This window comes from Topomyia yanbarensis, chromosome 2, assembly GCF_030247195.1.
Source record: "Topomyia yanbarensis strain Yona2022 chromosome 2, ASM3024719v1, whole genome shotgun sequence".
Classification (NCBI taxonomy): domain Eukaryota; kingdom Metazoa; phylum Arthropoda; class Insecta; order Diptera; family Culicidae; genus Topomyia; species Topomyia yanbarensis.
In genome coordinates this window covers 363,188,562-363,260,650 of record NC_080671.1, presented here as the reverse complement: position 1 = coordinate 363,260,650, position 72,089 = coordinate 363,188,562, and the positions used below count along the sequence as shown (strand labels likewise).

Genomic DNA, 72,089 nt, shown 5'->3' with positions numbered 1-72,089 from the left:
CGGTAGGTGCTCTCCAGTTTCTGTAGGTAACTGGTTACCCTCAGTGCTCTTGACCATGATGGGCCGCCGTACCTGAGGATAGATACGGCAACGCCTGCCAGTAACCTACGTCTACTGGCGCACACCTTTGAGCTGTTGGACATCATTCTCGATAGAGCCGCAACATCAGTCGACGCTCTCTTGCATGTATAGTCGACATGGCTGCCGAAGGTCAGCTTGTCGTCTATAATGACTCCGAGAGACTTCAGACTTCGCTGTGAAGTGATCGCGACTTTTCCCACATGGATAACTGCATTGTAAACGACCCAATGGGTCACGCGCCTCATCGAGACGACCAGAACTAAAAAACCCATCAACTTAACGATCATGACAGGAGACCCACCGTGTACTCGATCGCGCTGGTATGAAACGACAACCAGTAGAAGAAAGCCAATCCGCGTGTGCTGAAGATTATATTCTAAAAAGTTTACTCGATTTATAAAATATAAAGATTTATTTGAAATTGTATTTAAAACACAGTTTATACGCTGCAATTTGCAAGTCGCGTTAAATGTGTTAACTCGTTAAGCAGTTGTGATCATTATCGGTGATAGAAATTCACATTTAACAATCTGTAACTAATTCGAGGTTAGTTTCCCACTAAACTGCTTTTGTATAACTCCATAAAATTAGCAAAATTTCATATTGTAGCTAACGGAACCTAATTCACGCACTTCACAGTCACGATTAGGTCACTAGTGACGCTGCTGAAGGTAATATCATTGAAACTTAATACTAAAAATACTAGGATTAATGCAATATAATATCGCAGAATTGACACGAAGTCACAATTACGTTGCGAACGCAAATATAGGAGGAATAGAAGAGGAATAAATACTAAACGTAAGTTATGCGTACTGAATTGTATATAACATATGCTTATAACATATCATTGTCATCCTAGGAAGTTTTTATTATTCATTGTGAATAAATAATTATTCGGAAATTATTTGATCCCCTCATTGCGAAGCAACAATATAAAAACTTCGTTTACCTGGTACTAGCAGCCAGCCGCAATGCCAAGGAAATCATCATCTCAGAACAGCGGGAAACAGAAGATACTCCAGTTTACTCATTGCAAGGCTTGCAATAAAGAGGATAATAGTCGCATGGTACAATGCGACATATGTGACGAGTGGCTGCACTTTGAGTGTGTTGGGGTTACTCAAGACATCGAGCATCATGATTGGGTCTGTCCTTATTGTGTAGCAGCAATGAAAGCACAACGGAATATATCGAGTGATGCCGGACGCAATCCAACGCTCAACTCTGTGCCGCTGTATATACCTACGTCGTCAGCACCACCTCGATCATTATCAGCAGCCATCGACGGATTATCTCTAACAACTGCTGCTGTGGCACCCGGTGATATCGTTCCGTTCTCTACTCACGTTGTACCAACTTTATACACTCTACCCTATCCGATAAACCCGCTGTATACGTCATGTACAGCACAAACCGTCGGACAAGCTAACACGTTTGTCTCGTTTGCAGCACGAGTACCAGTGAATGCTCCTATGATAGCACCTAGTGCATTCGGGCCACCTTACCATGCTGGCATCGGTCTGTCGGCTGGACTCATCCCTAGAGGTTCCATGGTACAACCTAAACCGTTGAGAGTCAGTATACGAAACGAGAACACGTCATGTACACAAGGCACATCACAAGCAACTGCCGAACGTTGTTCAGACCAATCAAGTAAATCCACTAACACAGCAACAACCTCGAGACAGAAACGTCTACAACTTGAATTGCAGAAGTTGGACGAGGAACGCGAACTTCATAAACAAGAAGAGGCAAGACGACGCGAATATCACCGTAAACGTTTTGAACTACTGATGGCGCTCGAAGGAGCCAATGAGGAGTCATCGAATGCTAGTATAGAAGAAGCAGGGTGCATGAGTAAAGTCGAGGAATGGCTTTCTATGCAGGAGCATGCAGGGAAAATGCAGACTGCAGGCACGCAAAACTTACCTCCACCATATTCTTATCAAAGGTCAATGATCCCTCATTTATCGGCGCAAGAGCTTGGCGAAGCTCAAGTCGGGTCATCGGGGCAACAAAGGAACCAACAAGCTGCAGGAAATCAACGACGGACACCCACTACCCACAATGCCCCTGAATTTATACCAATGTTGGGCTCCACGCCTAGACAACACCTCATCACACATGCTCGGCAAGATGAAGGAATAATTCTAACTCGGAGTCAGATTGCCGCCCGTCAAGCCGTTTCTAGAGAGCTGCCCAGCTTTAAAGGCTCCCTGGAAGAGTGGCCTCTCTTCTACTCAACCTTTAATACAACCACTAGCATGTGCGGATATACTCCCGAAGAAAATCTCATTCGTTTGCAGAAATGCCTCAAGGGGAAGGCTTATGAGTCAGTCAAGTGTAGGCTAATGCACCCGTCCAATGTTCCTGGGATAATATCTACATTAAAAATGCTGTATGGGAATCCGGAAGGCATCATTCACAATCTTATAGCGAAGATACAAACAGCTCAACCTCCGAGGACCGATAAGCTGGATAGTTTGATAGAATTTGCTCTAGCAGTACAAAACTTGTGTGCAACTGCAGAGGCATGCCAACTTCCTCATACAACGTGGCACTGCAAACGTGGCAAAACTACCGCCATCGATTAAGCTTGAATGGGCCAAACATCGTCGAACGATTCCTAGCGTTAATTTAGTTGCATTTTCAGCGTGGCTATATGACTTGGCAGAAACCATATCACCTATCGCCCCGGTTAGTAGTGGGGAGTGTAGGTATCAAAAAGGCTCCCGCCTATTGCAATGTTCATTCTGAGTTAGAAGATGATATATCGACGTTACCAATGAATTTACATCAATCGAATCAGCAGGGCACGATAAAGGAATGTCCAATTTGTAAGGAAAATTGCTCGTCTGTAGATAAATGCCAACGCTTTGCCGAGCTCGGTTATAACTCTCGATGGGCCGCCATAAAGGAGTTTGGACTCTGTAGGAGGTGTTTGAAGAGACATAAGGGTTTCTGTAAATCGCAACATCTTTGCGGGAAAAACGGATGCACGTTCAAGCACCATCAACTTCTGCATGACAACCGTCGCGGTATTGATAGCTCCGGTGATCCCGAGAGATTGAGTAATGCACAAAACTCAGCTGTTCATGATTGCAATACACACCACAACTTTGCACAGAATTTCCTGTTTCGGGTTGTTCCCGTAATGCTATATGGTACAAAGAAGGCGATCCAAACGTACGCCTTCCTAGACGATGGGTCAAAAATAACCCTGATGGATGCCGCCCTGGCTACAGAATTGAATTTAGAAGGCAAGTCAGAGCCGTTAATGTTAAAATGGACTGGCGATGAATGCAGATTCGAGGAGGAATCGAAAATGTTGAATCTAGAGATTTCAGGAACTGAAACCTATCATAAAAGGTACCGCCTTCAAAAGGTACGAACAGTATCGAAGCTGTCGCTGTTCCACCAATCCCTTCAAATAGAAGACCTGGCTGAGCGGTACAGTCATCTGCGAGGAATTCCAGTGACATCATACCAAAACGTGCAACCGAAAATCCTCATCGGTGTTGACAATGCAAATATGGGGTTTGCATTGAAAGGAAGAGAAGGCAAGCTTCAGGAGCCGATTGCCACCAAAACTCGTCTTGGCTGGATAGTCCATGGAGGCACCGGATCACCAGAAGGGGAACTTGCAGGCCATCATGACTTCAGATGTCCGAATACGGATGATTTGCTACAACAAGCTGTCCGGGAATATTTTTCGACAGAAAGTTTTGGTATAAGTGTTCCAGATAGGATCTTTGTATCTCAAGAGGATGAGAGAGCGCAGAATATTCTTCAATCAATAAAAAAAAGTCAACTGGTCATTACGAAACTGGACTTCTTTGGAGATATGACAACGTACGTCTACCAAATAATCAACCGCAAGCAATGCAGCGTCTCCTTTGTCTGGAATCTAAATTGCGCAAGCAACCCGAGCTCGATATGGTTATGAGAATGCAGATAGCTGACTATATTAAAAAGGGCTACATTCGAAAGCTCACGGAAGCAGAATTGAAACAACCTCATAACCGCATATGGTACCTTCCCATATTTCCGGTCCTTAATCATAATAAACCCGGAAAGGTTAGAATAGTATGGGACGCAGCAGCAAAATCCCATGGCATATCCCTGAACTCACTACTCTTGAAAGGCCCCGACAAACTCGTGTCTCTCAATTACGTTTTGTATAAGTTTCGAGAGAACCGCATAGCAATTTGTGGAGACATTCGCGAGATGTTTCATCAGATTCTCATCTCCAAGACCGATCAAAACTGTCAAAGATTTCTGTGGAGAGAAAACCCGACTGACGAGGAGCCGAGCGTTTATGTGATGCAAGTTATGACGTTTGGCGCTTGTTGTTCTCCAAGCTGCGCACAATTCGTTAAAAATCTTAATGCTAAACATCATTCCATCGATTTTCCTAGAGCGGCTCACGCAATCCTTTATGAACACTATGTGGACGATATGTTGGCAAGCGTAGAGACTGAAGAAGAAGCTATCCAATTAGCCCAGGATGTTCGCCACGTGCACGCTCAGGCGGGATTTGAAATGCGCAACTGACTCTCCCACCGTACTGCAGTGCATGAAAGGGACAGAGGAGAAAAGTCTCAACATTGGAGCTGACATGACGACTGAAAAGGTTTTGGGCATGTGGTGGTGCACTTTGACGGATACCTTCACCTACAAATTGTCACGAAATCAAAACGAAGATCTGCTACTGGGCCGACGAAAACCCACGAAAAGAGAAGTCCTGCGTATGTTAATGTCAATTTTTGACCCGCTGGGCTTAATTTCACACATTCTGATTTTTCTGAAGGTGCTATTACAAGAAGTGTGGCGGTCGTCTATTGAAATGGACGATATAATACCGGAAAAACTCCAAGGGAAGTGGGAACAATGGCCCGAAATCCTGCCAGAAGTTCAAAACATTAGAATACCCCGTTGTTATCGATCGGTAACGCCCCTTAATCCGGAAACTACTGTGCAACTTCACACCTTCGTGGACGCGAGCGAGTCAGGGTACGCTTGTGATGTGTATCTTCGCTTCCAGAACCTAGACAGCATTGAATGCTCAATCGTTGGGGCAAAGTCCCGTGTTGCCCCACTAAAGTTTCTTTCAATACCCAGACTGGAACTTCAAGCTGCCGTAATTGGAGCCAGACTAGCAAACTCAATTACACAATCACTTTCGTTGAAAATAGATCAACACATTTTTTGGTCCGATTCAAGAGACGTACTCTACTGTATACGATCAGATCACCGACGGTACTCCCAGTTTGTCGCATTTCGGGTTAGCGAAATCCTTGAAACGACTGGTATCGATAGTTGGCGATGGTTGCCATCCAAAGAAAACGTGGCTGATGAGGCAACGAAGTGGCAAAGACGGCCAACCTTGGAGAGTAATAGTAGGTGGTTTAGTGCTCCGGGGTTCTTGTGGCAGATGAATGGACACTGGCCCTCAGAACCCTTAGCTGCTCATTCGACAGAAGAAGAACTTCGGCCAAATCTATTCTACCACGAAATGGCATCAGAATCACCCATACGGTTCGAACGGTTTTTCCGATGGAAGCATTTACTTCGTGTGACAGCGATGGTATGGAGATTCGTGGCTAATACTAGGTGCAAAGGTACATCACAACGCACCACAGGTCCTTTGTCTAGAGAACAACTACAACATGCAGAAAGATGCTTATACAAACTGGTGCAGCAGGATTCGTTCGCAAAAGAAATACAAGTACTTTCTAGCAGTAATGATGACGCAAAATTGGTTCCAAAATCTAGCTCGATTTATCGTGAAAATCCATATCTCGACGACCAAGGAGTAGTTAGACGGCGTGGAAGAACTAATCTATGCACATATGCAACCACCGATGCAAAAAATCTTGTAATCCTTCCTAAGACTCATCACGTTACGAGGCTAATCGTCCAAGATTATCATGTGCGTTATCACCATCGAAACCACGAGACGATCGTTAATGAGGTACGCCAAAGGTACTACATCCCTAAACTTAGAGTAGTTTACCGAAGAGTCAGATCCGAGTGTCAACTTTGTAAAAATCGTAACGCCGTACCACATGCTCCTCGGATGGCAGAACTTCCTTCTGTCCGATTAGCAGCATTTGAAAGACCCTTTTCATATGTCGGTGTCGATTACTTTGGACCCTTGTCAGTAGTTGTAGGCAGAAGAACGGAAAAGCATTGGGGAGTACTCATAACGTGTTTAACGATACGAGCCATACATCTCGAAATAGCACATTCCCTAAGTACGGATTCATGCGTGATGGCACTGAGAAATTTCATGGCTAGACGAGGAGTACCGAATCGAATCTACAGTGACCGCGGTACCAATTTTAAAGCGGCCAGCAAGGAGTTAAAAGCTATGCTAAAGGACTTGGATCAAGACAAAATGATACGAGAAATAGTAAGCCCTCAAATGGAATGGACATTCCTACCACCAGCGTCCCCCCATATGGGTGGATCGTGGGAGCGACTTATCCAAACTGTAAAAATTAATCTCGACCACATTAAGCCAGAACGTAATTTAACCGACGAAATCCTCAGCAACACCTTGATAAAAATTGAAAACATCGTAAATTCACGACCCCTCACATACGTTCCTCTAGATGACCCAGACGCCCCCGTTTTAACTCCGAATCACTTCATCTTGGGATCATCTAGTGGATTCAGACCAGCAACCCTACTGGGCGACAGGTGTATGAATTTGAAGCGGTCTTGGCGATGCTCACAGGTTGAAGCGAATTTGTTCTGGAAACGCTGGGTACGCGACTACTTACCAGAAATTTCTAAACAAACGAAATGGTATAAAGACGTAAAGCCAATCGGAATCGGCGACATCGTCGTTATTGTTGATTCCCAGCTTCCCAGGAATTGCTGGCCTAAAGGTCGAATTATTGCAGTCAACATTAGCAGAGATGGACGAGTAAGGTCAGCAACAGTTCAAACAGCAAAGGGTATTTACGAAAGTCCGGCAGTCAAATTGGCAGTCCTAGATGTTCGGCGCGAATTAGTAGTAAACCAATTGCAAGCAGATGGCGTACGAGGGGGAGTGTAAACGACCCCTCATCGAGACGACCAGAACTAAAAAACCCATCAACTTAACGATCATGACAGGAGACCCACCGTGTACTCGATCGCGCTGGTATGAAACGACAATCAGTAGAAGAAAGCCAATCCGCGTGTGCTGAAGATTATATTCTAAAAAGTTTACTCGATTTATAAAATATAAAGATTTATTTGAAATCGTATTTAAAACACAGTTTATACGCTGCAATTTGCAAGTCGCGTTAAATGTATTAACTCGTTAAGCAGTTGTGATCATTATCGGTGATAGAAATTCACATTTAACAATCTGTAACTAATTCGAGGTTAGTTTCCCACTAAACTGCTTTTGTATAACTCCATAAAATTAGCAAAATTTCATATTGTAGCTAACGGAACCTAATTCACGCACTTCACAGTCACGATTAGGTCACTAGTGACGCTGCTGAAGGTAATATCATTGAAACTTAATACTAAAAATACTAGGATTAATGCAATATAATATCGCAGAATTGACACGAAGTCACAAATACGTTGCGAACGCAAATATAGGAGAATACTAAATACTAAACGTAAGTTATGCGTACTGAATTGTATATAGCATATGCTTATAACATATCATTGTCATCCTAGGAAGTTTTTATTATTCATTGTGAATAAATAATTATTCGGAAATTATTTGATCCCCTCATTGCGAAGCAACATGCATGTTGTGCCGACTTGCGGTTGTTGACGATAACTACCTCCGTCTTATGATGAGCGAGCTCCAGGCCTCTCGCTCATCCATTCCTCCACCGTGCTGATCGCGTGTTCTGCGGTTAGTTCTACCTCAGGAATTGACTCCCCGTAGACCTCCAAGGTTACGTTGTAGGCAAAGCCGACGATCTTGACCCCAGGAGGGAACTTCAGTCTCAGAACCCCGTCATACATGAGGTTCCATAGCACCGGGCATAGGATCGAGCCCTGTGGGACTCCGGCGGTAATCGGAACCCTTTTCTGACCGGCATCGGTCTCGTATAGCAGTACGCGGTTCTGGAAGTAACTTTCCAGGATCCGGTACAGACCCACCGGTAGGCTAAGCCGGTGTAACGAGAGCGCGATGGCATCCCAGCTTGCGCTGTTGAATGCGAGTTGTTACGGCATCCAAAAACAAGTAATCGACTACACTCAGGTTTTTACGCGTTTTTTTGCGCTGTATTTTTTACGCGGATTTTGAAATTTACGCGGTTATAATTTACGCGTATTTTGAAATTTACGCGGTTTTTATTTACGCGGATTTTTGAATTTACGTGGTATCCATTAACGTGGATTCTTTAAACGCGGATTCTTAAATTTACGCGGTCTTCATTTACGCGGATTTTGAAATAAACGCGTTTTTCTTTCACGCGGATTTTTAAATTTACTCGGTTTTCATTTCGCGGATTTTGAAATTTACGCGATTTTAATTTACGCGGATTTCATTTACGCGTCATGTACCCCCGCGTAAAAAAACCCAGCTGGTGCGTCAGAGATTTTTTCTTGAAACCATTTTTTTAAATCTTTTAGTTATTGGTCAATATTTCGTGAGTAATGTTTTCTATCTGTACAATTAACAGTACTAAAGACGTTGGTGTACCAGGCCCGTAGCCAGGATTTTATTTCGGGAGGGGCTTAAAAATTATTGCATAAATGTATTAATTCTGATGATTTGAAATAATCACTGGAAACTGAACGTAATTATGAAAAGTTCATAGTGAAAACGATTCCAAAACTAAGACAATAGACACTAAAAGCCCTAATAATATGTTGTCTGTTACAAGAAAGGCTATAGTGCATCGTCGAATTAAATTTGATTATTTTTAATTTACAAGTTAGAAATTTCTCTAGTTACAAAAATTAATATTCAAGAGTTCAAAGTATTTAGGGCTGCTTGAAAATACTATGCTGCTTGCTACGCTGCTTGAAAATGTTACACATTCGCTACACCTTTACAATTTGTAGAAGACGCTAAATTGGAATGAGTAGAAAAATATCCAAAAACCCGTCTCACGAAACTTTACACGCATTTGCTAATCAGGGGAACGAAACTAACGTCAATGTTGTCCCCATGGATAGGAATATATCAGCGTGAAATCAAAGTTTATCGTTGCAAAGAATGTCGAAATTTGCTTCAAATCTTCTGATAAGGCAGGTGATTTGTAGATGCAGAAAATAGGTTCAACTCCTATTTTCATGATCAGGCGTCTTTCTACTATTACTAGTTCTGTGACTTCATCCGAAGTTTGCGTTAACTCGACTTTATGAAATTTTCAATTTAAATGATTCTGATCTTGTCGTAATCAAAACAATCCTGCGAAAAACACATGTTTTTTCATTTGGCTCTCATAGGGAATGGGTTGAAGACTATCTTCGACAATATTATCAGGCAACTCAGAATAACTATCTTTTTATCTATTTAAGTAGATTCTTTTTGGGTACTTTTTATATCATTATACATACGAATTAAAAATATCGTACACTGATTTTCCTAGATCCCTGAAACTATAGTAAAAGTCAAAATGTAAAGTGAGTGCAAAAAACTACTGATTTCAATACAAAGCAAGAATACCTTAGCTTTATTGACTTTAACAATCTTGCAAAACCGCTGTAACTTGAGAAGATTACCTAGATTAAGTAAATATTATATTTGAACATTTGAAGGTTTTATTTTGGATTTTGTGGGCTTTTGGACAATGTCAAATATATATATTTCAATGATTTAATCTACTAATGGAAACTACCCACAGTTTAATCTACTGAGCGAAACTGCTCAGAATTTATTCACTAATCGAATGAAAATTTCTTAGCACTGATTAGTCAATGCTTTTAATTAATGTAAAATTTGGTAAATATAACATTGATGACACCACCAAAATACCTAGAAACTATAAACATAGATAATAATTTCATCATCACTTGCTTCCGACACATGGAAGAGAACACATCGCACTTGCATCTAATTTGCCGAAGAGGCTTTCTTTTAGAGTGGTCTGTTTATAAATTACAGCAAATTATCCGTTTCCTGTGAAACTTTTGCAAAACTTTTTGTCAATTCATTAAACAAATATTTGAACACTAATCTGTTCAGTAATAGGTTTGTTTATGAATAAAAATAATTAGCTCTTGATTTTTTTTTCAATCATCATCAAGATTGGAAGAGATGTATGATTTCTTGAAGAAAGTTGTAATGTTTGTCTGATTACATGCTTGTTTTACCACTATTTGGGAAAAACTTTCAATTAAAGTTGTTGCACCTAACGCAACGAAGACGAAATGAGAAGATCAGAGCACAATTCAGAAAGAACTCGTGTTGAGTGTATAGTAAAGATAGAAGAGTGATCTTGAGTCGATTTCGATTGGTTGATTTTTTCCTCTCTTCTCTCTTATTTAAGATTATCTCTCTCATTTTATTCCATGACGAGCAAAAACGGAACGAAAGACTGTCAGACACTGAAGACATGGAATCGAAACTCTTATCCCAACTTATTGACTTATAGATTCAATCAATCCCAACATTTTAGTCCCTCTTCGTGATTGCCTATTTTTTTGGCACTTTTTGCCCGGTTCACTTTTAAAAGAATTTTCTTTTACACGTTTGTTGCAGATATCACGGATTTACGGATTAACAGTGTATTAGTACGGAACGAATTCCTCGTAACAATGAAATGAAGCGTCAATAAAAATGGTATTGCGTTAAAATGAAGCGAAACAAAAATTTTCTTCTTGGCTCAATCGTTCTCAAATTGAAATACTTTTTGTGTAGCACAGTATAGAGAACAGAGTGTACAGTGTGCACTGACCTAATTCAGAAATTCAAAATTGTGTGCAATTCAAAAACTTATCATTTAAAAATAACAAACGAGGTCGTGGGTCTTTTATATATTTCCTTATGTAAACAATAAAAATAATATAACGAGTTTAAATGGTTGTCCTACAGATCTCGTGCAAGCGCTTAGCCATTGCACGTGGAAACCTGTTTACGGGTTTACGAGGAAATATTTTTTTCCTCACCAACTATGTCTTGGGGGGGGGAGGAGTTTATCATTTCTATCTCGCTATTGTACATTTCCGTGTCATAATCGTAGTTGCTGCCTTTATGTTCGCGAATATCTTCCTTGCTTCTTGCCCTCAATAATTGCCCTTCCAAATAGATTTCATTTCTCCCAAATGTGACATTAATCTGCGAGTAAGCGGTATCCGATCTTGTAGCGGAACGTTCATTTTCTTATCGTCCATATACAGGAGGATCTTAATTATAGCATTGTCACACACAACCTTGTGCTTTAAGTTGTGCGAAATGAATGGTTTCGTCTGGGCTAATTTGTTGAGCGCTAAATTCCTGTCATGGTAGAACTCGATAAAGGCGGCTTCCGAAAGTCTAATCTCCATTTACACCTTCAGGAAATGTTCGACATTATAAATGCTCTGTCCTATGCAAATCATCAATAATTTTGTAATCACCGTATTTGGCTGGAGCACCAATTCTTGCTTCTGCTACTCACTAATCTCGACAGATTACTACAGCTACAATTAAAGTAACAGTTTCTTGTATTCTTCAGACAAGGCACACAATATAAAAGTTACTGTTTTTGTCGTTCGCTTCGCACTGGCTCGAGCAAAAGCATAAAGCACACTGAATTTCGTGACCATTGCCTTCGGTGGTTAGAAATAGCCTTCTTCTTTTTCTCAATAATTTGTTCAAACCAAATGAGCAACAAATTTTGTTAAAAGTCGCCGGTTTTTTAAATTTATTTTTGAAAAATTTCGGGAGGGGCTTTAGCCCCCCCTCTGGCTACGTGCCTGTGGTGTACCCTTTTCAAAATATATAATTTGTGTGGATCCCATGTGAATTTTCAGGTTTACAATTGATCAATTATTAATTAACAAAACGTTCGATTCAAATTCTACTCTTGTTTGGAACAGGTGTTATTTAGCCAAACTCTGTTTTATCAAATGTACCAGATACGTGTGCATATTTTACTAGTTATCAATCAGCGTGTTTGTGTTAGCAGGCCCTCATGTTAACAATTATAGAAAACAGTGTCTAATATCTGCTTCGCAGAATCGCTCAGTTTGAGATCTTCCCATCAACCCAACCAACGTGCGAGTTGAAATAGCGTTAAAGTAGTACAATTCATTCTTTTGTTCGTTTCTGTCATCCAACTGCAGATGAGCACCTTACTGAACATTTAAGTGAAGTTTATGCGATGACCTGAACGTGGAAAATGCTGAGTTCAATATTGAAGGCTGATACTAGTTCCTAAAGCAGTAGAATCGTTTTAGTGCTGAAATTGACGCCATATATACGAATCATTTGAAGAGTGTGACCACAATAGGTCTAGTTGGCAGAGCTGTAAACAAGGTAAGTTGTTATACCGCTAATCGATATATAGTACAAGTTTCCTTTATATCATGGCGATGCAATTACCAACCGGGAGTTAAGCTGTTCATATATGAAAGAGCGTTGAGGCCATATTAAAGATTTGGAAGAAGGGGAATTCACCACATGATCTAATGTATAGAATTATGTAATTTGCGCATGCCGACATACAACCGTGGACGCCCACGCGCAGTATCCAAGCAAGCGATTTCACTCAAAAGGATCCTATTAATTCTCAGCACATTACGGTAACATGTTCTAATAAATCTACTTTTGTTTTTGCAGCTACCAGGGTACGCCGAGGGATGTAATCGGGGCTTACGATTAGTAGAGTAGACAACCTCACTAGCATCCACGAAAATATAAACATGTAGTGAATTAAATATAGACAAATTACTGTTGTAAAAATAGCATGGTAAAATACGAGGTTCACGCCCCATCCATCATTTCCAGCTTCCGAATATTTTATCGTTCATGGACTATAAGACCCGTACGCCCAATATCTCATAAAAGTATTTTACTGTCAACTAGGAAGGTTGCGAGACGTTTACATGGAGCAAATAGGATTATGCCACATTTTCAAAACTGAATTTTTGTAAGTCGCGTACCATACTCAATCAGTGGTTTGATATCCTCTATGAAGTCTTTGAAGAACCTAGCGAATCTTTGCTTTATCGTTTACAGTACCACCTAGATAACAAAGATCTCTTTACTGTCAGAGTGTCTCAGCTTGTTTTAGCTGGATACGAAAGATGCTTCGGAAACTGATCTTCCACTGCTTTTGGAAATTGGAAATGGAATTCATAGCGTCAGGAGTCCTCTCCGTTCAGAAAGCGTAGAGATTCTAGCCTGGTGCTATTATCAGCATTAGCTGGAGCATTTCCTTGGTGTGGCTCGTTATTGATACAGGATATTAACCAGCACTTGCGCCGTTGTATTTTGTGCAACACCTTCAGAAACTCTAACGAAATCTTCTTTCAGCACCAGCGGCTGCTCATTCGGGGAGCTATTCGCGCGAGTGCCGGAGGATTAAAGAAATTTAAATACGATTGTGGGTTGGGATGTTAGAAAATCGCGTTCGGGAAGAAACATGGAGTTTTGGGATATGTGGCCAATCTTTGCTATTGCGTCCTACACCAACCGGAATCTATCCGGTTTTTTGGGGTTTATAACCACTTTTAACGAAAAATTCGACATGCTACCGTTGCGACTAGATCTGTATCTGTGGCACGATGGGCATAGGCTTGCTGTTGATATTAAACGATCTGTGGTCGTATGTTTTCCCTTAAAGCCACATTGAGAGAATCTACCACGAATTGGTTTCGCACAGATCATTATTCGAATTTTTCGTACATAAGATGAATTATTCGTTGTTCTATGAAAGCGATTTTATTCATAAATACCACGAATCGAGTTTCATGGGTTTATTATGAAATGGTTTCATAAGTCAAACGAATTGCTTATTGAAATATACGAGAAAGTTTTGTAATAATTCCGAAAAAAATCCTCAAAATGTGTCGTATATGCATAAAGCATTCATATCACTGATCGAATTTATTCGTAAATCTGCTATTTCGTACAATCAATAGTTTGTAAAAATCGGTTAAGAACTTTCTGGAAAATAGGTGTGAAATTAGCTAAGGAACTTGGCAAATTCGCTGGGGGCATAAAAAACCGCCTTCGATTGGATATTAGTGCTATAGACTTACAAATCCAAATAATGTTGCATATACTTTCATATGTATTGCATCATTTGGAGATCATGGTGGTAGCAGTTTGTATGGGAATTTACTGTGGGACCGCACTCCTCAACCCGTAACTCCGGAACCGAAAGTCCGATCAACATGATTTGCCAAATACACACATTAGGGCATTGAAAAAAAAAAAATTTTTTGAATTCTCAAAGGCCCCCCCCCCCTCTCATATTGTGACAAATGTCAAAGTAAGCTCAGATGCCAAATTTCACATCATTTGGACAATTTTAGACCCCCGCCCACCTCGCTTGAATTTTTTTGAAATTGGTACTATGGGAAAATAAGGAGGAAAAATACATTAAATGCAATAACTTTTGAAGTAGCAATCAGAAAATTAAAATTTATACCTCTTTTGGAAGGAAATAATCTTAGTATTTGAATGAAGATATATTTGTTTCTAGAAAAATACGGGTGGGGTACTGGGTCATTTTGGCCCCAAAATCCCCTATTTTTAATGATTTTTCTGCTCCGTGATACAAATCATACATATTTTGTAGTTTTTCTAATGTGAAAAAATCTCAGAAATCGAACGCAATCCTTTTGACCTTAGTCTGAATACGAGAAGTTGGGGTTATAGGGCTTTTTGTCAGTCATATTAAATTTTATCATTTTCTCATGCATATATCTCTATTATTCTTCAATCAATTTTCATAAAATGTATCTTATTGAACGTGTAAAATTCTGAGGAATAAAACAAAAATAAAAACGTTGAAGGCAAAATTCAGAAACATCAAACTTTTTGATATTTACTCTACAAATCTCATTTTTTTCATTATTTGTCCTAATACCTCAACTTCCCCTATTTTTCCAGGAGTGAAACTTTCCTCGTGTGATCCCTAAGCATATTTTTCACTAAAAGTAGTAAATTGAATAAGAATTTTGTTGTTAAATGGAGTTAATATGTGCGATTTTATGATAAAAATGTGAAATCGACACTATATGTCAGATAATTTGATGTTCCTGAATTTTACCGGTAATGAATCTATTTTTATTATAATCCTAAGGATTTTTCACATTCAACAAGGTATAGTTTATGAAAATTGAGTGAAGAATAATAGAGATATATTCACGAGAAAATGATGAAGTTTAATATGAATGACAAAAGGCCATTTAACCCCAACTTCTCGTATTCGGACTAAGGTCAAAAGGGTTCCGTTCGATTTCTGAGATTTTTTCACATTAAAAAAACTACAAAATATGTATGACATGCATCACGGAGCAGAAAAATCATTAAAAATAGGGGATTTTTGGGGCCAAAATGACCCAATACCCCACTTTCCCGTATTTTTCTAGAAACAAGTATATCTCCATTCAAATACTAAGATTATTTCCTTCCAAAAGAGGTATAAATTTTAATTTTCTGAATGCTACTTCAAAAGTTATTGCATTTAATGTATTTTTCCTCCATATTTTCCCATATTTCAAAAAATTTCAAGCGAGGTGGGCGGGGGTCTAAAATTGTCCAAATGATGTGAAATTTGGCATCTGAGCTTACTTTGACATTTGTCACAATATGAGATGGGGGGCCTTCGAGAATTCAAAAAAAAATTTTTTTTGCAATGCCCTAACACACATCACAAGCATCATATGTAACAAGTCAATGAAAAAATTCAACCTATTTGGTTAAATATTAGTTATAGAAAATTATCAAAGCATTTTGCCAGACCATGATTTGTTGCTAATAGACCACAAACAAGTTTGTTTCTGCTAATCAACCCGTAAAAAGTGGTGCTGATGACTAAAAAAATTATCCTCCATTTAACAAAACCTACTTTAAACGATACTTAATAGGTGGAGACTATTCTGCTTGATAACTGTTAGATGAAAGTAACACAATGCTATAGTGGAAAGCAGTTGCCAGCGGTTGTTTGCAATAAGTATCGAATAAATAACAATATACCGTGAAGACGGGGACATTGATAAAATCGGGACATATATTTTTCGTTCTTTTCAAGAAACCGAAGCTCTTAAAATATTCTTCTTTAGTCCGTAGATATAGCCTCATAAGCTTTCCTGATTATTTAGCTCAAACTTCCCTTAAGGGGGTCTGACAGCGCATAATTAAAAAAACACTTGAATATTTCGGATCTCAGGATAAGAAAAATATACTCAAGACAGGATTTAGTCATATTCAATGTGGTTCGTCTGATAGAGATCATCAAGCTACCAACTATCAATTTTCATATGAAGCTGATAAAATCGGATGCTGATAAAATCAGGTCTTCACTGTTCTTGCAAACTTGTGAAATACTTACCAGCACTACAACAACACAAATTTGAAACAACGATAAGGCGCCAATGATGCATCTTTATTCATTGTTTTTCTTCTGTCAACGAATCAGCCACAACGAGAAGGCGGCCATGACGATTTCACAATTATTTCGCCTTATCGAATTGCATATTGTTAGGCGCAATCGAAATTTGCGTCATTTACCTGAAGTGCGATATCTAATTATTATATTTTTATCCATTTCAGATTTTATTTCAGGGCGCGTGAAAAATATAAACATGAAATTGAATAATTTACAGTAAATCTTGACGCACTGGTGAAATTTAACTATAAAAGAGCAAAATATTTGCTTCCAGATGTTTCATATTATTTTCCAATTATGAGCTCGATTTAAAACTAAGCATTTTCTCACAAACTAAGTAGGGTGATGAGCCCATTATCGCTATGTTTCTATTATCACGCTACCCATTTGAAGCCGTTGGTTAGAGCAGTGTCTGCCATCTTTGTTTAACGCATTGAGTCAAATGGTAGCGCAACAATAGGGGCACTCGATTCGTGTTTTCGTTTCGCTCAAACACGAGAATTTCACTGTTTTCAGCGCATGTATGTTATTATCTTGGTACTTAACAACGAAGCAAAGCTGTTGAAGCCAATTTGTGCGTATTCCATTGTTTGTAGACCGAGTAATTAATGAATCAGTGCGGCGCCCTCCTTAGTATGGTGAAAATAGGCACTTCACCCTATGTTGCTTGGGATAAATACACACCTAGAAAAAATTGTGTAAATGTACGTCTCTTGACCATGACATATACGAGCATCAAAAATGACATAGTTTTACGTTTAATTTAGATTTTACATGTCGTTGAATTTTGCGAGACATGTAATTTTACTTCACATATGGCGTTTGTTTAAAATGTTGAAGAGTGTAATTTTAAGGCACTGCGCATGGAAAGTACATCTTCCATGTAAAATTAAACAGAACACGGTTATATTCCGTCATTTAGTCAATTGCGGTTTGTTAGATTGTGGCAAGTTTGGAATTACGTCAACGATAAAATTCAGAATTTTTTGGTGCGTACATACAAAAATTTGCCAATCTCGTCGAACTGAATCGGGCCTCTGTTAAAAAGATTCCACACATACACCCTAAAACGATACCGCATTTAAATCGCACGAAAGGAAAAACGAACAAAATGAAACGAAAATCGAAATGTATTCCTATCGAAGTCCTCAAGACAAAAGTTGCTCAAAGATGTTCCGTAGTTTCTCACATATTTGTGGGTGTTACTAAATTAAATATCTCGATGTCTCAAATGAGATCAGATGTATTCACTGGGTTCAAATTTGTCGGTCATTGAATCTGGTGGAGAAGTTTACTTTATGCACGGTGCAGATCTACTGAATCTGAAGATAATCTCCGATCATTTTCGATCTCATATGTTTAGTGAGCCGACTCAAACCACAGCTATTAATAAATGATAATAATAGCTACATAATTAAGATACATCCGGAATCAGCTCCGTATTATACCACCACAACGGACATAATTTGTAATCAAGATATTTCCGCGTATCCACTAATAACTCTAAAGTTTAGAGTCTAAACTAAAACAACGATCTTTTGACAGTCGGTGTGGACAATGTTGCCAGAACTTCGGTCGAAATTAATGTAGTCAGAGATGGATGGGATTTTCATGAGTAAATCGAACGCCTTCATTTTAAATCGATGTCTTTTCATTCACCAACCAAAGCCTTTGCACTGTAGTAACCAGTTGAGGTTAAATATTGACATGTTTAGCATTCTCAACCATACATGAACAGCACAGGCCCGTGCGCACGGGGAGGGTCGGGGTTTCAACCCCCCCCCCCCCCATGATCGTTTTGAATCACTTTTAAAAAATTATTATCTTCCTGTCCAGGAAAATAAATATACTGCAAACCGTTTGGACACATAAAATGTCATTTGAGTTCGGTCACTTTAGAAACAAGTCAATGAAGAAATCAAGGACGATACTTCGCGAGGGTGGCTGGAAAGGGATGTATGTCAAGTTGGACGGCTTCTCTGAAGGATCAGTTAACATATCGACAAGCCTCGATATTAGCAAAAGTAGTGAGTAGACAGCAGATGTCGGTCAGAGGGCTACCAACGGCAGTTAAGGAGGAAAAACACGAAGTTGGAGAAAATCGGGATATCGTTGTCTAGAAAAATTTTACCGCCGATGATTATTCCGTTAGAGTGGCAGTGAAACGGATCTCGAAAATTGGCATCGGTATAGGGTGAAATACTGCCGCCATGAAGTTCTCAGCACTAGCTAGCAGATAAAAATGAACGACTAGCACCAAGAAGGATAAGAAACCCGGCGAAGGAGTGTTGTAAACAGATGTAAATCCTTATGGTCGACACCCCCGGACCGGTTCATGTCTCAACAGGGTACGATATTTGCAGCAGACCTGAGCAGGTGAGACTTATCGCGAAGGTTTGACAGCAAGTAAGGAAAAGTAGCTAAGTAGCATTTCGTCTTCGTTATCCGCACAATTTTGATGCGTTAGGTGCAACAACTTTAATTGAAACTTTTTCCAATATAGTGGTAAAGCAAACTTGTAATCAGACAACTTTCTCCAAGAAGTTATACATCTCTTCCAATCTTGATGATGATTGTAAAAAAAATCAAGCGCTAATTATTTTTATTCAAAAACAAACCAAAAACTGAGCAGATCAGTGTCCACATATTTGTTTAACGAATTGACAAAATATTTTGCAAAAGTTTCACAGGAAACGGATAATTTGCTGTAATTTAAAAACAGACAACTCTAAAAGAAAGCCTCTTCGGCAAATTAGATGCGATGTGTTCTCTCCATGTGTCGGAAGCAAGTGATGCTGAAATTATTAAGCTCACCTATGTTTATAGTTTCTAGTTATTTTGGTGATGTCATCAATGTTATATTTACCTAATTTTACTAATCAGTGCTAAGTAATTTTCTTTCGACTAGTGAACAAGTTCTGAGCAGTTTTGCTCAGTAGCTTAAATTCTGGGTAGTTTCCATTAGTAGATTAACCCATTATGTCCTAGCGTATGAAATTTCATACGTAAAAACAACACATTTCTGGATCATACTTATTATACAATAAAAGCGTTTTACTTCTGGTCTTCTGTGAACGTTAATTAATACCCTATAATTTATAATGTGTGTGCTCAATAATATTTTTTTATAAAATTCCATAGTGTTTTCGAATGTCAAAGTTGGACGAAATTCAAACCAAAATATGAACAATACATATTATTAATTCTCTCTTCTAAATCACTAATTCTTGTTTCGGATTGTGAACGAATGGCCATGAGAGGTGTGAAAGATGTGACTCAATGCGAAAAAATGGAAGAAATTACTCAAACAATTGCGAAAATTCTGCTGGTAGTTCAAGGTATGAAATTCCATACGCTAGGCTGAACCGATATCTTTTGTCCTAAGGCAAAATTATTTCCTCTTTAGGACCAGGAGGGGACTCACAACTTTCTCGCTGATTTTAACGTTGAATCAGTGCATTCAAGGCTAACAAATGCTTAATACGTAGCAAATCATACCTGGTTCCACCTAGATTATGTTTTATGTAAATTTTCGTAAGAAAATGTTCTTTTTCTTAATATAATTACAAAGTTTGAGGGAAAGATGGTTTGATGCAACGAACCAATCATGAGACGAAACGACACGAGAGAGAAGAGAAGTGTTAAAATTATTCAAAAAAGCAGCTCAATGAATGATCTCGCCTGGTTGAAGATATTATTCGATTTTATGCTGAATATAAAGATTTTAGCCGAATTTTCTATGTAATGATTTTTTGATACCCTATCAGCCCAGCGTATGAAATTTCAAACGTTAGTTTTTTTTCGTAACAAAACGTGCCAAAGTGGTTATTTTATTTTTCCCATACTTAATTCGGCATAATATGAGGGCTCGAGAAGTATTTTATAAATTACCAAAGTTTTAACATAGCTGGGTTATAATGGGTTAAATCATTAAAATATATATTTTATATATCCAAAAACCCATGAATTACGAAATGAAACCTTCAAATGTTCAAATATAATATTTACTTAATCTAGGTAATCTTCTCAAGTTCCAACGGTTTTACAAGATTGCTGAAAGTCAATAGAGCTAAGGTTCTTATTTTTGCTTTGTAGTGAAATCAGTAGTTTCTTGCACTCACTTTACAATTTGACTTTTACTATAGTTTCAGGGATCTAGGAAAATCTGTCTACGATATTTTTATTTTATATTTGAATCCAATGATATAAAAGGTATTTAAAAAGAATTTACTTAAATAGATAAATAGATAGTTATTCTCAGTTGCCTGATAATATTGTCGAAGAGAGTCTTTAACCCATTCCCCACGAGAGTCAAATAAAAAAGATGTGTTTTTTCTCAAAATTGTTATGATTACGACATGACCAGTAGGGTGGGACAAAAAATAGATTCCAGCTCCGAGCAACTTTTTAGGTACCATTTGGGTCCTAGAACAACTGTGCAAATTCTTAGCTCGATCGGTGAAACTATATTTTTGCGCCCACTGTTTAAAGTTTACATGGGATTTTGTATGGGAAAGTTAACTTTTACAAAATAATTCCTCCAGGAGTCGCCCATTACTTCCTAAAAATAAATCGTTATGTGGCTTTTATAGGAAATTTAACAAAGAAACAAAGTTTCGAAAACCACAAAACGATCTGACGCTTGAGAAAAAAGTTATTAAGCAGAAACCAATTGATGCTCTGATGATTGATAAAATATTTATTTTTTCTAGCACCACTGCTGTTGGTTGTCCAATTATACGCAATTTTGTTTTAATCCTTTCTTAATGTGTCTAAATCGATTATCTACACTATTTGGCCACTTCGCGAGATTTTGAGGGATAAATTGAGGCTTCTTTTGTACATAATAAGAGGAAGTTAAAAATTTTGTCTATAATTAGACCGTCAGAAGCAGTGATGCTATGAAAAGTGAAATTTTCATCAATCTTCAGGGCATCAATAGGTTTTTGCTCAATAACTTTTTCCACAAGCATCCGATCGTTTTGAAGTCTTCTAGACTTTGTTTCGTTGACAAATTTCCTATAAAAATCAAACATCTGTTTATTTTTAGGAGATAACGGGCGACTCTTGGAAGAATTAATTTGTAAAAGACAATTTTCCCATACTAAATCCCATGTAAACTTTAAACCGTGGGCGCAAAAATATAGTTTCACCGATCGAGCTAAAAATTTGCAGAGTTGTTCTGGGAGCTAAATGGGACCCAAAAAGTTACTCGGAGCCAAATTTTATTTTTTTCATATAACCATGTCCCACTCTAATGACCAGTATCATTTAAATTGAAAATTTCATAAAGTTGAGTTAACGCAAACATCGGATGAAGTCACAGAACTAGTAATAGTAGTAAGACGCCTGATCATGAGAGGTTGAACCTATTTTCCGCATCTACAAATCACCTGCCTTATCAGAAGCTTTGAGGCAAATTTCGACATTCACTTTGTTCGGATATTCTTTGCAACGGTAAACTTGGATTTCTCACTGATATATTCCTATCCATGGAGACAACCTTGACGTTGGTTTCGTTCTCCTGATTAGCAAATGCGTGTAAAGTTTCGTGAGACGGGTTTTTGGGTATTTTTTCACTCATTTCAATTTAGCGTCTTCTACACCTTGTAAATGTGTAGTTTAGAATGCATAGCATTTTCAAGCAGGCCTAAACACTTTGAACTCTTAACTATTCATTTTTGTAACTAGAGAAATTTCTAACTTGTAAATTAATAATAATCAAATTTAATTCATCGATGCACTGTAACCTTTCTTGTAACAGACAACATATTTTTAGGGTTTTAAGGACTTTTCATAATTACGTTCAGTTTCCAGTGACTATCTCAAGTCATCAGAATTTATATATTTATATAATAATTTTTAAGCCCCTCCCGAAACAAAATCTTGGCTACGGACCTGAATAGGTTTCCGGCCGTGGACCCTTTCCAAAAACACGCGGCTATGAAAAAAGGCTGCACAACCACCATCTTGTGACAGAATAATTGTAATGAACTATATGGACGGCTTCAATTGTTTGGCTCCAAGTTGCATGGTAGGGGTACCAGACGACGTTTGCGAATTCCAACTGTGAGCGGAGCAGTGAACAATATAACGCTTTGAAACATAAATGATCTCGAAATTCGTTGGGTATTTTGAGCATAAAACCTAGTAGACGATTTGCACTGTCAATGATCGCCGAGAAGTAATGGGTTTACATCAGCCTTTCATCTAGGATGACGCCCAAATCTTTTACATGGTCAACGCGTTGCAGCTGAGTTCCAGCAATGTTGTAGTTGAAAGTAAACATGTTCCTCGTTCGATGAAAGCTGATAACAAAGCATTTAGCAACACTAAGAACCATCATATTTCTTTTACACCACCTGTAAAAGGTATCAACGAGATACTGTAGCTCACGGCAATCGGCTTCTTTCCTTATAACTAGAAATATTTTCAAGTCGTTGGCGAGAACAGTTTTCCTCCACGCATTAAGGTGAAAACCACATCATTCACGAACAGTGAAAGCGTTAGCGGACCAAGCGTACTACTTCGAAGAACTCCAGAATGGTTGGAAAAGGATTCAGATACATTGTCTCCCATTTGAACAACGACTTCACGACGAACAAGGTATGATCGAAACCAATGGCAGAATCGGGTAGTGCATCCAAGTTTATCAAGCTTCGTTAACAGTATCTCATGGTTAACAGTGTCAAACGCAGCCTTAAGATATGTGTACATCATGTCCAACTGTTGTTTGGACTTTTGTTCTGTGCAGAAACTAGTATCATAAGTCCCATCAACCAGCGAATCATGACCGTACAACCAGGAGCGGATCCAGAAAAAAATTTCTGAGGGGGTCCAAAATTTCGCCTATGAAATATTCATTGTACAACACGTATTATGCAATATCCTATAATCCTATCCTATACTTATAATGAATTTAAAATAGAAACTGTTTTAAAATTTTTCAAGAAGTTAAAAATTTTCGGGGGGGGGGGGTCCGGACCCCTAAGAACCTCCCCCTGGATCCGCTTGCGTACAACAAACCAACGGAAGCCAGGGTAGTGGGCGGAAAATAAAACTAAATGTTTCAGATACAGTAAAATTTTAATGTTTATAGAAGATAATACCACACACATGTGGTTTTTGTCGGCACTGTGGTTTTGTGGTAGTTGAGATTTTGTTGGCAGTAGTAGTTGTAATAGTAATAATGGCAGCAGTTGTCTGAAATCAATAAAGTTTGCTAATTTACTAACAAATTTATAAATGAACAAATAATAAGAACATACACTTCCTGATCTCAGCCAATTTTGTCTTATGGTGAAAATCCAGCACTGTTACAGATTACTTCTGTTGCAATACATATATTTAATTGCCCGGACGTCAACGGCAGATAACCCAAGTTCGTTGCCGAAGTCAGCAGCCCAGCCTCGGTTTGGCTATCAATGATTAAATCAGTATTATTAAATTAAAATATGGAATTCAGCGTTTCAGATTCTCGCAATAGCTTAATGACAGGACTAAGCTAGCACCGGATTGACGCTCGCTCCAAAAATGAAAACACTATATGTGTTTCTGTGCAAACCTCCTAGTCCAGCGTGACGTTCCACAAGAAAAGGAGTTCTAATAAAGCTAATGAGAATTGATGAAGTCGAAACAATATTTCTCCTTAGTGAAGAAAAATGTAGGGAAAAACATTTATTTTTCTTCACAAAGAAGAAAAATGTTTTGAACCACATTTGCGCGTTAAAGGCACAACATCTATAACTAACTTAGTTACGAAATTTTTCGGTTCGACTTCGTCTCGTCAGAATCCGACATTAACATAGTGACAGAACTATAAATAGCATGGCTTGCTAAGCCAAACCTAGTCTCGATTTCATCAATTCTCATCAGCTAAATCAAAACTCCTTTTTTTGCATGGCATCACGTAGGACTAGGGGTTCATTCAAAAACACAAATACTGTTTTCGTTTTAGAAGCTAGCGTCAATCCGGTGCTAGCTTAGTCCTGTCACTAAGTTAGTGTCGGATTCTGATGACGCGAAGTCAAAACGCAAAATTCCATAACTAATTTAGTTATCGGTTTTCTGCCCCTTACGCGTAAATATGTTTTAAAATAATTTTCTCCTCAATGGAGAATTTTTTTTTACCAAAAATTTTTCTCCACTAAGAACGCCTAGTGAATATTATTAATAAACGAAATCAAATCGACAAACTTACTCTAGGCATCATAACTGGGCTGTCAAGGCTTGCCGCCCCTGCATACTTTGAATAGTGCATCACACTACCGTAGTTGTAGGGAATATTATACAGCTCGACTTGTTCGTTCGTATGCTTAGCAAAGTTAGCGTTGTAGAATGATTCTAGAATAAAGAACGAATTTAATGTAAGCAACAACTACAAACTTATCCCTTCGAAACGAACCTGTTTGGTACTCCCGCGCCAGAGCACTAATGTTAATTGTTATATATTCATCGCGGTCTGGTCGGGTGAACTCATGGTAGAATCCAAGAGCGTGCATTAACTCATGAGCAACTGTACCACTGGTTATACAACCCGATTTTTGTAGGTTTACTAGGTTATAGGCGTTGTTCGGACTTCTTCCTACGTAAGACCAACATCCACTTGCTGTGTTGTCAATCTTAAGGTAGATAGTGTCATCTTTAGTACGATTTTTAAATTGAACACACGTTAAAGATTGATAATGACGCATCGTTTCTTCAATTATTAAACGCTCAGCCTCATCTGAAAACCCATTAAAAATTAGAATCAATCACATATTCTTCATCTAATGCACTTACTAAATGTGCTAGCAATCACGTACGGTACAATTGCCCCTGGCCACCGGTTATTATCATATGGCAGTATTGCATTCTGCTCGACATCTGGTTTCAGCATAATATCAAACTGATAGTAATATCCGATACCCTGCTCGAAAGCAAAGGTTTTGTTCACTCTGCGGTTATAATGCCGCAATCGTTCTCCTGCAAAATGTTTGAATCGACAATATCGCAACACTGACTGAATTATTCAATACATACCAACTTCCAGAGAAGGCTTCGTAGCAAAATTGCGTTCTCCACGACGATGGTTCCGGTGGATTGGAATCCTAAAATCCGCTGCTAGTCCACAGGAAACTAAAGCTGCGAGAGCCACCAACAAGCTTAAGTCGATCATTTTTCACTAACTGAAGGATACTTAAAGCGGTTTGCTTATATAGCATATTTCAAAACAATGGATTCGATTCAATGACAATTTTAATTACAGAACCCACATCTGGCAGCTGAATATTTTTCGCACGAATGGTTCTTATGAAAGGATACTTACTTTCTAGATATGTGATATTGAATATTGAAAACTAATTTCTGATTTCTATCAGGACAGTAGTTTTGTGTAGATAGTGAGAAGCAGAGTAAAACTGGGCGAAGCATAATGGACCCAATCTTTAAGGAACGCGGTCATAAATACTGCTAATTTTATAGCAAACCTACATTTGTTTAGTAGATGTTGGGTCGCAGAACACAAACTTTGCAAAAGAAATAGAGTGTATCCACCATACAATATGATATGGCATTTCTTAACACACTAATCATTGAAATTCTTTTTAGACTATGAAGCTTACATTGCAATATTGTTTTCATCGCAAACAATGTCTCCAGAGGAAACCCAACGATTCAGCAACACTTTTAAAATTTTGTTACTGATTACAATAACTATTTCGTAAAACAATTTTCAATTATTTGCAATGTTTTGCCTAAAAAATACGTTTCAATTAATAAAAAGAGTTTGCCTACAGTGAAAATAGTAATTTTCGTACTACACAACTATTGTTTTTTCGTGAACATCGTTGCATGAAATGTGTTTGCTTCGAATATTACGTACCGACATATGATTTAAAAAGTACGGCCAATAAATTGCTGTAACTCAAGTTCCAATCATCCGATCTAATAGTAGGTTGTCCTGGTTTTAAACAGACTGTCAGTCCAAGGATGTCGAGGAAAACACTGCTGTTGCTTTGTATCCTTCAAGCAAATTTCTTTTTGTCATAATGTCTCCTGAGTAGGGTTCGTTGCGGTGCGGATGTGGGCGGTAAATGGATTGTCCGCACCACAACCGCCAAAAATATTAAAACCGCACCGCTTACCGCAACGCGCGGTTATGCGGTAAAACTGATGTATTTTTAAAAATAGTGTTAAAAAATAATTAATTTATTTTGTATCACCATACATAATAAAATGTTATTCTTATTTATAAGAAATTTTACTTTAACAGATTCATCATTCTAGGTTCGTGAAAAAACAACTTTTGCAATTTTTGTGTTTATACAATACCGTACCTTTTAGGGAAAATACTTTCGATACAAGGTAAAAATGTTATCATTCCTCCGGTTATTGGCATAGCCCTAAACTCCTATGAAATGTAACTATATTCTATAATTGTACTTTCAAAAATGTTCTTCCGCAGTTAATTGAAAAAGTGGAATAAAAGTGTAACGAGTAATAAAGTTGTATGTTTTTTTCTTTCATTTTTCATATTTTCAATGGTTTCGACAAATGAAAATGGGATGATTTTCGCATTTACGTAGTAAAAATTGCATGCATTCTCAAAGGAATTTCACCAAAAAGAATGTTAAAGGTAGAACAACGGTACTTCCAATAGAAGCGCATATATACCAAGACGTATTGAATTCCATCAAACGCCATATTTGACAAAAAATCGTTCTACCTCTGATCAGGGATCCATCCAATCTCAACCGGTACTAAATATATGAAAAACTGCAAAAAATGAATGATTTACAGCATACAGCAGAAATGATATTAAAAAGAGGTGATTTTAGCGACAAAATATCCCAAAACCTTAACTTCCGCATTTTTCAAGAAACGGATCATTCAAATGCTGCTTCCTTTAAATGTATAAACTGTAATTTTCTAAAAGCTAGTCGAAAGTTCTAGCATTTAATGTATTTTTCCCAAAATCTTTCATTAGTTCCAATGGCAAAAACGTCAATTGAAGTGAGCGTGGGTCAAAATCTGTCCAAACTATGTCAAATTTGTCATCTGAGCTAACTTTGAGACTTGTCACAATATGAAGTACTGAAGTATACATAAAAGTCGCAATAGCCTTACACTATAGAAATACCAACTTCGAAAAACTTTATTCCAAAAAATTCATAAAATACTCTTAAATGAAAAATATTACGACTTAGTTTAGTAGAACATTTGCCTAGTTTTCCTTTCTCAAAAAAGTTATGTAGCATCCATTTTGAGAAAGAGTCTTATAAAGCGGACTGCAGAAAAATTTTACAATGAATTTATACAGAAATCAAGAGAAATAGAAATACGACGTAGAAGAACGAATAGAGTAAACAGCCTAATTTGGACCGCTCTTTATTTAGGACGCTTTTCATATATTTGTCTCCTTTAGTGCCAATTCTCCCAAACTCGTTTGGTTTGATGAAGATAATTACATTCTTTGGGTTGTCTTTAAGACACAGCATCGTCAGTTTATCTCTACTTCAAATTAATCAAAATTCACAGTTGAAAAAATTGAGGTCGAAAATGATTCTTGATTCCACGAGAGTTGGGAAGGAATCGGGAGAGAAGATGATTATCCAAATTGAAATTAAGAGTACAGTTCAATTGTTTTTCAATGATTTAATATTTTTTCTCTATTTGAAAGAAGCATTTTATGTATTTGAAATGTTTCATTTGTAAAGTTTTATTTAGAAGTAAAAATAATAGTTTCCGAAATGTGTCAAAAAATCACGATCCATTCTTTTTGGGGTAGATACGAGAATCTCTGAGTAACCTAACAAGAAAATGTTATAAATTTACCCTAGTGTGGCTCCCCGCCCATTGCTCTCGGGCAATGAGAAAGCTGATAATTTAGCCAAGATTGGTGCACTAGATGGTGAAATATATGAAAGACCCATCGCTTACAATGAATTTTATAGCGCTTCTCGACAGAGGACACTTGCTAGTTGGCAAACATCTTGAGACAATGGAGATATGGGACGATGGCTACACTCAATTATCCCTAAAGTATCAACGAAGGCATGGTTCAAAGGATTGGATGTAAGTCGGGACTTCATCCGTGTGATGTCTAGGCTCATATCCAATCATTATACTTTAGATGCGCATCTCCGTCGTGTTGGGCTCGCTGATGGTAATCATTGTGCTTGTGGAGAGGGTTACCACGCCATTGAGCATGTTGTTTGGTCCTGCACTGAATATCGTGAAGCCAGATCACAATTAGTAGATTCTTTACAAGTCCGAGGAAGACCAATCCATGTTCCTCTATACATGGAATTTATGTATCATTTTCTAAAAACAGCGTCTGTCAAAATTTAATTAAATTTATTTTCTCATACTCTCATCCAAGGCTAATTATTCACCAATTAAAGTGTCCTAGAATATTCAGTTTTTAAGTTTAGACAATAACAGAAAAAAGTAAATAAATACACCCGAAAATACTAGATCATTATGAAATACAACATTGTAAGGAAAAAAGCAAACAATAAAGTGATTTCAGTGTTAGCTTTAGACAAATTACTAGTATAGTTAAAATTAGTCTTAAGGATTTTTGTAACGTGCTATGTAAAAAAAGAAACTGGCGTAAAAAGCTTTTGCAAATGCCGTGTCAAATAAACGTATGAAAAAAAACTCGCAAAACCTTAAAAAATGAGATAATCATAGCACTGGATAAAGAATTTCTTCAGCTACATTCGATTTTAGCTGATTTGAAATATGTTACAATAAGCAATAATTATAGCAGAAATTAATTTTCAATTATAATGTAAAGGATGCTGCGATTCAACCTTTAAACTCGTTTTTCTCGAAATCAATACAATGTCACTTAGTCCGGTCTGACTTGACACCGACCATATGTTTTATTGTCATATTCATTGTCTTACTTTTAGTCTCATTAATTAATTAATTAATTTAAACCAAATTAATTAATTGTTCTCATTGTATCGAATACTTTCAACTTGTCATATTAACTATATTTCTTCTTGAGTATAAAAATATTCTAGCTTGATTATTCATGTAAAAGGTGACAGGTTAGGGGAACTGTGGGTAAGACGGACAGGTGGGGTAAGACGGACGGGGATATAACAATAAAACTTCAATTGTATTGTATGTGTACCCTATCATTATGGATAACCTTGAATTATGAAACACTTAGTAGGCCTTGAATACTGCTAAAAGTGTACAATTTAAGCAAATATTGATAATTAGTAGTGCCGTTACGTGCGGATGTAATTTTCGAATTTCCGATTTTAAGGTTTATCGAAAAAAAATATTTTTTTCGTGGATTTTTTGGGGCAAGACGGACGGTCTTGATTAATTCTGGTGATTCATCCTTATATGAATGTATTGCATGTAGAAACGAAGATCTAGCAGTCAAACGTGGAGAACCATCCAGTTAGCTGAAGTCTCACATACAGTAAACTGCGGGATGTACGTTAATGTGACCGAGGCTAAATACGGAATTCCTAGAACGTGGAAAAGGTAGACTTTGTGCAGGTCCCATACCTGACTGTGTATAATCGAGGAACTGATGATGCCAATTATGCATTTAGTATATAATTTTCTCGTTTTGTATAAGTGATTGTGACTAATCATTGGAACTGATTATATAGCTCTCTTTATGACAACGTCAAAAACTATACCAGAAAATTGCATTTGCTTTAACTCTAAATCGAACCCCAAAACGTTATTTTCCTTGAATTGAACATGTATATTAAGAAAAACCACAATCTATTCAAAATATCTATTAGAAACAGTAAATTTTAATATTTTGTGTTGGGATCATCATTTCTGCAACATGTCCGTCTACCCCCACCATATGTCCGTTTCACCCGCAGTCTGGAAAAAGTGCAGATATTTCTTCGTTTTCTAGTTCTTTAAAAAATAATACTTATTGATTTTTGTAACGTAATCCCTCTGGGCATTCGAAAGCCAACATATGGAGCTACAACATAGAGTATTACATGTTGACAAAAACATGCCTTTACTATGTTATATTTCAGTATATCCTTAATATGTCCGTCTTACCCCCAGTTTCCCTACTTTCTTTTAGTTCTTATTGTCTCCAATCTTGTTCGATATACAAAGCTAGTCGTTTCAAGTATATCGGTAGTGCTTATTTTATACCGTTTAAAATGCGCTTCAGTTACCTTAACAACGTGCGCGAATAATGATAACATCAAAAGCGGCACCTTACTCGATCGGAAGGGCATAACTGATTTATAACACCTGGAGTTATTTATTTCAAAAATATTTTGAAACAGAACTTGTTATAAATCCGCCTGGTTAGTTGTTAAAATAACATAAAACAAATAAATTGATCGTTTCATACTAGATTATGTTATAATATTGATAGTACAGAAAACTGTCCGCAATCCATTTTCCATTCCGTTATCTGAATATAACTCCAGTTGTTATAAATATCAACCATAGTTATAATAGTGTTATTGTTTTGTTATGCTTTTCTGATCGGGTATTCAATTGTTCGCGGAGAAAGAAACCAATATATGATTGTCATTTTATTTGCTATATAAATATCAAAGTTTATACACGATAAATATTACTTGTATTATGAAATCTTCAATTACCTTGGTATTGGCATATCTATAACGACCAATGTCTCGAAACACTAAAGCTAATCGCTTTTCATAGTATTGTATTGTTTTTAGAATGTCGTGATTCGCCGGAATAAAGAAACAAGGAATAATGAAATCGTTCAATTGAACATGAGCAACACTCCCGACTGTCGGCAGTCCGAAGCCGAAGTTGCTTTTTTTACAAACCGATCATTTCCAAATAAATTCAACTAACGATAAAACTATCATAAATTCATAAAACACATGATCACACTTCTGAGAGTTGCATAGATAGTATCACTTATCCAGGTGAATCCAGATTTGTGTGACTCTTTACCTCATCCTACTAACAAAAAGTGCTTCCCGTGGCAATCGTGGAGATGCAGAGGTATACACGGTCTCCATAACAACGTTTGCTGCACTAACACCCCTTTCCTTCACCGATGACTGCAAGGACGTGGCCAGAGCCGTAGTATGCAAAGTATAGAACTCTCGAAAAGTGCACATTGAGAATGGATAGCTACTCCCAGGCCCCATTCGTTGATTCTTTGTGCAATTTCGCTTGTTCTGGTCAATCACGGAGTAGCAACTACGAATTGTACGATCATGGGTCCTGCAACCGAATAATATTGAATAGGGAGGGGAATCTCATGGGCTTGCTACTGGGACTACTATTATTTTCGTTTCAAACCTGATTCCTTCCCGGTATTTATTCAATCCACTTTCTATCACTTCCCTATTTGCTTTACTATACACTTTTTATTTAAATATTTCCAACTGTCTATCTTCTTAAACTTTTAACTTTGATGTCTGCCTTTCTTGAAGTATTAAGCAAAAGGTATTTGCATTGTTTCTATCCTAACCCAGTAGCTTCTCTCTCACTCGCAATTTTCTCTCCCGTTTAGCTTTATTTCTTACTTTCCCAAAGTTTCCCAGTACCGAGCGTTTCCTGTTTTCCTAACGTGTGTGTAATGTACTTGTAAACTAGACTAAAATGAAAAATAGGCAAACTTTGCATTTTACTAATTTGAAATTCAACTAAACGGTTTGTGGTTACAAGCAGGCCATATTTTTCTGCGTGTACCAAAAGTGCGGACCAAAGACTTTTACTAGAGATACTTTCGATACATTGAAAGATATATACCGAAAGCAAAACAAACATGCTTCGAGGCGAAATCAATGGAAACAACAGCGACAATTGTATTCTAGTGTTCTGCGTCTACTCTCAAATATGATAAAGTAAGGGCTCGAGGAAAAAAGTATGGGAGGCATGGAATAGGGTCATATGAGCAATCCTCAAATTTTTCGACGACGTTGACAGTTTCAGAGGTAAAAAATTTCCGGTCGTGCTTTTTTGTAAAGGACGTAAATTTTCTATATACACTCAAAAAAATCCAAACATTAATTCTATTTGGTTCAAACCACTTAAAATCCATATTAAGACGAAATGCTAATGTTATACATTACAAACATACACCCAAAACGCGAACCGCATGAATTACATGCGAATAAGCATGATTCTAATGAGAATTTTGCATTATAACTGGTATAATGCATATAAAGCGACATTGGTCCGGGACAAAAATGCATTAAGGCGATTACACCACAGAAACTTACACAAACCCACAGTTGAGAATGTATTAGTGAATTTAACGATATCGGAGCATTAGTATTAAAATGACTCCGCACTAATACACATGTAAAGGACATCTCCACTCGGATACATGTGTGCTCTGAAAATATTAATACACGCTCAAGGACCAGTTTCCATTTCGCCTTTCTACTGATTACATGCTGCATATTGGAGAGAACAGTTTATAGCGTCATCAAATTGGTGTGGTGTGGGTGATGATTTTGTTTTGATAATATGTTGAGCTTTCGGCGTTCTCTAAACCCTAAATTTACCAGCGATATGCGAGTTCTAGCCACTAGATAGGTTCATAAATAATGATTAATGATTATTTAAGCGCACTATACGCAGGAGAAAGTTACCTATATGGGAACATTGGGTTAACAAGTTAATTCAACATTTGTCGGATAGAAGCCGTCCGCCAATCATTTCTGGCATTCCTCATATCAACAGTGCTTTCAGGTAATATCATATCAGTATTTTGCAGTAAAAGTATCTAAATTTAAAGTATCATAAACTATAAGGGCAGTGATGACATGGTTTTGCACTTTTGAGTAGCAGTGGCACTGGCAGTTAATTTCAGTTTATATTATTTCCCTAACATGCGAATCTAGCGCACATCATCGCCCTGGGCAACGATCATCGCAAATCAATCTGAGCACAAATCATTTTCTTCCACTCTTCTCTGAAGCACAGAATGAGAGAGCGATGATTTTACTGCAAAAACCATTCGCTATGGGAAAATAACAACGCGTATATCACACACTCTCGTGAACGTAAACTGTTCCCGCGTTTAGTGTGGTTGGAATTTAGTTGTTCGCAGACAAAAAAGCGTAACTGTGTATGAAGACAGAAGTTCTTACAAACACCACAGAGATATTCATGTATAGAATACACCACCTTTTTGGCAGACTCAGCAAGCAAAACCAACTAATACTTTTACATGCGGGCAGATAATATGGTAGCGTGTATTCTCAATCAATTTATTTCATCATGAATCAAGTTGTGTTGGTATAATGCAGTAGCTATGCTTGGTCTACAATGCGAAGAAAGCATGATTCTAATTCGGAATATGCACGAAAGGATGTAATGCCTTTTTTGCATTGGGAAATTGTTTTGGGTGTACCTTCTATGTGTCAACTGTATAAACTCTGTATGCGCACACATAAGTTATTCTGCGTACTGTTATAGAATCTGGTTTTATGTGTCTAATAGTTTTGAAATGTGAATGTAAGATTAATATTTCTTGCAAATACACACATTAGGTTTACGAGTCAGTAAATAGTGTCTATATGCCAACGCTAATTGCAGAAATTTATGTGTAAAATCAGTAGGCATAACGTTTACATTTTTATCAGTGTACAGAGACAAGAAGGTGGTTTCGCCTCTCTAATTGAGTGCGGGCGGAGACCGAAGGTCGAAAGAAGTAATATCTATTTTTTATCTATACGTAAAGTTTGTTAAAATGAATACGAAAGACCAAAATTACTCGAACGTGTTAATATGTGCGGTACCATTCATGTGTCAACGTCAGTCATGTAAGACAAACAAAGTGTACGTCGCCGTGGTTCATAATTTTCCTATCTGTTCGTTCGGTTTTGAATTTAACAAAGGTAAACTAAATTCTAAAATTCAACAAAGTTGGGTAGCAGTGGGTTAGGCCGGCTGATATAAAAGCAGAGTGCTTAAGAAAACCATCTATTTATTGCAAATCAACTCATTTATTATTAATAACTAAAACGTGCTGTTTGAAGTAGATGTTTTTTTATTTAACAACATTCTGTTTTATCAGCTGTCGCAGGCGCATGTGCATATTTCACTAGATATCAATCAGCGTGTTTGTGTTCGCAAGTATGCAAACGTTGTCACGTTCGCAGGATTACACCGATTACACTGTTTGAGTTATTCCCATCTGTTCAGCTAACATGTGAATTTATTAACGGAAAGAGGAGAATAATTCATATCATTGTTCATAGTATGGAGTATGGTCGACGACCTGATCATGAAAAATTGTTGGGTTCAATATCACACACGCCACCATTATTTTTCGACGATTCTTATCGCTTGCATCATCATCTAGCTAACCTAAATCTTCTTTAGCGCCTGGACACAGATCAACAGTCCGAGCCTTCACTGGATAAGGATCAACAGTCAACTGCATAGCGTGTTTGTCCATGGTTGTGATTGATGAACTTGTCGCACCGATCTTTTATGTGATAGACTTTTTGAAAATCGATCACACGGCTCAAAACGTTAACTTCAAGAAGCCGTGAGTATTCTATATATTTACAATATATGAAAAAAAAAAACAAAACGATTTATCAATAAGAGCCTGTCAGATCCCATGCGCATGAGTTGCCAATGCGGACGGAAATCTTTAATTATTCATTATTAACACCAATAAACCTTTTTGATGTTTTTTTGCACGAAGTGGTACTTCTCTTCTCTGATTTCGTATCTAAGATATGATTTCTGTATAGGGGAATGTGTTCGGTTGTCGGCACACTTTTGTTTTTGGCTCACAACATTACTCCAATCGAACAATATATGGGAATAAGCATACCAATGGAAAGCTAGAGGCCTTAGCTAACAACTTATGAAAGAATCTAATTTATTCTGTCAACTTGAAAAAAATATTAACAATTTAGTAAAATAATTTTTAACCATTTTGAAAAATGTGGTCAGTTGCCGGCACCCTAAGAAAATTTATTGAAAATAGAAAAAATATTAATGATAATCATCAAGATTTAAAGAGAAAAGGAAATTCATTCATTTCAACAACCATCAAAGGTATTATGAACATCATTCTTCATCAGAATCACAATATGTGTATGTGAAAAACTAGTGCGAACATTACGCACTGCTAATGCACTGACGGATCGCATTCACTGTAATTGAGTTCGTTTCGGGCAGTCCATTTTTTTACCAAAGCCTCAGATCAGATAGACGTCTGCCAACGGTGAAGGGGGGCTATAGGGTAACCCCGCTCCTTCCCCCCAAATTGTCTGGTCGTGACAGTCTGGTGTATACAGTACTACCTAGCGGTGAAAACACGACCAGGTGGGCTTTCTTCATGTAGAAGTAAAACGCTAAACCGGAAGTCGCCTTCCTGGTTTTCAGAATGGTGCCAAAGATCGATCTCTAGTATCTATTCGTAAATCCCGTTTTAAAATACCCATATTGATTAGGTTATTGAGAGCATTTGCCACAAAAATATGGTGCCAACAACCGATTTTAGTTAACTTTTTGAAAACTGATCAAACAAAATTTTGTGGCGAACATTTCGGTGCCATTCAACGTTGAATCACAAAATAGAATAAATTCACATCGTAAATATTCAATGCGCATACTTTTTCGATCGATTAACTTCTTTCTATAACACTAAGTAAATCATCAAAGAAAATTTTTAAGTAGAGTTTCACTTGTTCAAAAACTATATTCGTTATAGAACAGAACATTCGAGTCTGTTTGCTTCAGCGATCGGCACAAAAATATCGTGCAAATATAGCACAAATAATATTTATCAGAATGTCCATGTCTGGTTTCTGTCAATAGTTACATAGGGTTGCCGACAACCGAACACTTTCCCCTACGGAATGATGATGTTTTTACTGTTTATTGCTGTGTTTAATCAATAAAAGTTTTTGTATTTTATTGACAGGGCGTCGGGAAAATCATCGGACTTCAACAGCGCACCCTGTGATTGTCTTATTCGGCACATATAGCTCTGATTCATTTTGTCCATTGAAATATGACTTATAGATTCCTTTTTGGGTGTAGTGGATGTAGTTTATGATGTTTTTTAAAATGTAGTTTATGATGTTTCTTCAAATAGTGGAATGTAGTCCGAAAAAATAATTCCGATCGAATATAATCGGAACACAGACGTGATATAATCGGTTTTCCATCCCGTATTTGGCACAAAAATTATTATGACAACTTTCCTTAACCTTCCGGCAGTCGCGCTAGTGCACTGAGTGCACGCTGCGCTGAAAAGCTAGCGAAATCGTCTTAGAGCATCAGCAACAGCTCGTTCAGTGCCATATGCGCGACTTCCGGAAGGTTAAGCAGTAATCGATAATTTCATCTAAATCTAAATCCAAGGCTGGCAACACCAACTTTAGTACTTTACGGTCATAAATTCTAACTATTTGTAGCATTTAAAAAAATATTATATTAGCGCCGTGATGGTAGAATAACAATTGTACAACTCTTTTGTTGGGGAACCGCATTTTTTCCGTTTGTTTTTGGACAGCTAAAAAGCTTGATAAAAAAATCAAGAGAAAACAAAAAGTTGCACTTGTTTTGTCCAACGATAAAATGCACGTTCAACAATAATTTTTTTTAAATGCCTTCGTTAAAGAGTTTATGGACCATATAAATATATAGACTCCTAAACCATCGATTGTGGAACTTTACCTTGTTTTGATTCAAGAACGATGAACTTACTGACGCTTTTTAATAAAGTTCGGTATTTGTTGCACATGTTTTGTCGTGGGACGGGACTTGCCGATAGATGTTTTCTTTTTCTTTTTTCTCTTCATTCTATCGTTCGTCTCACCTAGCCTCTCTTTTTGCCTCACATAGTTTAAATGGACTGGCTGCATTGACAGTACCCCCTGGCTGCATTTGACGTTCAATTTTTTGCTATTTGCATGTCTCGTCTCAGATTTTGTCCAATTGACCATTGTATGAAATGCCTTAACCTCACAAATTTGACAAGTGCTGGTCCTTTTGTTTACAGATTGGACTTAACAAATTGGAATTCCATTGAAATAAGCTTAGTGCAAATAATTAAATACCAAGAAATTTTACCGCAAAACTACTTACCGATTCAGAGAACACTAGAAGTAATTGATAAACAAACAATTAGTTCACTTATTAGATCTTTCATATACATTTTCGCACAGTAGGGAATAGCACAATTTAATTGTAAGGCGCTCTAGAAAACATTTATACTTCTAAAAACATTATTCCCAATATATTTTAAATGCTTCATTTTGAGAATACGAATAATCTCTATATTCCAAATGCAATCAATAGGACCACCAGCTGTCACATTTAATGCATGACGTCACTGTGCAGTGACCAATACTGTATGTGACCAAAGGCGTTGTTTATGTTTAAAGGTGCGCCGACAATGAAGCCTACCTATCGAATATATCAGTGGCTACCTATCGTGCAAAGAAAATAAACATTCTTTCTAGCATTCTTCTTTTCATTCACTCCGTATGAATTTATTGTGTAACTCGGATGAAGTACAATTCAGTATATATAGGTGTGGCAGAACACACGGTTTGCTAGTGTTGGCACCCAAAAATATGTAAACAATCCAGAAGCACAACGGGTCGACGTCATAGCGTTCACACGATTCAATGGGAGCGGAACGACCGGTATAACGAAAGCAAGTCGATTTATACTGTGATCACTCACACCACTCATGTAAGATTTATCTTACGAATACCAAAGTGCCATCTTCGCCATACCTGTATATACTACATTGGATGAAGTATAGACACTCTACACCACGAACTGACAGTTTTTGGTGACGTCAGAGAAATCGTTGAGATAAACAAACGGATGTCTCAAAAGTCGATAATTGAAATGACGGCGCCGATGGTTGGGTGGTAAGCGTGACCGTCACCCACCCCAGTTGGTCTGGGTTCAATCCCAGTCTAGGTCGTTGAGATTTTTCAGAGGTGAGAAAAATCTGAGGTCACGCCTTCCTTCGGAAGGGAAGTAAAGCCGTTGGTCCCCGGTCCATGAGTTGATGGGTCGATATCCAGTCCAGATAGTGCAACAAGTGTCACCTCTCTGGCGTCGGTGTTTGGCCTCGTAGCCGACGGAAAATAATTGACAATATTTAAGTTCTTACGGTGGAAAATATAATGTGTAATGGATTCTTGATGTAAATTACGTCATAATTACACTAGACACCGTAGATAATCAGTGCATCTATGTGATTATTAGCGAAAAGTGCGAATTTGGCTGCAGCCACAGAAAACATATCTAACAGTGATTTTCTGTTCCCAGCAAAGGTTTTGGACATCGGGATAGCTTATTCAGAAAATGGCTTCATCAGACCTTACTAAACACCCATGACATAGAAAAACGGTGTCCATCATTAATATAGTGGATTCAAGATACAAAATATTGTCGGCATAAAATAAATTAACACGACTGCCTTTTTAATTAAAAAAAATAGCAACACTGTTCGGAAGATATCGGCAGGGTGAAAATGCGAGAAAAGAAGAATGCCGATGGATAAATAAGAAGCCGATTGTCAGTACTTGTCTTAGCTTTTATCGAGCCAAACAAACTTTCAAAAACCGGAACCAAACGAGCATGACGTCATACAATGCAAACAGGCAGAACAAGTATTGCAATTTTCTTTAAAATTTATTTTGTTAGTCACAGTAGACTTCACTTTTCATGTCCGTATTAGTATTTTACAATGTTATTTAAAAAAATATTCATTGTGTTCTACATAACTGCATAAAAAGCATTTTTCTTGTGCTCTTTTTCATCAACTTTATGTTTTTGAATATTTTTTTGCAGTACTTCATTTCTTGTTGCTCAGTATCCAAACGTATAACTTATCATATATTAAACCTCTCGAAAAATTATTTCGATAAAAACAGATGATCGAATACAGTCGAGCACTTTCGAGCTTGCACATTTTGGGTGATGCCAGTTTAACATGCTTGTTTCTCTAGTCGTCAGTTTTGCGGTTTTTACATCCGTGAGTCTATTACAGTCATGATTCGTTGGTTAGGCCACAGCCTATGTCCAACTAACGAATTTAATTCGCTAGTTCGACCGACTGACAAATGTCAAAAACTCTCCAAAGAAGACATTAGTAGAGTAAAAGATTGTTAGATAGATTGTCAAAGTCAATTGGACATGAGATTTTGACGTTCAGATGATTTTTAGTTGGACAATGGTCCAACTAGCGGAGGTCCAACTAAAAAGCGGTTCAGTTAAAAAGTGTCCAACCAGCGAATCACGACTGTATTACAAGTATTTATAGGATGAAGTCACTCAAAGTTACATCAAAAAGTGTGGTTTCCAGAAACAAAGAAGTAGTTATCATTTTATGCCGTGTTGCGCATTCCTCTGTATGGGACTCTAATAATTAACAGATTCTATTAGGTTCTTTACTGATGCAGTTAACCTCACTTTTCTCGACAGTTCACTTGTACTGTTTTCATGGACTTAGAAAATTTTGTGGACGACTAGATTCGCTCGAAGGAAAACACAAAGAATTTCTTTAAGTCCATCTAAACAGTACAAGCGAACTGTCAAAAATGAATACTTGAGCTCATTTGTGAAGTCACCGTACAGTCTTCAATATGTGACGTAAAACTATTTTTAAACAATTATTATAATTTTCTTTAATTTAAAAAAGTGTACACCATCCTAGAATTGAACGGCAAGAGATTTCGGAACTTTTAAACTAAATATGGTACTGAGATGAGCAGATGGCATCAGTCTTCTTGGATATTAAGGGGGCTTTTGACTCAGTTTCTATCAACATTCTGTCAGAGAAGCTGCACCAGCATGGTCTTTCACCAATTTTAAATAACTTTTTGCTAAACCTGTTGTCTGAAAAGCACATGCACTTTTCGCATGGTGATTTAACAACATCGCGATTTAGCTACATGGGTCTTCCCCAGGGCTCATGTCTAAGTCCCCTGCTCTACAATTTTTACGTGAATGACATTGACGATTGTCCTGCCAATTCATGCACGCTAAGGCAACTTGCAGACGACGGGGTGGTCTCTGTTACAGGGCCCAAAGCTGCCAACTTGCAAGGACCATTACAAAATACCTTGGACAATTTGTCTGCTTGGGCTCTTCAGCTGGGTATCGAGTTCTCCACGGAGAAAACTGAGTTGGTTGTTTTTCCTAGGAAGCGTGAGCCGGCGCAACTCCAGGTTCTATTAATGGGTGCAACGATCAATCAGGTTTTCACATTTAAATATCTCGGGGTCTGGTTCGACTCTAAAGGTACCTGGGGATGTCACATTAGGTATCTGAAACAGAAATGCCAACAAAGGATCAATTTTCTCCTAACAATAACTGGAACATGGTGCTGGGGTGCCCACCCAGGAGACCTGAACAGGTTATACCAAACAACGATATTGTCGGTGATGGAGTACGGATGTTTCTATTTCCGCTCCGCTGCGAACATACACTTCATCAAACTGGAGAGAATCCAGTATGGGTTGCATGCACTCGACCCATACGATGAGTCTCGAAGTTCTGGCGGGCTGTTCTTCCGCTAAAAAATCGATTTTGGGAAGTCTCATATCGATTGCTCATCCGATGCGACATTCTGAACCCGTTGGTGATTGAAAACTTCGAGAGGCTCGTCGAGCTTAATTCTCAAACCCGATTTATTACAAGGACATTTCCTTCGACTACATGGCACAGAGCATTAATCCTTCTTCATATACTCCCAACCGTGTTCTTTTCCTAGATTCTGATTCTACTGTATTTTTCGACACATCCATGAAGGAAGAAATTTGTGGAATCCCAGACCATATACGCCCGCAAGTGACCCCCAATATATTTTATAATAAACTCCGAGAAGTCGACTGTGACAAAATGTTCTACACTGACGGATCAAATCTCGATGGGTCCACTGGCTTCGGTATCTTCAACAATACTATCACCGCTTCATTCAAGCTCAATGATCCCGCTTCAGTTTACGTCGCAGAGTTAGCTGCAATTCAGTACACCCTTGGGATCATCGACACTCTGCCCACAGATCGCTATTTCATCATTTCGGACAGCCTCAGCTCTATCGAGGGTCTTCGTTCGATGAAGCCCAAAAAGCAATTCCCATATTTTCTGGGGAAGATACGGGAGTCCTTGTGTACGTTATCTGAAAAATCTCATCAGATTTATCATCACCTTTGTTTGGGTCCCCTCTCATTGCTCTATCCCGGGCAATGAAAAGGCCGACTCATTAGCAAAGCTGGGCGCATCAAATGGTGACATATACGAAAGACCAGTCTGTTTCAACGAATTTTTTAGTATTTGTCGTCAGAGGACACTCAACAGTTGGCAAACCTCGTGGAGCAATGGTAAACTTGGACGATGGCTACATTCCATTATCCCAAAGGTAACAACGAAGCCTTGGTTCAAGCCAAGGATGTGGGTCGGGATTTTATTCGTGTAATGTCCCGACTTATGTCCAACCACTACACCTTTGATGCGCATTTGCGGCGTATTGGGCTTGCGGAGAGTAGTCTGTGCGCTTGTGACGAGGGCTATCACGACATCGAGCACGTTGTCTGTGTATGCGCCGGGTATTTGGACAACAGGTCTCAGTTAAAGGATTCCCTTCGGGCCCGAGGTAGACCACCCAATGTCCCAGTCCGGGATATGCTGGCAAATCGTGATTTCCCCTATATGTCCCTTATTTATACTTTCATAAAAACGATAAATATCCCAATTTAGCCCCTCTCTTTTTATTTCTTGTTTTTAGAAGTTTCCTCCTCGTAGCCTTGTGGAACCGATCAGCTCCAGACTGCCACTATGTAACCGCCGTCGCCCTTACCACTACGGAAACTGAAGCGAGAGCGACTCGAGGTCCGATGACTTTTGAAGGATTCCCCGCGGGTCCGAAGAATACCAACCGCCAATCCGACCTACTAGACTGAGGCGCTAATTTGTTTCGCTGATCTCCCGTTTGTCCGAAAGTTGCAAGTTTTGCTCTTCTCTCCCGGTCACCATCTACGCCTTCTCTCCCCTGTCATTGATACAACTGCTTCTACACCGATTTTGGAAATAAACCCCTCTCTGAATATCTTGACCAAGCATAAGTCTCCGAAAAAAATCAAATTTGTATTCCGTATTCCTAGTTTTAAGATAGTTGTAATTTTACCTCTTTGTTAAAACTATTTTCCCCCATCTTGTAAATAGAATTGTATCCCTAGTTTTAAAACACCGTTGAAATTTTTCATAAATATTTGTTCCCCATTTTGTGTACCAAACTATATTGTTAGTTTTAAGATAACTGTAAATATTTCCTAAAAGATATTACTATTGAATTCCTTGTTTTAAAATTTTTCATTAAAAAAAATCTTTTACCCCCTCTCTTGTATATAGAATGTTATTTCTAGTCTTAAGATAGCTGTAAAATTTTTCTCTTTTATACAAAAAAAAATCAACATTGTTACCTTCTAGTTTTAAAATACCCAAAATGTAAAAACAAAAGAATTTGGCACCGCCAAGCTAACGCATTTGTGCCTATCAAATAAACGAAATGAATAAAAAAAATATGGTACTGAGAATGTTAAACAAGATATTTATTTAATTTTGACTCCAATTGTTACAGATCCGCTGTTGTTGGTCCTAGCCGAAAATGACACAGACTATTATTCTTATAAAATAAGCAGTCGAAATCATTTACGCTCATTAATTATCAACAATTAGTGGTCATCGATTACTAATATGCCATAATGGTGTAGTTTGCCACCTGTGGAGTTGTTCTAGCAGTTCAATTGGATGGCTTGGTGTTTGTAGAATTTCCTTTAGTAGACTTGGCCGTTGCATTGGAAGTAGTTCTTCGGAATTTGATCTAAAACAAGAAGAAGTAAGTGGAGCCGCTGCGTTTTTTTGCATTTCTTACAATACTAGAATTCGCTCAAACTTTGAATGGAAAAAATCCGAGGCCCAAGTATATAACCAATCGACTCAGCTCGACGATTTAGGGCAATGTCTGTGTGCGTGTGTGTCTGTCTGTGTGTAGATATGTATATACCGAAAAACGAGGTGACTTTGATCACTAGAAACTTTTTTCGTAGATTGCATATTTAGCCAGAATAGTACACCAGATCATTTTAACTTGAAATGAGTGTTACTCTTATAAAACACCGATTTGTTATACTTTTTGAGTAAATTACTCGATTAAGGCCGGGATTAAGTTGACGATATTCAGAGTGATTGCATAACCTTTCTATAACAGAAAACCAAAAATGTGAATTTGCTGTGTGTCCGCACTCTTAAACCCGTAACTCCGGAACCGGAAGTCGGAATTTAATGGAATTCAATAGCAGCCTATGGGAACGTTGTACCTTTCATTTGAGACAAAGTTTGAAAAAATCGGTTCAGCTATTCCTGAGTAACCGATGTATTTATTTTTGGTGACATACATACATACACACACGCACAGACATTTGCCAAATTCGACGAACTGAGTTGACTGGTATATGACAGACGGCCCTCCGGGCCGGGATTATGTTCTCGATGTTCATAGTGATTGCATAACCTTTCTATAGGAGAAAGGCAAAAAATTAATAGAGTTCTGTCTGGGTGTTAGGCATTTCATTAAAAATTGGTTTGGATAAGATGGGTTCAGCCGTTGCTGAGAATCTACACCCATTACATACACACACAGACATTGGCCCAAACCGTCGAGCTGAATCGATTGGTATATAAAACTCGGCCCTCCGGACCTCTGATAAAATCTTGAAAGTTTGAGCGAATTCTATACATTTCTTTTATAAGAAATGTAAAAATACTCACCGGTGCTGCTGATGTCGTCGCAGTAGTAATAGTAGAATTACAGTACCTGTAATTGACTCTAAAAATATCTAGATCCGATAGACCGGTAGTGTTACCAAAATCACCATCCCATGGTTGCTGAAAACAAGAAAAAATATTTTAAAAACGATGAGTTTGAAATCATTATATACCTCCTACCAAATTAGTCATCACTGGTGTACTGTAACTGGCAGCCCCTCCGTATTTGGAGTAGTGCATCACACTACCGTAGTTATAAGGAATTCTGTGCAGCTCATCTTGAGCCACCGATTGTATCGCGAAAGCTCTTAGGTAGAACTCGGCTAATAGGAATTTTATATATTATTATTTCAATGCACTGAATTTACTAGACCCCTCACCCGTCTGATACTGAGGTTCCAAAGCTCCCATATTAATCGATACCCAACTGTCACGATCCGGTCTGGTAAATTCGTGGATGAATCCGAGCGCATGCATTAGCTCGTGAACAACTATGAATGTTTCGGTACAGTAAGGCGTTTGTAGATTCACCCGATTCTGCTTGTTTATCGTGCTTCGTCCCTGAAAGGACCAACAACCAGTGTCTCCACTATCAATACTCACGTAAAGCTTCTCGGTGGTGTGTGGTACAAATCTGACACATGTGGTCGAAGCGAACTGACTCATTGCAGTCTGTATGTTGGCAAGATCTTTGGTAGCTATAAAACGAAACGTCGGTTTACAAAAAAGATTAGTTCTACCGTTAAATTGTTGATGGAATCTGATCAAACGAAGTCGAAACGCAAATTCCAATATTAATTTAGTTATACTGTCCTTTTTAACCCATCACGCAGAAAAATAATTTTTAATGTCAAATAATATGAGGGTTGAAATAATAAATTTACCAAGTTGTTCTGTGTTCAATAAAAAATACATGTTTATATAAATAAAACAATTGTTGAAATAATTCTGAAGAATTTATTGGATCAAACATGGAAAATAGTTGGACCAACAAAATTTTTTATTGATTTTATCATAACAACAATCGAAACAACAAACAACTTTGTTGAATCAATGAGGTTATTTTGTTGAATAAAACTAATAAAATATTTGGATCAATGCATGTCAAATGTTCAATACAAAAAACATTTTTGTTAAATCAAATAATATCTTTTATTGTTTTAAACACAACAAATATTTGAATCAATGCATAGCAAATATTGAAGCAAAACCAATTTTATTGTATATAAAATATGCCTATTCTTTAATAGGAATCAAAGGCCAACTGTCATTTAGAACATACTCGCTGACAACAGATAACATCAGTACAAATGAACCTCACAAAGTAAATACTTGCCATTGACTTATTGGCCTTTCTCTAAAAACAGGCTACAAACGCATTAATTATACGCAGTCAAATCATTCTGGAACCGCTTCGGAATCCTGAATGGATGCAGTATGGCCCAGTCAAACCCATTCCGGGATCGGTTAGGAATTCTGAATGGATTCATTATGAGTTCCAGCTCAAAGGCAACAACCGATTCCGACTCAACCGTTTGTTGCATTTGAGCGAGAATCCATAAGGGATTCCAAACCTGTTCCGGAGTAGGTTTGCTTGGAATAACATGAAATTTTATTACATGCAGCGCATACGATTCCAATCACCGTCCCTTTATATAGTACCTTTGGCCGTGCGCGTGGTTTATTCCAGATATGCGCTATAGTGCTTCAGAGTCTCGGCTTTTCCAAAAAGATTGCAAAAGGCGCACGAATACGCTGTGTCTTCCTGTTGGACCAGAGATGGTGAAGTACAGGAAACTTCCCTCTCGAACGGGTATTATTTATCTCTGGTGCGGTGACGTGTTTTCAGTTCTGCGATTATCGTTTTTAAGCCACAAAGGGTGTTTTGGTTGAGTCCTGGAATAGAGGAAGGCACCATAAAACGCACCGTGTGCATTCGACTTAATTTATTCACTAACCTTTGTGCGACATCATGATTATTTTCAAGCTGCACTTGCGCTCTTCGAGTCCGGAAAATCTGAGCACTATACGAATTCACCGAAAACTGAATTCCCTGATTTAAAAATAGCGAATTTTTCCAGCATTGACGCACGTGGAAAAAGTTTTCTTCTTCGTAGCAACTTTTATTTTTTATTTGTTTCAATTCAACAAGGACTGTTGATGTAATGCATTCAGTCCTTCTGAATCAATTAGCTGCATGGTTTTGTTAGAATCACTGATTTGTTTGGAACAAACAATAGTTTTGTCGATCTTCGAAAAGCACAGATAACAAAACTTGTAAGATTGATTCAAAAGATATTTTGGTTGATCTAACCAAAAAAATAAGATTGCTTTAATAAATTCCTTGGTTCACAATAAAGAATTTTTATCGATTAAAAATGAAGAAATAATTTATTGAATCAAACATGCACAATTCTTTTGCGTGATGTGAGAATGTCGCTGGCCGGTACCAGACGCGTTGCGAATTTCCCATCCCAACTTTGTATATAACCCCTTAACCCATCTGTATCCCTACATCCTACTTAACAATGGGCATCAACGGATTTTGTGGAAATGTGGAAATATTTATCTTTTACTCTACTTGAACAAAACATTGGTTGCATCTTTTGATTGAACTACTTTGATTATTTTTGATGAACCAGTCTACTGCCGATGATAGTTGATTCCAGGCCCCCCCAAATCATCTGTGCTATAGCAGGAAAATCTTAATTTGAAATTTTATAAAACTCCATCTTGGCTCGCTCGATTGCAGGGATGTTCTGTGCTGTTTCGCTAGTGTGCCCAGCTACAGTGTTCTTCTCCAGATAACGTATCGCTCTAGAAGTCAAGTTTTGTGTTACAATATATCCCCAGGGTAACTCTCCCGAATCTGCGAAAATTTTAAACGACTACTCCTGAACGCTCCGGTAATTGTTCGGGTACCTGTGATATGGGTTGTTTGTGAGATATGTGTAGCGATATTTCCACTGCGACTATGACCGCTGATTCCGTACGTGATTTTGGAAATTACTAGCGCTTTAGACAAATTAAAAAATGTTTACCTGTTTCCGCTTTTAATCTTCCTCCAATTAGTTTTAGAAAATTAATATAATTGGTTGCAGCCTTTCACAACTCCACCAGGTGCGCTTTCAAGTTCAATCGTCTAGTGAAAGTTATTCCCAATATCCGTGCACTGGTCACTTCATTTTCTGGTTGATTCTCACTGTTGGAACTTGTCTGTGTTTATGTTTTCTGCACGTATGAAAAATGCGCGACTATGCTGCTGATAATGAGAAGCTAATATTAGTAGCCCAATCTGATACTAGTTTAACTGTATTTTGTATTTTTTTTTCCTAATGCTGACAGGTGCTCTCATAGCTATTAATAAAATGTCATCCGCATAAACAAAGATCATGACGTTTTCCGGTATAACCTTGTAAATTGATGACTACCCTATGCTTGCACAGCTCTTTGGGGTCTTTTCCTATTTTTGAAATTGGTATACTCACACCTTTTTTCCACAAAGTTGGGATCAAGCCCCCTTTCCAAACTGAATTTAGCATGTTCAAAAGCACCAATTTAGCTGGATGGATTCAGGGTTTTGTTAATTGTATTCATGTTGTCGTCTGTAATGGTATTAGAATTTTCTGAAGCAGACACGAGCCGTCGTTCAAGGTGCTAGATGATTGTATATGCCCTCCGTTGTTTGGGCATATTTCGCTGTCTACACCGTTTAAGGTTGTGTTGATAGTAGTTCGTGATCGGTCTTGGTTAGTCGTTCTTATTAGTTCATATATTTAAGATTTCGTTTTGTGCTCCATTGGTGTCAGTTTGAGTTATGATGTTACTTTGGCCATCATCGTTGTCGTCTTCTGATGAAATAACCATATCTAACATTACAACAAGAATGTCGTCGTTGGTTTTACTATTCGAGGTAGAAATATCTATTCGTTTCGGAGACGGTGATATGCCGTTAGGAAAGGTATCGATCAGCTTTATTTTGTATGTTGCATCGTTGGACGTTTTTGAATTTTTTCTGTGACTCTCAGCTTCTTTTCTTCGTTTTGAATAGTTGCTTTTGTTAGTGTTGCTCAGGGTTTGCTCGGTGGTAGGCAGATTCGGATTTAACTGCTGATGTTTGATTCTGGCCGGCGAGTTTTTTCATTATGTATCCTTTTAACTTGCTAATTTGGATTCTTATTTTTCTATTGTCGCTTTTTTCAGCAATATATATATAGAACAAATTTCAAAATTCAAAATGCAATCGACTTTCGCAAAGGGGCCTCAAGTTCTGCGGCATTTTTTCAACAAATTATGGACCAGGTCTTGCACGGGCTGGAACGTTTTAGCTGCTATTTAAATTATGTTCTTATAGCGGTTGAAACATTAGAAAAATGTGCAAAGCTCCTGGATTTGGTTCTTGAACGACTTTATCAAGCAAATAAATAATAATAAATTTAAAAAAAATGTAAGTTTTTCGTTACACGATTGCCATATTTGCGGTATCTTGTTACAGACAAGGCACTTTCACCATCTTCTGAAAAAGTTTCGACGATAAGCCAAGCTAAAGCACCGACAAATGTAGCAGAACAGCTTTTCTTGGATTGATAAATTTTTACAATAAATTTGTTCCACACCTGTCTTCTCAGCTAAGAAGTTTGTATGCCCTGCTAGCTAATTATGCAACTTTTAATTGGACGTATGATTGCGGGAAAGCTTTTCAATTCAGTAAGAATGCCTTGTTAGATGCAAATTTATTGGAGTTCTAAGATCCAAAAAAACCGCTAATTGTCGTCTCGGATGCTAGTTCATACGGATTGGGTGGTGTTCTAGCCCATGAGATCAATGAGTTAGAAAGACCCATATGCTTTACATCGTTTTCGCTGAATTCTGCACAAAAACGATACTCAATCCTTCATTTTGAAGCATTGGCGTTAGTTTGCACCGTGAAGAAATTTCACAAATTTCTTTTTGGCCAAAGGTTTAAAGTCTGCACAGACCACAAACCTTTGGTAGGAATATTCGGCAAACCGGTAACAATTCGTTGTTTGTAACTATAATCCATAGATATACCATGAAGTTGTCTATCTAGTTGTCTATTGAGCAATCTGTCCCCAAGAGCCTTGACATATTTATTTATTTATTTATTTATTTGTTTATTTATGTATTTATTTATTTATTTATTTATTTATTTATTTATTTAGTTATTTATTTATTTATTTATTTATTTATTTATTTATTTATTTATTTATTTATTTATTTATTTATTTATTTATTTATTCATTTATTTATTTATTTATTTATTTATTTTTCTTTTATTTTTTTATTTATTAATAATAATGTAACGTAAGGCAATTGCCTTTTTAATGTTACAATTGATATCACTATAGAATTAGATCTTATGTTATTGTTTGTTGCTCTCAGTCGTAAAACAGCTAGACTGGTAGTGTTGGTAGATTAGATAGAATTTAGTTTGGCTAGTAATTCTTATTTAAATTTGCTTTTTGTTTTACAAGTTTTAATCACTACAGGTAGACCATTCCATCTGTTAAAACCTCTTACAAAGAATGACTGATTATAGTAAGCAGAGCTGTTGTCTATGGTATAATGTAGCTTTTTGATCTGTTATTGCGCATAGGTCTCAACTTTTCGTACAAATAATGGAGTTTTTGTAAATTTATGATTCCGAAAAGCGTAACGCAGGAATGAAAAATGTAGAATTTCGAAAAACTACAACCAAGCAGTGATGATTGAAGTCGGGTTACTCTTGAATATTTTGCAAGATTATATATCCCATTCATGCCTATGTTGTTTGTGGACAACAACGTTTTTAAACAGCTATAACTTTTGTTTGAGGCAAGATTTCTTCACAAAAGCAAGTAAGGCTAATAAATGTGACTATTATCTTTCATTTGAGTATTAACATTTGCAAGAATTAGCTCTAGAATTGAAGTTATTGCAATTAGTCTGATTGGATTTCAGCAGTGCTGCCAGGATGTTGATGACGAAAAATGAATTTTTCATATATCTTCGTTATGTTGCAATATTTTTGAAAACTGATCAAACTTATCAATGTAGACTGTCCTTGGTTACGTTTTCCACACAATTGGATTATTGTAAATATTCTAGAAGAATTGCATTGAGCATTAGAAGGTAAAAATTGAGCAGCTGCTAGCACTGCAAGGGAAGCATCTATGTTTATGAAAAAAGGCTTTTCGTGTTTCTTGATCCCACCGTTTTCAAGGAAAAATAGTTTTGAAACCCTACATGCACTAGAAAAGAATTGGGCATAAAAGGGATATGTATCGCACACAAGAATTTAGGGCTACTTTGAGTTTGTTCAGTGCTGCCATGTAGGGTTCGTCGCGGTGCGGATTTAAGCGGTAAATAGATTGTCCGCACCGCAACCGCAAAAAAATAATAAAACCGCACCGCTTACCGCAACCGCACTTTATTTACCGCACCGCACCGCGCGGTAATGCGGTAAATGCGGTAAAATTTTTATATTTTTAAAAAATAGTGTTGGAAAATTGTTCATTTGTGTAACCGTATATAATAAAATGTTATTTTTATTCACACGAAATTTAACTTTAAGAGACTTCTCAGAATGTATTGTTTATAAAAAAAATCAACTTTTTCATTTTCTATTAATAAATCATTCTTAAAGGATTTTCGCCAATAAAAATACCAGTACTTCTATATAGTAGCGCATATATTCCAATACAGTGAAATAAAAACATATTGTATTTCATCAATAAGAACGGCGCCATATTTGACGAAAAAAATGCTCTATACATTTCATCTAATCAGGTGTCCGGTCTCAACCGGTACAGAATTATTGAACATTAGAAAAACTGCAAAAAATGTATGATTTGTAGCATACAGCAGAAATGATTTTTAAAAATAGGGGGTTTTACGGACAATATATCTCAAAACTCTAACTTCCGCATTCTTCAAGAAACAGATGTATTCTCATTCAACAACTAAGATTGCTCCCTTTGAAAATGTATGAAGTGTAATTTTCCTAAGGCTAGTTCGAAAGTTCTAGCATTTAATGTATTTTCCTCTAATATTTTGCCAATAAGCCAAAGGCAAAAACTTCAATTGCAGTGAACGGGAGTCAAACTATGTGGTATTTTGCAAAAAAAAGCTTCAAAAAAGCTACAAAATAGTCTCAACTGAAAAATATTAGGACTTAATTTGGTAAAAATTATAGTAAATTTGAATGGAAGTACACGAAAAGAAGTTATGTAGCATACTTTTTGAGAAAGAGTCCATTAAAATTGACTGTAGAAAAATTCACATTGAATTTACACAGCAATCAAAGAAGATAGAAATACGATACTGATGAACGAATGATAGAATAATCATCCTAATTTGGACCCCTCCTTATTTTGGACGCTTTCATACATTTGTATCCTTTACTGCCAATTATTGCAAATTCGTTTGGTTTGACGAAGATAATTATATTCTTTGGGTTGTGTTTAAGTCCCAGCATAATTAGTTCATCTCTAATTCCTTTAAATTAGTCAAAATTCGCAATTGAAAAATTGATATCGAAAACGATTCACAATTCCACGATTACCAACAGAAATCGGGAGAAGTGATGCACTTTTAAATTGGATTTAAGAGTACAAATTTATTGTTTTTAAATGATCTAATAATTTTGTCTCCATTTGGATCTTGCATTTTATGTATTTGAAATGGTTAGTTTGTGAATTTTTCTTAGAAGTATCAAATAACTAGTCCAAAATATGTCGTAAAAATAATAGCGTCAAAATATTTCGGGCGCAGCTAGATTTTCTTTTGTAATAGCAGTCTGTTTATCAATTTAGAATAATCAAAATTATCACTTTATCAATTATTTTTTTTGCGGTGCGGTTGCGGTAAATACCGCGCGGTTGCGGTAATTACCACAACCGCGACGAACCCTAGTGTGTATGGTAACAGCTTTGGTGCCATCTGAGACGGCGTGCTTGACCAATTCTTCTGACAGCAGCAAACAGCACACATTTCGACCGACGTACAGTCACGATGCTGCAAACGAACTAAGCGTGAGCAACAGCATGCTGAGTTTTTATACCCGACTGCAGCACAATGTAAGCTCGTCCTTTTTTGTGTTGTCCTCAATATGTATTCTTCGTAGCTCTTCCCTTTGTTGGTCGATACATAAGCAAATTGTGTTGAACGCGTCGGAGTGCCGTTTACTTAGTAGCTATAATGGAATACCTTGCTGCTAAAGTGTTTAAATTGGAAGGAAATGCTGCCCGTGGCAACAAAAAGACGAATCATCCGACGTCTTCAACAGATGGCGATTCGTAACATCGAAAAGTTTAACAAACTGCTTTCAGGAGTGACAATTGCTCAGGGCGGTGTGTTGCCAAATTTTCCAACAAGCCGTACTGCTTCCCAAGAAGACCGAAAAGAAAGCATAAATCGAACGCTGAGACTTACCAAAGAAATGCTCTTGTAAAAACCGTTAATACGGAGATTATCGAACACTCAAGGTAAAGAGAGTAATGTAATACGTAATTGAAACCTTTTTTGAATGCGCCTAGTAAAAATGTTTTTCACTTCACTCCAGTTTGTTTCTGACCATATTTGCAATTTGCGTACTAAAAAAATCATAATTTAGGGTTAAACCCAAATTGCTCTCCAGGGAGAAACAGTCCATGAAACAGAAAAGGCAAACTTATTCTTTCAAATGATTTTGGTGGCCTTTTTTATAATGATACACGTGAGTTCTACCTTTTCAACTTCCAAATCCATACAAAGTGCGTCCCTGCCGCTTCAGAGTATAGACGACATTCATTGCGGTTTTGCGCTTGGCGTGTTCAGTGTAGGTCACGGCATCTCGGATGACATTTTCCTGCACACCGTCAGCATTCGTAGATTAAATCGGAGATGCATTTTACACCACCACGACGAGCCAGACGCCGAATGACGGATTTGGTGATTCCCTGGATTTTATCACGAAGAACCTTGCGATGACGCTCGGTACGCGAACGCAAACATGATACCGCTCATTGTACCGTCCGGATGAGCATGTTGCTCGTGTGGTAAGCGAGCATCCACTGATACAAAACAAGCTCGCGTGAACTGTATATATAACATTCCCCTATGTAATGAAATGCTTACATGCTCCTTTTTGACGGTTCTGCGTGGGATATGCTTGCAAATTGCGCATTTTCCTCGCTGTTTTCGAAGGATGTTCTAAAAATCCTTGTTTTGATTTATTTATAGTCGTCGCACAAATTCCGAAATTAAATACGGAATACGTGCACGAATTTCTGATTTCCGATTTTTTGGCGGTGCGGTTGCGGTAAAACCGCGCGGTAAAAGCTCTTTCCCGCACCGCGACTGCGGAAAAAAGTGTCTCACCGCACCGCAGATTTTGCGGTGCGGGTGCGATAAATACCGCGCGTAATTACCGCAACCGCGACGAACCCTACTCCAAGAAGCCAGTGATGCCTTCTTGATCGGTTTGTTCGAGGATGCAAAATAGTGCGCCAAGCGTGTAACTTTCATGACAAATACACCAAACTGGCTCATCGTACCCGCGGGGAGTGCGCCTAAATTATGCTCCCACCATAAAACAACGAACGGTTCTTTTCAGGACCTATTAGTTGTGTTCTAATAAGAGTTAAACTGAAATTTCCATTTAGGTGTGAAACAAATAATTTCCAGCAAGTAATATATGAAATACGATATGTGGAAAGAAAGAACCAAGAGAATTTAAAGTATCCTCTCGCTCGTTTTCATGCACTGCTTTTCCATTCCTTTCTGCAGCAAATACCATCATAACCAAAACGAATGTGCGTGTTCCCCCACCATCTTATGGCTAATGTTGCCACAATTGCATGTTGCTATTACACTTTGAATTATTTTATCGATCCTCTCTATTGCCTATAATCGCAAGTCAGTCCCATTTAGATAGAGAATCCCATAGAACATGGGACTAGAGCTTCCATTTCTTGACGGTTTTCAGCTTCCCGGGATTCGGGAAATAAATAATAAATTTCCCGGGAAATCCCGGGATCCAGGGAATACAGAAGAAAAATAAAAAGGTGAATGATTTTCTTAAGAAAAAAAAGAATAAATTGAAAAGTTTTCAAACCTCTTTGATTGCATGTATATCTATCCTAAAAGCAGATGTCAGAAAAAGGCGATTTGGTGTCCTACACATTATTCAATCATTTGATAACTCGTCAACAACAACTTCTTTTGATTTTTCTTGACTATATGGATAATCTAAATTTTGGTAATCACGGATACGATTGAGACGATATTCTCAACGCAGCTGCTGGAGTTACTGCCCAAAATTGGAATTCGTTCTTCTGATACAATGGATCAATTTAATGTAAAGCACCTTCTTTGGTAAACTTGAATGAAACGATTAAGCTGCTTCAGGGTATTGTGCATAGGGTTCGTCGCGGTGCGGATGTGGGCGGTAAATGGATTGTCCGCACCGCAACCGCAAAAAAATAATAAAACCGCACCGCTTACCGCAACCGCACTTTATTTACCGCACTGCACCGCGCGGTAATGCGGTAAACGCGGTAAAATTTTTATATTTTTAAAAAATAGTGTTGGAAAATTGTTCATTTGTGTAACAGTATATAATAAAATGTTATTTTTATTCTCACGAAATTTAACTTTAAGAGACTTCTCAGAATGTATTGTTTATAAAAAAATCAACTTTTTCATTTTCTATTAATAAAATTCCGTTCATTTTAAGGCAAACATTATACATTCAAAAACGTTCTACTGCAGTAATAGGAAAACTTTTATTTTAGCAACCCTTCAGTTAATTGAAAAAGGGGAATAAAAATGTAATAAGAAATGAAGTTGCATATTTTTTCTTTAAATTTTCATATTTTCAATACTTTTGACATATGAAAATAAAATGTATGATTTTCGCATTTACGTAGTAAAACCACCTTTCATTCTTAAAGGATTTTCACCAATAAAAATACCAGTACTTCTATATAGTAGCGCATATATTCCAATACAGTGAAATAAAAACATATTGTATTTCATCAATAAGAACGGCGCCATATTTGACGAAAAAAATGCTCTATACATTACATCTAATCAGGTGTCCGGTCTCAACCGGTACAGAATTATTGGACATTAGAAAAACTGCAAAAAATGTATGATTTGTAGCATACAGCAGAAATGATTTTTAAAAATAGGGGGTTTTACGGACAATATATCTCAAAACTATAACTTCCGCATTCTTCAAGAAACAGATGTATTCTCATTCAACAACTAAGATTGCTCCCTTTGAAAATGTATGAAGTGTAATTTTCCTAAGGCTAGTTCGAAAGTTCTAGCATTTAATGTATTTTCCTCTAATATTTTGCCAATAAGCCAAAGGCAAAAACTTCAATTGCAGTGAACGGGAGTCAAACTATGTGGTATTTTGCAAAAAAAGCTTCAAAAGAGCTACAAAATAGTCTCAACTGAAAAATATTAGGACTTAATTTGGTAAAAATTATAGTAAATTTGAATGGAAGTAAACGAAAAGAAGTTGTGTAGCATACTTTTTGAGAAAGAGTCCATTAAAATTGACTGTAGAAAAATTCACATTGAATTTACACAGCAATCAAAGAAGATAGAAATACGATACTGATGAACGAATGATAGAATAATCATCCAAATTTGGACCCCTCCTTATTTTGGACGCTTTCATACATTTGTATCCTTTACTGCCAATTATTGCAAATTCGTTTGGTTTGACGAAGATAATTATATTCTTTGGGTTGTGTTTAAGTCCCAGCATAATTAGTTCATCTCTAATTCCTTTAAATTAGTCAAAATTCGCAATTGAAAAATTGATATCGAAAACGATTCACAATTCCACGATTACCAACAGAAATCGGGAGAAGTGATGCACTTTTAAATTGGATTTAAGAGTACAAATTTATTGTTTTTAAATTATCTAATAATTTTGTCTCTATTTGGATCTTGCATTTTATGTATTTGAAATGGTTAGTTTGTGAATTTTTACTTAGAAGTATCAAATAACTAGTCCAAAATATGGCGTAAAAATAATAGCGTCAAAATATTTCGGGCGCAGCTAGATTTTCTTTTGTAATAGCAGTCTGTTTATCAATTTAGAATAATCAAAATTATCACTTTATCAATTATTTTTTTTGCGGTGCGGTTGCGGTAAAAGCTCTTTCCCGCACCGCATCTGCGGGAAAAAGAGTCTCACCGCACCGCAGATTTTGCGGTGCGGGTGCGGTAAATACCGCGCGGTTGCGGTAATTACCGCAACCGCGACGAACCCTACTGCCATGGTTGCATTGCTGAAAAAGACATCTCCGTACAAAATATAAGGTAGTATTAGGGTTTTGAACAGTTTCAACTTAGTTTGAACGTCAAGGTGTCCAGTTGCCAGACGTAATCGTTTGAGAGTTCCATAAATTTTTCCACACTGTAAGTTTATGTGAGGATCCCATTCAAGTCGTGATGTCAATATAACACTGAGACTCTCTATACGATCCACAAACTGGATTGATACATTGTTCAAAAATAAATAAATGGTGCATCAAGAATAATTTTACGCTTCTGTATAAATATAGCTTTTGTTTTTGATGAATTTATGGATAGCAAATTTTTCAAGGACCAGCGATATACTCTATCAAGATCGCTATTTATTTTGCGAGCCATCACTTCCAGACTCAAACTCTCGTAGGCACAAAAATAAATTTGTACATCATCAGCAAATAAATGTACACGACAATATTTCAGTACAGACGGCAGATCGTTTGTAAATAATGAAAAAAAGGAATGGTCCGAGAACAGATCCTTGTGGGACTCCAGATTGAATGCTGTGGAATGAAGATAAAACGCTATTGCAGAATACCGCTTGTGTACGCCCACATAAGTGATATTTAATGAGGTTAGCTGCGGTTGGGGAAAATCCGAAGGAAGAGACTAATTTAACTAAAAATTTATTGTGCGAAACCCGATCAAAGGCCGTAGCAAAATCAATCAGCAAAAGAATTGCTACTCCCCTTTTGTCAATAGTTTGAGCAAAATCGTCATGCACTTTCAAAAGAGCGGTTCCAGTACTATGAAAGCAGCGGAATCCTGATTGCAACGGACTCAAAAGCTGCATCTGATCCACAAAGCTCATGATTTGGATTTTAGACAGTTTTTGAAAAACCTTCGAAAGTGCACTGAGCAGGCTAATCGGGCGATAATTTGTTATGCTTGTAACATTACTTCTTTTTTAATTGGAATTACTTTGGCATGCTTCCATTCGCTTGGAAAAATCGATGTTTTGATGGATCTGGAGGTGATCCAAAAATGTCTTCTATACCAGGACAGAATCATCATACCATCAAACTTAAAAGGAGACATTCTTAAACTATTGCATGCACACCATATTGTCATCGTGAAGATGAAGCAATTAGCACGTCAAACAGTATTTTGGTCAGGTATTACTTCGGACATCGAAAACTTCGTAAAGACTTGTGAGGCATGTATCAAAATGGGAACAGTTCCTGCCAAACCAGACCATAGCAATTGGATACCAACATCGAGGCCTTTCAGTCGTTTACACGCAGATTCTATCGAATGTACTTTGGTCCATTCTAAAACCATTCAAAAGTAAGAAGCACATCTGATAGGCAGTACTTTCTGCAACGTATAAAAGTATTTTTCTCCTAACAATAATCGAACATCGTATCAAAATTATATCTGAAATTAAAATATATACTACTGCTACATACTCACTAAATGATCCAGTTATCTGATAGGGGACAATAGCACCCGGCCATCTCGCAGGAGACCTAATACCTCTGTACAGTTCATACGGTTTCAGCATGATATCATATTGGTAGTAGTATCCGATTCCTTTTTCGAAAGCGAAAGTTTTATCCAATTTTCGATTTTGATTGCGGAGTCGTTTTCCTGAAAGCAATAATTGATTTGTACTATTCGAAGATAAGGGACCATCCAAAAATTACGTAACACTTTTATGGAGATAGGGTATGTTAGAATCTTACCGAACGTGTTTTACTAAAGAAAGATTTTTTAAAGAATTCCTCTCGCGCTAGGGGAGGAGGGATGAAGAAATTTGTGACATTTTGTTTTTGGAGGAGGGGAGTCAATTTTGGGTAATGTTTGCGTTACGTAATTTAAGAATGGTCCCTCAACCCTCTCACCAGATTATTTAAACGTATATTTACCGACTTCGATGGAAGGTTTTGTAGCGAAATCAAATATTCCACGGGAGTGATTGTGATGAATCGAAATGCGAAAATCAGCAGCATGACCCACCCACAGCAACGCCGCAAGAGGTATTAGAAAACCTAAGCTAGCCATTTTACCACGTCAAAGCTTCAACGCGGAACGAGTAAAGATTCCTCCTATATGAGTTTTTGGTCAATATGTTAGACATGAGTGTTCGTAGCAGTAGTGATTTCACATAACAAGAGGTCCTTATACTGTTTTCGCAAATTGTGAAAATAATGATTATTCAGGATTCTTATTAAACAGCCCATGATAGTGGCAAGGTGGATTAATCCTGTTTCATTGCAAAATAGTTTCAGCTACGTTTTATACTTTTTATGTTTTATGTGTTTAGTTCATATTCGTCATATTATAGCAGTATACAGAAACAAATGTGGCTTTATTATGCTATTCTTGAAGAACTTCTTAAAACTTGAAATGCATTTGTAATGTGCTATAAAACTAGAATTGCTACCAGGATAGAGTCTATCGTTGCAATATTTAGCGAATAATCTTACACACTTCATTCACATCAAAGCAAAAAAAAAAGGCGTGGTACTACATTCCACAGCGGAAGTTTTTTCGACATACTTCGCATTACATTACTAACACTATGAGCCTACTGACATCAATAATCCTTCCTGATTGGGACTCGAACATACGACCACTGGCTACCGTACCCTCTGAACCACGATACCAGGTTAATTCATTCATATAGTGAACCGAAAATGGATGCAAGCGAGCTTCGCAAAACTCACGAATACGAGCCGCTCCAATTCTCATTACACCGTCACAAATGTATTTAACGTTACGTTAAATGTGAAACCAATCACTACCGGTTTATACTTCATTGTCTCATTAAGCTAAGAGTCTTTAAGGGCAACCAGCAAGACGGTGAATACTAAGGTAAATGATATTGAGTGGGATAATTTGTTGTTTTTTTCTGCAGTATCGTCGACATTTCGATAGCATTAGAAAAATATTTTAGCAAACACGTATTAAATGACAGGTAAAACTAATAATTTGGGCTTGAAATTTATATTAAACTGTGATTGGATTCAAAGTTTGTATGGGAAAATTAATTATATTGCATTTACGTTAACCCTTTAATACCCAACTTTTTTCTAGTGCATGTAGGGTTTCAAAACTATTTTTTTAAACGGTGGGATCAAGAAACTCGAAAAGCCTTTTTTCATAAAGATAGGTGCTTCCCTCGCAGCTACCCAATTTTTACCTTCCAATGCACAATACAATTCTTTTAGAATATTTACAATAGCCCAATTGCGTGGAACACTTATCCAAATACAACATAAATTGATGAGTTTTATCAGTTTTCAATAATATTGCAACATAACAAAGATATATGAAATTTTCCGTCGTCAACGCAAACTGTCCCTGGCAGCACTGCTCCATCAGACTAATTGCAATAACTTCTTTTCTAGAGCTGATTCTTGTAACTGTTAAAACTCAAATGAAAGGCAATAGTCGCATTTATTAGCCTTACTTGTATTTGTGAGCAAATCTTTTCTCAATCGAAAGTTATAGCTGTTTAAGAACGTGTTTTAACAAACAAGATGGGCATGAAGGGGTTAATAAAGATTGCTATTTCACTCAATATGAAAAACCAGTTTTATAAAACTATAGTTCAAATCTTGGATAACAACTTTGTTGAAGACGGTAACTAGCTGCGAGTTTTCAAAAAACATTTATAACGATTTTAAAACTTATGGTTTGAACCAAATGGAGAAATTCATTATTTTTTCCAACACTGTCAGTAAACCACCGACACCGATACTTTAAACTTAAATAAATGAGAATATAGTCATCGCAGAGACTTGGTACCTTTGAATGAAAAGCATGAATTGCTAAATAACAGACGTAGTCAGAAAATGAAAAGAAGAGGTTTATACCGCCAAATTAAAAATTAATCTTACGTGTTTGAGTGCTATTATTTAAGGGCTCTGCTGTAACCTCATTCAAAATGGTACAACGGTTTATAAGTTTAACATATTTTAAAACCCTTTTTTATCCGTTAAGAGTCAGAATTTCAAAAAAAAAAATGCAAATCCATAGATTCCTTGAAGTCTTAGAATTGTTTCTATTGACGATTTCGTTTGAGAACCTAGGAACGAAACCAGGATAGTTACTTCAAACGAACGTTTTTGATGAAATTGAGTTAGGTTCACGCAAAATACTGGTGATGTTAGCTAACCTGAAGTATACTCCAGGTTAGAACCCAACACGAATTCCAGAACTGAGTTAGTTTTAGCCTGAAGCAAAAACAACATAAAAGTTTTTAAGTGTAAATCCTACATGTTGTAAATGTAATTTCCCACAGCAACGTTTGTAGTATGATTCATATTTGGATCTATCAAAATATTAACAAAGTCCATTCATTTTTCCATGACGTAATGATGGCTTCTTTGAACATTTTTTAATCATATCGCCTTCATAGTTATTTGAAATTCTTGGTCCATATTCTGAAATTGGATGTCAGCCATACAAGATACATATCTACAAAAGTTACACTATTTGTTAATAAGTCATTTTTAACATTTAGGTTTAACCATAAGTTTTAGTACATTCAGTGAGTGGTGGAAAGTTCTGGGCGGTGGTCAGCTATTTTCGTCCGCGTCCCTTATCAACAATTTTTATACAGTGATTCATCAGCAGTGCTATCTTTGAAAATGAACCACCTTGGTTATGCAACTAATTTTTTCCGATCTTTTTGCCTTTCTCAATAGAAAGGTATTGCAATTGCTCTGAAAACCGACTTTTTAACGGAGGCCCGGAGGGCCGAGTGACATATACCATTCGATTCAGTTCGTCGAGTTCGGCAAATGTCTGTGTGTATGTATGTGTGTATGTATGTATGTGTGTGTATGTGTGTGTGTATGTGACCAAAAATGTCACTCATTTTTCTCAGAGATGGCTGAACCGATTTTGACAAACTTAGTCTCAAATGAAAGGTGCAACGTTCCCATAGGCTGCTATTGAATTTCTAATGGATCCGACTTCCGGTTCCGGAATTACAGGGTGATAAGTACGAACACGCAGAAAATGTCGATTTTAATAAATTCTGCAATGAATGTATAAAGGTGAAAAATTTTCCAAAATATGACCACAACTGCTTCGATTTGTAGTATTAGGTCACTAACATCCATTCAAAGTCTATTTGGCCACATTGGCCACCATCCTCGGTTCCGGAAGCCCCGGCGGAAGTATCTAAATTCAGAATAACAGTCACATCGGTTTCTCGGAGATGGCTAGACCGATTCGACTAAACTTGGCCTCAAATGAAAGGTATTGCGTCCTCGTAAATGGCTATTTAATTTCATCCCGATCCGACTTCCGGTTCCGGAGTTACAGGTTGTGGCGTGCGATCACATAGCAAATTGTGATTCAAACCGATACTCCGATGAAAGCAAAAAAGGTAAAAATTTCGCTAAAATGTCTCTCAAACAACTTAAATTTGCTGTTCTAGGTCACCGACGGCCAACCAAACTTTCGTTGACTACATTGACCACCATAGACGGTTCCGGAAGTACCCGGGAAAAGCGGCCATCTTTCAAAATTTACGAACTCACATCAGTTTTCCGAAAATGGTTGGGCCGATTTTCACAAACTTAGTCCCAAATGATAGCTATATTATCCCCACAGATGTCTGTAAAATTTCGCACGGATCGCTTGTATGGTTCCAGAAATATAGACTAAATCGTCCGGTCACATATGAAATTCCCATATAAGCCGGAACTCATTTTTTTTTGTCAAAGGGGGGACCCCATAAAATTTCAGAAATCGAATTCGTATTTTTGATGCCAAACATCTTTAAAATGCATGAAACGTCGAGATTTTATGTTATCTCGAAAAATTTTTTTTATAAAAATCGACTTTTTGGGACTTTGCCGATTTTGCACCTTTTTTCAGTTCAATATTACCGTGGCTGTTTTTTCTTTTTCAAAATTTTAGAACTCGAATAATGATTTATTTTCCTGTATATAGTTGTCATGTGATGTATAATAATAAAATGTAATATATGCATTTAAAAGCTTTTAATGAATATAAACAACGCACACATTCTCGTGATTCATGATTGAGAAAGGCACAATTGCACCGCTAGGTGGATTAAAATAGTTTTTTTTTTAAATGCAAATAATTAAGCAATCTTCATTTCATTATATTCTGAATTGCACATATTTTGTCGTATGTAATTTTAAATTTACTTTCATTTGATGGCATTGTAAGGGAACACGTATCCGCCGGTTGATGCCAATCGAGTTGAAATTTCTTTAAACTGAATAAACTAATTTATTTGTTTGGTTAGTGTTTATTTGACCAACTAGGAAATGAATCCACTGGGTCTTTAATGCGGGTGGGAAATACGCATGGTCTTGTCTGAGTGAATCACTTTTGAATTATGTATGAGGGTAGAGAATTGACAATTCGCAAGATCAATTCAAATCCAATTACCAATTTGCGGCAATCATTTCAGCACGAGGAACTAATGTTTTATGGTCATATTTAATGCTTTACTTTTAGTCCCTTAACTCATCAGTCAATTATACTGAGCTAAGAATAAGTACGTACTATTTGGAAATGGGGGGTGTTTGAATCGTGCATGATGTTAATATCATTTCGGAATGCAGCATTTATATTTTTTTCTGTTTCGCGTCTTTATTGTAATATCGGAACGTTTACTCGAACGAGGTGGAAAATTTCAAGTTACGAGATCTCAATATGCTTGTGATTATACCAATAAGGACCATTTATAAATTCTGCCACGCGATTAGGGGGAAGAGATTTAACTAATTGTAACATAAATGAGAGGGAACCACGTCATGTGCTTTGACGCAATCGGCCGTTTTACGCACGATTGCGCCATGTATATAGGAAATTCCATAGAACATGAACACTTTTGCGAGTAGCGGCATAAAAGTGCTACTACAAAATGAAGGATAAACTAAAAGAATTTGATTCGTATTAGACCAAGGGGAAAATTAACGTGGTAATAAGACAGAGAGTTAGTTAGTATTGAGTAATCTTTGCGTGACATAATTTTTTAATGTTCCACCGTACCACTTTTAAACTCATTGTTAACGGTCCATTTTACATTGTCTACCACACTCAAAACAATCTCGATAAACGATTAGCCAGAGTTTAAACGCCTAGAAGATTTACGTATCCTACAGTCAATAAACTATTCAAACATGCACGAAAATATAGTCTCAGTCGCAACGCTTGCTTGAAGCGAATTCTGACTACAACCCACCCACTACCCAATCCGTGGTACTTATGGAAGTGTCACTGAGTCGAGGCCTTCCGTTAAGTAAGTACCACATCAACACTTCCTTTCTCATCCCAAGTTACGGTAAAGATGGTCGTGGCCCGCAATTGGGGCTCTCAGGCGAAACTCTCGCTTGGACTGGATCAATTGTTATTCCCAAACAATGCTCCTCAAGTAGTCTGGCTGGAAATGAGAGGCATCAGTCTGCAATCTACGAAGTATACCGTGCTTACGCAACGCAACGCAACGTATTCAGTGAGTGTTGGAAAGTTCTGCAATTGACCTTTCCATTCCATTCCTGCACTTCTCATATCATTATTACACGTGGAATATTGGGCGTAAACGAGGAAGGAATGTGGTAAACCTGGAACCTACTCCTAAATGACATTATAAAAAGCAAATTCAATCTGGAAATCCGAGAGTTTTAAATTTTTTTCAAGCGCGCCTGATTAAATATAAGAGTATAGAATATAACTTATGAATAGAAGGAGCCAAAAGCTATGTCCACTACCCCAATCAAAATGAAATAACAAGATTATAACACAATAAAATTTTCGTAACAGATTGTGTTATAAATTTGGTCTCTGTAGTAGTTAAAATAACAGAAAATTATAACAACGCGAGATATAGTTTTGAAATCTTTTTGTTATGTGTTTCTGATCGGAACGCTACTGCACATAATTAAAATTTATAAGTACATAGTAAAATAATTAAATATTGTTACTTCGTATGCGAACCTCATAGATAAATAATCAATATTTTCAACTATCATTTAATCTATTGTTCGAATGTGTATCAAAGCTCATTGTCTTCATAACTCTCCGAGCTCTCGATCGAAGCAGTTCGTTTTCTGGTGCTGTGCATAAAGTGAACAAGAATATATATTGTCAGTGAAGGTCAACTATTGTTTGAGGCAGTCTTTGTTCGCCGGTGCCCAGGCTGGTGAAGTGAATACCAGAATTGCCGGACACGCCGCTATATAAGCTAAGTATTATTTTTCTTTCTTTCGTTTCCCTTTCCCCGATCGGTCTACTTTTCCCTTTCCCCTGAATACAAATTTCATCTCTCGTTTACACCGTTTTTGATGAAATTGAGTTAGGTTCACGCAAAATACTGGTGATGTTAGCTAACCTGAAGTATACTCCAGGTTAGAACCCAACACGAATTCCAGAACTGAGTTAGTTTTAGCCTGAAGCAAAAACAACATAAAAGTTTTTAAGTGTAAATCCTACATGTTGTAAATGTAATTTCCCACAGCAACGTTTGTAGTATGATTCATATTTGGATCTATCAAAATATTAACAAAGTTCATTAATTTTTCCATGACGTAATGATGGCTTCTTTGAACATTTTTTAATCATATCGCCTTCATAGTTATTTGAAATTCTTGGTCCATATTCTGAAATTGGATGTCAGCCATACAAGATACATATCTACAAAAGTTATACTATTTGTTAATAAGGCATTTTTAACATTTAGGTTTATCCATAAGTTTTAGGACATTAAGTGAGTGGTGGAAAGTTCTAGGCGGTGGTCAGCTATTTTCGTCTGCGTCCCTTATCATCAATTTTTATACAGTGATTCATCAGCAGTGCTATCTTTGAAAATGAACCACCTTGGTTATGCAACTAATTTTTTCCGATCTTTTTTTTAAATGCAAATAATTAAGCAATCTTCATTTCATTATATTCTGAATTGCACATATTTTGTCGTATGTAATTTTAAATTTACTTTCATTTGATGGCATTGTAAGGGAACACGTATCCGCCGGTTGATGCCAATCGAATTGAAATTTCTTTAAACTGAATAAACTAATTTATTTGTTTGGTTAGTGTTTATTTGACCAACTAGGAAATGAATCCACTGGGTCTTTAATGCGGGTGGGAAATACGCATGGTCTTGTCTGAGTGAATCACTTTTGAATTATGTATGAGGGTAGGGAATTGACAATTCGCAAGATCAATTCAAATCCAATTACCAATTTGCGGCAATCATTTCAGCACGAGGAACTAATGTTTTATGGTCATATTTAATGCTTTACTTTTAGTCCCTTAACTCATCAGTCAATTATACTGAGCTAAGAATAAGTACGTACTATTTGGAAATGGGGGGTGTTTGAATCGTGCATGATGTTAATATCATTTCGGAATGCAGCATTTATATTTTTTTCTGTTTCGCGTCTTTATTGTAATATCGGAACGTTTACTCGAACGAGGTGGAAAATTTCAAGTTACGGGATCTCAATATGCTTGTGATTATACCAATAAGGACCATTTATAAATTCTGCCACGCGATTAGGAGGAAGAGATTTGACTAATTGTAACATAAATGGGAGGGAACCACGTCATGTGCTTTGACGCAATCGGCCGTTTTACACACGATTGCGCCATGTATATAGGAAATTCCATAGAACATGAACACTTTTGCGAGTAGCGGCATAAAAGTGCTACTACAAAATGAAGGATAAACTAAAAGAATTTGATTCGTATTAGACCAAGGGGAAAATTAACGTGGTAATAAGACAGAGAGTTAATTAGTATTGAGTAATCTTTGCGTGACATAATTTTTTAATGTTCCACCGTACCACTTTTAAACTCATTGTTAACGGTCCATTTTACATTGTCGACCACACTCAAAACAATCTCGATAAACGATTAGCCAGAGTTTAAACGCCTAGAAGATTTACGTATCCTACAGTCAATAAACTATTCAAACATGCACGAAAATATAGTCTCAGTCGCAACGCTTGCTTGAAGCGAATCCTGACTACAACCCACCCACTACCCAATCCGTGGTACTTATGGAAGTGTCACTGAGTCGAGGCCTTCCGTTAAGTAAGTACCACATCAACACTTCCTTTCTCATCCCAAGTTACGGTAAAGATGGTCGTGGCCCGCAATTGGGGCTCTCAGGCGAAACTCTCGCTTGGACTGGATCAATTGTTATTCCCAAACAATGCTCCCCAAGTAGTCTGGCTGGAAATGAGAGGCATCAGTCTGCAATCTACGAAGTATACCGTGCTTACGCAACGCAACGCAACGTATTCAGTGAGTGGTGGAAAGTTCTGCAATTGACCTTTCCATTCCATTCCTGCACTTCTCATATCATTATTACACGTGAAATATTGGGCGTAAACGAGGAAGGAATGTGGTAAACCTGGAACCTACTCCTAAATGACATTATAAAAAGCAAATTCAATCTGGAAATCCGAGAGTTTTAAATTTTTTTCAAGCGCGCCTGATTAAATATAAGAGTATAGAATATAACTTATGAATAGAAGGAGCCAAAAGCTATGTCCACTACCCCAATCAAAATGAAATAACAAGATTATAACACAATAAAATTTTCGTAACAGATTGTGTTATAAATTTGGTCTCTGTAGTAGTTAAAATAACAGAAAATTATAACAACGCGAGATATAGTTTTGAAATCTTTTTGTTATGTGTTTCTGATCGGAACGCTACTGCACATAATTAAAATTTATAAGTACATAGTAAAATAATTAAATATTGTTACTTCGTATGCGAACCTCATAGATAAATAATCAATATTTTCAACTATCATTTAATCTATTGTTCGAATGTGTATCAAAGCTCATTGTCTTCATAACTCTCCGAGCTCTCGATCGAAGCAGTTCGTTTTCTGGTGCTGTGCATAAAGTGAACAAGAATATATATTGTCAGTGAAGGTCAACTATTGTTTGAGGCAGTCTTTGTTCGCCGGTGCCCAGGCTGGTGAAGTGAATACCAGAATTGCCGGACACGCCGCTATATAAGCTAAGTATTATTTTTCTTTCTTTCGTTTCCCTTTCCCCGATCGGTCTACTTTTCCCTTTCCCCTGAATACAAATTTCATCTCTCGTTTACACCACGTGCTATCCTCGTGCCTAAATGGCCGAGGGCGAAGTAACATTGGATGGGAATGATATTCCCATGGATTTACCGGATAAACCCGATATTACTCCCTCCCCTGATTCCCCCAGTCCTCCCCGTATTAAAACATACCCAGCCAGTTCAAATGGACCCTGGGTGGTGTATTTCCGGCCCAACACGAAATCGCCCAATATTCTAGAAATATCACGGGCGCTGACTGCTAACTACCCGGCCGTAGCTCAGATAACACGTGTTCGAGCCAATAAGATACGCGTTATAGTAAATGACCTCGATCAGGCAAACCAGATTGCTCGCAGCGAGCGTTTTACGAAACAATTCAGAGTGTATGTGCCTTGTAGGGCAGTGGAGATCGATGGAATAGTCGCCGAACCGGGTCTAAAGTGCGAAGACCTGTTGAAGTACGGGGTTGGCTGCTTTAAGGACCCTTCACTTCAAAAGGTGAAGATTCTGGAATGCAAGCAATTGTATTCTGCAAAAACAGAAAATGATAAGACAACTTATTCTCCGTCAGACTCGATTCGGGTGACTTTCTCCGGGTCTGCTCTTCCCAACTATGTCCTCCTGGATAGGGTTCGCTTACCCGTTCGCCTGTTTGTACCGCGGGTAATGAACTGCAGCTATTGCAAGCAACTGGGCCACACAGCCACTTATTGTGGCAATAAAAAACGGTGCGGCAAATGCGAGGGAGAGCATGAGGATGACGCTTGCGGTGGAGAAACTGAGAAGTGTATTTACTGCGGGGGCCCTCCGCATGCTCTTAAGTCATGCCCGGTGTACAAGCAGCGCGGGGATAAAATTAAGCGCTCCCTTAAGGATCGCTCGAGGCACTCTTATGCAGAAATGCTAAAGAATGCTTCGCCATCTGTCCCTTCCGAAAATTCCTTTGCTCTATTGGCTGGCGTTGAGCAAGAATCTGACGACCCACAAGAGGGAACATCATTGGTTAACCCAGGGGAATCCAGGAAGAGGAGAAATCTAGCCTCCCCTACATTGCCTCGTAAGGGTGCCAAGGTGTCGTCCACTCAGAGTGCGCCATCTACAACCAATAAATCCAACGGAAGTGATGCACAAAAGCCGAAGCAATTTGCTCCAGGACTTGGAAATATTAATTCTAACAAGGAGTACCCACCACTTCCAGGGACACCAAAAACCCCAAGTGTCCCCGTTTTTCAAACAGATACTCAGTCCAGTAACGGACTAATGAAATTTTCTGACATAGTGGACTTAATTTTCACAGCTTTTAATGTTACTGATCCTCTTAAAAGCCTTCTGATACGTTTTCTCCCTATAGTGCAAACATTTTTGAAGCAGTTGACTACTAAATGGCCCCTCCTTGCAGCGATCGTATCCTTCGATGGCTAAGTCATCGAACGAGGTCACCGATTCGATCACTGTTCTACAGTGGAATTGCAGAAGTATCCTCCCGAAAATCGATTCCTTCAAATTCTTACTAAACAGTTTAAAATGTGATGCTTTCGCATTATGTGAAACCTGGTTAACTTCTGATATAAATCTCAACTTCCACGACTTTAATATAATCCGTCTGGATCGAGAAAACCCTTATGGAGGAGTACTTTTGGGGATCAAAAAGTGCTATTCTTTCAACCGAATTAACCTCCCTTCGACACCAGGCATTGAAATTGTCGCTTGTCAAGTTTTAATCAAAGGTAAAGACCTTTGCATTGCTTCCATCTACATTCCTCCTAGAGCCTCGGTAGGGCACCGAACGCTTTGTAATATCACGGAATCCTTACCGGCACCGCGGCTAGTTCTGGGAGACTTTAACTCGCACGGTACGGTATGGGGTTGTCTTCATGATGATAATAGATCAACATTAATCCAAGATCTTTGCGACAATTTCAACATGACCATCTTAAACACGGGAGAAATGACGCGGATTCCTACACCACCAGCACGCGCAAGCGCGTTGGATTTATCGCTTTGCTCGACATCGCTACAGTTAGATTGCATGTGGAAGGTGATCCCTGATCCCCACGGTAGCGATCATTTGCCTATCGTGATTTCAATTGCTAACGGTTCAAGACCATCGGAAACAATCAATGTCTCGTATGACCTCACACGGAACATTGATTGGAAGAGTTACGCGACCGCGATATCCGTTAAAATCGAATCCGCTCAAGAACTTCCTCCGGAGGAAGAGTACAGGTTTTTGGCTGGCTTGATTCTCGACAGTGCGAATCAAGCTCAGACTAAACCAGTACCCAGCGCGAATACCCATGGACGGTCTCCCACCCTGTGGTGGGATAAAGAGTGCTCAGAGCTGTACGCGGAGAAGTCCACTGCATATAAGGCCTTCCGGGAAGACGGGTTACCCGCTAGCTATCAACAGTACGCGTCGTTAGAAAGGCGAATGAAGAGTCTAATGAAAGCCAAAAAACGCAGTTATTGGCGCCGGTTCGTCGACGGGTTAACGAGAGAAACAGCGATGAGCACTCTTTGGGGTACGGCTCGACGTATGCGTAACCGTAATAGTACCAACGAGAGCGTGGAATATTCAAACCGTTGGATATTCGCTTTCGCCAAGAAGATCTGTCCGGACTCTGTCCCGGTACAGAAAACGTGCCGCGCCGCGTCTCCTCCCGATACCGCGAACGAAACACCGTTTTCGATGGTGGAGTTTTCACTTGCTCTCTTATCATGCAACAATAACGCCCCAGGGTTAGACAGAATCAAATTCAACTTGCTGAAGAATCTGCCTGACACTGCAAAAAGGCGCTTGCTGAACTTATTTAACAAGTTTCTTGAGGGTAACATTGTCCCTCATGACTGGAGGCAAGTGAAGGTCATCGCCATTCAAAAACCAGGAAAACCAGCCTCCGACCACAACTCGTATCGGCCGATTGCAATGCTGTCCTGTATTCGGAAGTTGTTCGAGAAAATGATCTTGTTTCGCCTCGACAATTGGGTTGAAGCAAATGGCTTACTGTCAGATACACAATTTGGCTTCCGCAAAGGCAAAGGGACGAACGATTGCCTTGCGTTGCTTTCTACAGAAATCCAAATGGCCTATGCTAACAAAGAGCAGATGGCATCAGTCTTCTTGGATATTAAGGGGGCTTTTGACTCAGTTTCTATCAACATTCTGTCAGAGAAGCTGCACCAGCATGGTCTTTCACCGACTCTAAATAACTTTTTGCTAAACCTGTTGTCTGAAAAGCACATGCACTTTTCGCATGGCGATTTAACAACATCGCGATTTAGCTACATGGGTCTTCCCCAGGGCTCATGTCTAAGTCCCCTGCTCTACAATTTTTACGTTAATGACATTGACGACTGTCTTGCCAATTCATGCACGCTAAGGCAACTTGCAGACGACGGGGTGGTCTCTGTTACAGGGCCCAAAGCTGCCGACTTGCAAGGACCATTACAAAATACCTTGGACAATTTGTCTGCTTGGGCTCTTCAGCTGGGTATTGAGTTCTCCACGGAGAAAACTGAGTTGGTTGTTTTTTCTAGGAAGCGTGAGCCGGCGCAACTCCAGCTTCTATTAATGGGTGCAACGATCAACCAGGTTTTCACATTTAAATATCTCGGGGTCTGGTTCGACTCTAAAGGTACCTGGGGATGTCACATTAGGTATCTGAAACAGAAATGCCAACAAAGGATCAATTTTCTCCGAACAATAACTGGAACATGGTGGGGTGCTCACCCAGGAGACCTGATCAGGTTGTACAAAACAACGATATTATCGGTGATGGAGTACGGGTGTTTCTGTTTCCGCTCCGCTGCGAACATACACTTCATCAAACTGGAGAGAATCCAGTATCGTTGCTTGCGCATTGCCTTGGGTTGCATGCATTCGACCCATACGATGAGTCTCGAAGTGCTGGCGGGCGTTCTTCCGCTAAAAAATCGATTTTGGGAACTCTCATATCGATTGCTCATCCGATGCGACATTCTGAACCCGTTGGTGATTGAAAACTTCGAGAGGCTCGTCGAGCTTAATTCTCAAACCCGATTTATGTCCTTGTACTTCGACTACATGGCACAGAGCATTAATCCTTCTACGTATACTCCCAACCGTGTTCGTTTCCTAGATACTTCTGATTCTACTGTATTCTTCGACACATCCATGAAGGAAGAGATTCGTGGAATCCCGGACCATATACGCCCTCAAGTGATCCCCAATATATTTTATAATAAATTCCGAGAAGTCGACTGTGACAAAATGTTCTACACTGACGGATCAAATCTCGATGGGTCCACTGGCTTCGGTATCTTCAACAATACTATCACCGTTTCATTCAAGCTCAATGATCCCGCTTCAGTTTACGTCGCAGAGTTAGCTGCAATTCAGTACACCCTTGGGATCAT

General features: G+C 37.8%; 3 protein-coding genes across 3 annotated transcripts; 1 reads left to right on the top strand and 2 right to left on the bottom strand.

The window, feature by feature from the left end:
- Positions 1–4,702: 4,702 nt before the first annotated feature.
- LOC131680718 (uncharacterized) lies at positions 4,703–7,150 on the top strand. Its single transcript, XM_058961426.1, has one exon. The coding sequence runs from the start codon at positions 4,703–4,705 to the stop codon at positions 7,148–7,150; it is 2,448 nt and encodes an 815-aa protein (XP_058817409.1).
- A 16,537-nt stretch (positions 7,151–23,687) lies between these two features.
- Positions 23,688–34,992, bottom strand: LOC131680717 (astacin-like). Its single transcript, XM_058961425.1, has 5 exons — positions 34,902–34,992; positions 25,383–25,565; positions 25,006–25,326; positions 24,802–24,944; positions 23,688–23,804 (listed from the first exon to the last, which is right to left on the bottom strand). The coding sequence occupies exons 1-5, from the start codon at positions 34,990–34,992 to the stop codon at positions 23,688–23,690; spliced, it is 855 nt and encodes a 284-aa protein (XP_058817408.1).
- Positions 34,993–43,155: 8,163 nt separating this feature from the next.
- LOC131684427 (astacin-like) lies at positions 43,156–58,214 on the bottom strand. Its single transcript, XM_058967284.1, has 5 exons — positions 58,080–58,214; positions 44,732–45,049; positions 44,532–44,674; positions 44,355–44,471; positions 43,156–43,407 (listed from the first exon to the last, which is right to left on the bottom strand). Exons 1-5 carry the CDS (start codon positions 58,168–58,170, stop codon positions 43,327–43,329), a joined length of 750 nt encoding a protein of 249 aa, XP_058823267.1. The 5' UTR covers positions 58,171–58,214; the 3' UTR covers positions 43,156–43,326.
- Between the last annotated feature and the right edge of the window lie 13,875 nt (positions 58,215–72,089).

What these genes read in the sequence shown, in the direction of transcription:
- LOC131680718 (XM_058961426.1), top strand. Translation starts at nt 4,703, where the DNA reads ATGACGACTGAAAAGGTTTTGGGCATGTGGTGGTGCACTTTGACGGAT.
- LOC131680717 (XM_058961425.1), bottom strand. Translation starts at nt 34,992, where the DNA reads ATGGACAAACACGCTATGCAGTTGACTGTTGATCCTTATCCAGTGAAG. An exon ending in AGGCGCTAAAGAAGATTTAG is followed by an intron (nt 25,566 to 34,901) that starts GTTAGCTAGATG and finishes AACATTTTGCAG; the next exon opens with GAGAACGATTGCGGCATTAT. An exon ending in GCCCAGTTATGATGCCTAGA is followed by an intron (nt 23,805 to 24,801) that starts GTAAGTTTGTCG and finishes TATTGATTTCAG; the next exon opens with ACAACTGCTGCCATTATTAC.
- LOC131684427 (XM_058967284.1), bottom strand. Translation starts at nt 58,170, where the DNA reads ATGCTGAAACCGTATGAACTGTACAGAGGTATTAGGTCTCCTGCGAGA. An exon ending in GGAACCTCAGTATCAGACGG is followed by an intron (nt 44,675 to 44,731) that starts GTGAGGGGTCTA and finishes AATTCCTATTAG; the next exon opens with CCGAGTTCTACCTAAGAGCT. An exon ending in CGACGACATCAGCAGCACCG is followed by an intron (nt 43,408 to 44,354) that starts GTGAGTATTTTT and finishes TTCTTGTTTTAG; the next exon opens with ATCAAATTCCGAAGAACTAC.